Below are 54,391 nucleotides of genomic sequence, written 5' to 3'. Positions count from 1 at the left end.
ACAATCGTTTATTCACTTTTAGAAAATTTAATTTTTATCCTAATGAAATTTGTTAAAAATAAAATTGCTAATAATTGTATTAAAAAAAAGTTTTTTATTTAAATCAAATAAATAAAACAGTCAAAACAAAAATGATGTAACAATGAAATTTAAAAAATATATACTCAAAAAAAATTTTTTAGAATATATTTTCTTAAACTTGAAGTACAAAAATAAATTTGTAGCTTGTTATAATTATTTTATTTATATAATTTAAATTTTTTGTTCAAATTTGAAATTATCAATGGTTATTCAAATTTATTTTTCATTTAATAATTTTTTAAATTCCTTTTTTTTATATCTTTCGCTAAAAGTTGATTACTACTTTTTTTTCGTATTAATTTAATAACATTTTAAATTGCACCAATAAAAAGGAAGCAATTAATTTCCTGAAAAATTATTGGTGTAAACTCAAATCAACCCTGAAATTTTTTTTCCAATTTAAAAAAAAAAACAACCATAAGCAAATATTAAAAGATTTTTAAAACTTTACATTAAAATTTTATTTTTTTCGTTTCGAAATAGATATTCCATTTTTTATTTACTATTTTCATTTATTTTTTTTTTTAAATGCCCGATATACGCAAGAAAACAAATCATCTGTATTTTTGAGGTTAGTCCACTCCAAATCATGTGATGTGGCAACACTGCGTTCAACGTCTTTGTGTGCGTGTATAATTCTTGTTTCGAATGTGAGTGTGTGTGAGTTGGTTTTCAACTCTCGCAACAGAGTTTGACAATTATTATTATATATTCATTTGACTGACATTCTTGTCGTGAAAATTTTTTCCCCAATAATAAGTGTTGTGAATTCATTAAAATAAAATAAAAAATAATTATCTCCTTTTTCTCATTATAATTAAAATGAAAGTCATGTTGTGGCAAAATCCAAAATCAAGGAGTGCTTATTTGACGGGAGATTTTCATTGACATGAAGGAGGTTGTAAAGAATCCACTGGTCTACGGGCCACTTCTACTTGGCAGATTATCCAAAGGCACTTTCATTAAAAAATCATCACGAAAGTGCAAAAATGGTTGTAAATTGAAAATTCGTTTTCCCCGTGAAATTAATAATAATAATAATAATAAAATTGCAACGCTTGTTTAAAATATTAAATGCCTGCGAGCATTGCTCGGAGGCATCGCAGTGTGTACCTTTAATATATATATAGCTATATATATATTTACACGAAAGGCGAATGATTAGTGAATAAATATTGTTTTAAGTGTCAAGTTTTTTTGTCAAGAGGAATTTTAATTTAGAAAATATATTTGACAATGGCTTCGACATCAAGTCCATCAGTGCAAGTTTTAATGAATAAAGGAAAACGTGGAGCTGCTGCCTATATTCATGCAGAATGTAGTAACCGGGCCATGGGATCCGGCTGCCCACGTCATCTCAATGAACTCCTGGATATTTTATTGAATCCTAGTAAAGCAATCGACGACTGGGAAACAATTGACTGGTGCAAATGGTTAATGGCTGGGGGCCGAACACCCGACGAATTTGTTAATACAGGTAATATATATCTATCTCTCTCTCTTTCTTTCTCTCTCTATATCTATCTATATGCATAATATAAATCTTCATATTTACGCACTTGCACGTGCATTTTCACTTCTTGGCTTCAATCGACTTTTAGTGTTTTGTATTTGAGGACAATGTCAAGTTCGCTTGAGAAATGTTTTTTATATAGAATCGCACTCTATCAAGGTAGGAGTCTTATTTGGTCAGCGAATGTTGATCCATAGAAGGACACGCTCCGAAGAGTTTTAATCATTTCTGTTTATTTGGCTGTGGGTGAATAAAATCAATTCGCAGGTTTTTTTTTTTTTTTCTATTTTCCAAAGTCTCGAGGAAAAAAAAATCGCCAGATTATTATTTAGAATTTATGAAATTTTAAAGTATTTTTACTGTCATGAGAAATTATTATGAAATTAAAAAATAAATTCAAAAAAAATATAATTTTAAAAATTAAAATGAAATTTTTTACAGACGTTGATGGAAAAATTTGATTTTTTTTTACATTCTATATATACAAAGTTTTATAGGTTAGATTGAAGTTATTTTGTTTTTGAATTTTCCCGTGATGAATATTATACAATGTCACATGCGTTAAAATGATATTCATGAGAATTCAGTGAATTTTGAGTTCTCTTCTTGATGTTTGTTGTCACTATAGACGTCAAAATGGTTATGTGAAAGGGTTATTGACCGAATATGTACTTTAAAATCAGAGATTATATATATATATATATAGACGGTCCAACAAACCTGAAACGTTAAACCGATCATTTGTCTCAAAAATGTTATAAACTGGAGTTTTTTTTTATAGAATTAATAAAAAAAAAAAACATCTCTTTAATCTCCGAAAAATCCTACTGGATTTTATATATTATTTTGCCACAATTAATTATTTTTTTTACCAAACATTTTTTTGGGTAAACAAAAATTGTTTATAATAAAAAAATTATGATTACAAAAAAAATTATATTTTTGATATATTTTTTTACATTAAAAAGAAGAATAAAATATTTTTTTATTATTTTGAAATAAAAAAATTTTAATGTTTTTTGTAAATATTTTTAAATTATAATTATTTTTTTTTTATAATTCAAATGTTTTTGCAAAATTAATTTTTTTTTTTTTTTGAATTTTTACTATACTTATACGTCGATGAAAATCATAAGGTTTATGATAAACGATTAAAGAGTAAAAAAATATTTTTCATGCAAAAAAATATAAAATTTGTTGTCTAGAAATTTTTTTTCCGAAAAATGTTGCATAAATTTTTCCAAACAAAAAATTATACTGAAAAAAAAAATTATTTAATTCAAATAATCGGTTACTTGACTATTATCAAATAAATATTTATTTGTATCAAATAATTATTATTTGAATCAATTAAATGATATTCATTTCAAATACAGAAATTCAAATACAGTTTATTTAATTCGAATAAAAATTATTTGGTTTAAGTAAATAATTTATTTCATAATAATCAAATAACTAATTATTTGAATCAAATAAATTTTTTTTTCAGTGTATAAATTTGTATAGAAAAATATTTATATATATCTGAAATTATGAATGTTCAAATAAACGAAATTTTTTTAATTTATCAATTTTTTATGTGTATGAAATTCTGAACGTTCAAATGAACAAAATAATTTTTTTACAGGAGTGAAAAATAAAAGAAGTATAATATTCTTTTTTTTATTTCATTTATAAAATTTATTGCGGTAAAAAAAAGTTTTAATTTCATATTTGAAGATTATTAACCGGATGTAAGATTCTTGAAGGAACTAGGCTATTGACCACGAGAATTTAGAAAAAAAAACATGCAGAGAAACAAACCAATAAAAATTAAATTTGACCCCAAGATAATCTAATTATTTCTCTTATAGGATCTTAAATTTATGAAATTACAATTTTTTTCCTTGACTAATAATAGAAAAAAAAATCAAAATTTTACGTTTTTTTTTTAAATTTAAACAAATATCAAAAGAATAAATAATATTTTTGTAAAATAATTTTTTATAAAATAATTTTTTTATGGTAAACAATTTTTTTTTTGCCATAAAATAATATTTAGTAAAGTTTTCATATCGTAAATTCATAATTCAAAAATCAAAATTCATACACGAATAGATAAATAAACCAAATAGAAAATTTGCGTATTTTAGAATTTTATCTTTTTTTTTTTTTTTTTTTTTTTAAATAATAGATTTTCAACATTATCGTTTTGAAATTAAAAAAAAAATTGAATTTTTTTTTGCCAACTAATCATGAGTAATTTAATTAATACACAAATCTCAACAAAATGAAAAAACCATTATATGTTTAATATTTATCAGTATAAGTAAAATATAATGATGACATTTCTGTTTTAGTTATTTAAAAAAAAAAAGATTTAATTTTCCTAACCATTATTCAAGTTCAATTAGACATTCTATTCTAAGAAAATTGTAATATTTTCTGTAATTTTAAAATGTGTAATATTTAAATTTTTCAAAAATATTGTTATATAATTTTTGTTTCGTCTATTATTTACTAAGATTTCAAACAAAAAATCAGTTTTAAATACAATTTTATCAAAAGCCGAGAAAGAATGCGAGGCAAGTCACGAAACGAGGTAAAATAAAAAATAAAAAAAAAAATTCAAGCTGAGATTTAAAAATAAAAATGTTTGATAAATTCATCATTGTTTATAAATTGATAAATAATATTATTAATAAATCAGAAAATGTCTATAGATCTCATAAAAAAAAAAAAAGATAAATCACATCAGAAAAACAATAATAGTTTCTTTTGTTTTATTTTATCGTAAATTAATATGTATTTATCATTAATTAATTAATTAATTTTTAATTTATTATTAGTTATTATTTAATCGTGAATTTAAGAATTGTCGTTTAGTAAATTAATTATTATTTATTAAATTAGAAATAATTTTCAATTTTATTTAATTAAATTAAAAAAATTTTTCTTTTAATTTCAGTGAGAATTTATGATAATGCCACTAATTGTGGATTAGTTTGGACGCCAAATTTTGTTGCTTATCGTTGTCGAACATGTGGAATTTCTCCATGCATGTCTTTGTGCAAGGAATGCTTCAAAAAAGGAAATCATACTCAACACGATTTCAATATGTTTATCAGTCAAGCTGGAGGTGCTTGCGATTGTGGCGATACATCTGTTATGAAGGAAGCTGGGTAAAAATGCAAAATTAATACGTATTTTTCCTTTATTTTTTTGTATGACTCAAAAGTCTCAAAAGAATTCGAATTAATTAATATTAAATCGAATTTTTGTATATATGATTACTAAATTTTCATTTAACAAAATTTCTATTTAATTCAAATTTTCATTGTATAGAATTTTAATTTAACCGAATTTTTATTTAAATATAATTTTTGAAATTCTATTTTGTTTTATTTTATAGAATTTTTTTTTTTTTATTGTTAATTCTCTTTTTTATTGAATTTTTAAATCGCAGAATTTCTATTTCACTGAATTTTTATGTAACAAAAATTTTAAACGGAATTTTTTTCACATATTTGATATAATTTTCTGTTTAATTTATTTATAAGTAAATTTCTATTTAATATAAATTTGATTTTATTAAATTTTTTACTCAATTTTTTGTAATTGATTTTTAACTTTTGTAAAAATGTTACACGAAGTTTTATTCAACAGAATTTGTACTTTTTTTCATATTTTACAGTTTTTTTTTTCGTTTTGTATACATTTTTTTGAAAATACATAGAATAATTTTTATTTTCATATAGATTTTGCGATAAACATGGACCAAAAGCAGCAGCCAACAAAACAGTTGCACCTTCGGAATTAATGTGTGTTGCTGAAGCAATGATGCCAAGAATTATTCTTCGACTCATTCAACATCTTCGAGAAAATTGGTAAATTTATTAAATTAATTCGATTTGGCAAATCTTTTTGCATCTAATTAGTTTTTCTTTGTCACAACAATGTTAATTAATTTAGAATATTTTGTATCTTTAAGAGAATTGATTTTTACCATTTTTTGTTTATTTGTTAAAATATTTTATTTATTATTAGATAAATTTTAACGATGCTGAAATCCAAAACTTTTATCATCAACGATTAGAAAATAAATCTTTTTAAAAGCGTAAAATTATAAAAAAAAAAATTTGTCGAAAAATATGTTTTTTTTTTATAATTTATTGATAAATAAATAATGCATGAAATATTTTTAAGACGAAAATTCAGAAAATTTTCATTCAAAAAATTGATCATTGTGAAATTCAGCATTCTAAATTTTAAGAACTTTTGTCCTAAACTTTTATCATTGAAAACTTTGTTTTAATTTTTTTTTAAACTTTTATCCTAAAAATTATAAACGCCGGAATTTTTGCAAAAAAATAATTTTTCTTGAAAAATTCATAGATAAAACTGTAGATAAAAATAATATTTATCTAAAATTTTAAAATCAATTTTCAATTCTAATGTTAAATGAATTAAACAATATTTTAATATTTGAAATATATGTAATTTAAAATTTTTGAAAATTATTATTTTATTCTTCTTCAAAAGATATTTGTGAAATTTTTCAATTTTCATGAATATATACATGAAGTTAAATATTTAAAAAGACTTTTAATTTTTTTTTTAATATTTTTGTTTTTTAGGATTTTTCTTATTGTTAAAAATTGTTCATCACTTGTTACTAATTTAGTTTAATTTTTGTTTTTTTTTTTTCATTAATTTAGCAAAGTCGGAGTGGCTGATTATCGGGTCGCTATTCAAGGTGCAGATGCTTATTTATCGATGCTATTAGATTTTAATAATATGGGTGCAGTAATGCGACATGTAATGACCGCAGCACTTACAAATCCACAAAAATATCGATGTTTCATGGATCCCTCAGTTTTTACTGGGAAATCAGATTACGATAACTACTGTCAGGACAGTAATAAAATTTATCAAGACGCCATTAAATCGCTACCAAATCCAGAACCGCCAGATGAATATAAAGGTAATATTAGAAAAAAAATATAAAAAAAATTTAGTCAAATTATATATATATATTTTTTCATCTATTTTACATATTTTTCTATTTTGTTACCTTTTTCATCTTTCTCATCGTGAAATTAATTTTTCGGTTGTAATATTTAAAGAATAATCAGCAAAATGAAAAATGATAGAAATTATGAGAGAAGTTCTAATTTTAATTTTTCGAGTTTTATTTTAAAAATTATTAACAAATTTTTTGTTTTTTAAGTTTTTAAATTATATTATAATTTTATATACTATACATATTGTCATGAAGAAAATTTTTACCTCCTCCCCCCCCCAAAAAAAAATAAATTTCGTTGCGTTGAAATTTCACAGAAATCGAAATTAAGTTTCAAATTATCTGAATTTCAATTTAAAAAATTATTAGTTAGAATTTTGATTTTCAAGAATTTTATTAGATACTTATAATTATTTTTTTAGATGAATTTTCACTGACAAAAATTTTTAGGTACCGAATTTTTATTCGTCAGAATTTTTAAAACGCCGAAATTTTAATTGTCCGAACAAATAATTGACAGAAATATTTTGGCACGATTTTTTTTTGATAATTTATAATTGATCAATTTTAAAAAATTGTGCCAAAATCTTTTTGTCGATTATTTTTTTTTGGACGTTTTCAATTTCGGACAAATAAAAATTTGGAGCTTTCAGAATATTATGTTAATTAAAAATTCATTTAAAAACAAAATTCTGTCAAATTTTAATTCGAAAAATAATAATTCATCTAAAAAAAATAATTATATTATATAATAAAATTCTTTAAAATAAAAATTCAAACTAATGATTTTCGGGATAAACAAATAAAATCGTTAAAAATAATAAAAATACACCAAAGCGTTGGAGATCTATAGAATTTGGAGTTAGAGAAATAAAAATAAAAGGTTAAAAATAATGAAGTTCTTAGTTAAAATAAATTACAAATTAATATAAATTAAATTAAAGATTACCTAATATACCAAAATTAAAAAAATTTATATAAAGACACAAAAATAAATAAAATTAAAAAAAAAATCTAGTTTTAATATATATGTGAAACTCGATGATTCCCTGAGTTCATTAACCATAATATTATGGTAAAAATTTGATTCCCTTTAAAAATATTAATTATCAAAAGTAGGAGTTTCACGATGTGATTTCGTAACCATAAATTTTTCAAATTTTTTTTTTGAAAACGCTATTATTAAAAAAATATTAAAAATTAGATATTGGAACACTCACCAAAAAATATAAATCACTTTATTCTGCAACACAGAAACGAAAGAATTATTACAAAAATTTATTAATTTTAGATGATATATGATTTTGAAAAAAAGTTTCTTGAAAGAATTTCAAAATTTTTTTTTACTTATAACTTTTTTGTCGGTTGTTGTTTTGCTTCGTTTTGTAGATATTACTTTTTTTTTAATTTTTACTTAAAAAGGTTAATTAAAATGCTTGAAGTTAACTGACCAATTTCAAATCGCTACATTTTTTTTTATAGAAAATGAAGGTGTTTGAAATTGGTTAGTTAACTTTAAGTCTTTTAATTAACCTTTTTAAATAAAAAATGTTGAAAATTAATATCTCCAAAACGAAGTAAAACACCTTCTTGTGATTTTAATAGAAGGTAAAGAATATTATTAAAAATCTATGTGCAAAACCTCAAATTTTTCGGAGCATCGACAAAAAAGTTATAAATAAAAAAAAAATTTAGAAATTCTTTCAAAAAAATTTTTTCCAAAATCATATATCATCGAGTTTCACATATATTAAAATTAGATTTCTTTAAAATTTTGATCGCAACCACTTTTAGACGAAAGTCAGTGGAATGACCCGAAATTACCCACGTTAATAATTTCTTAAAAGGCTTGATTAATAGAAATTTACTATTTTTTTTCTTTAGAATGCGCTTCCTTGAGAGAACATTTGGAACATAATACATTTTTAGAGGAACTTGTTTTCTGGACAGTCGCTTATGAATTTCCTCAAAAACTTGTTTGCTTTCTATTAAATATGCTACCGGATCTCGATTATAAGGAAGATTTAACTAGAGCTTTTGTACTTCACTATAGTAGAATTTCAATGATGTTGGAACGATCAACAGATCCTGAAACTTTGAGTAATCGGGTCGTTCATGTCAGTGTACAGGTAATTTATTGAATTATATTTAATAAATATTTTATTTACCTTACTCTATTCAAATTAAAATTTTTTATAATTATTCCCTGTAAATTTTCTCGTAAATTACTTGATAGATACAATGAATAATAGAAAGAATTATTCTAAAAAAAAAAAAAAAATTGCATATTTGGTGAATGAATAAAATTGTATTGTCGACATATAAATTTTCCTCAATTAAACAATTTTTTAAACATTTAAATTTGTTGAGAAAATTATAACACTCTGGCACATAATATCGATTGTTTATACTACTTTGAGTTCTTCATAAAAAAATTTTTTTTTTTTTATCATTTCTATTAAAATACAGAATATAAAAATACATATAAACATAAACACAAAGTCAATGATTATAAATTGATTCAATTGAAATGTAAAATAGTAAAAAACAAAATACATAATTTAATATTGAAATAATTGTTAATAAGTAAATTGATATTATAACATATTAAATTAAAAATTACAGTTATTCAGCAATGAGGGCTTGGCACTTCGAATGGTTGATCAATTGAAATTACTTCACGTCATGGTTATTAGCTTAAAGTACATGATGAGCAAAATAATCATTCAAAATACATTGCACGGTGAGTTAATTTGAAATTATTTAAAAATATATGATGTATTCCACGCCAAAATGTAAGTCCATCTGCAATTGCATCTCCGATTTTTTTGAGATTTTTTTTTCTTTTAGTACTAACTGAGACTAGCTTCCATGAATTTTTTCAAATTTTTTTAGCAAGCCGTTTTCGAGTTATGAAATTTTGAAAATTGGAGAATTTTTATGACTTTTAATTTTTGAATGCTCATAACTACCTTAAAAATGCATCAATTTTAAAAGTCTTTTTTTCAAAATGTGTGTTTTTAAACGTACTTTTCAAAAAAAAAAAATCGAAAATTTTTTTTAAACCATATTACTTTCAAATTTTTGAGTTTTAATGATAAAAAGTCATTTTTCTCATTTGACGTACTGATCGATTTTTTTCAAATTTTTTTCCAAAAAAACTACTTTTTTTTACGAAACTTTTAAGCCTAGCCCAATAATGGGCAAACGATTTTTACAATATTTTTCGAATTTTTCAAAAATTTTTGAATTTTGAATTTTTTAAAAATATTTTTGGTTTTTTTTTTATACTACGTACTTTTATGTATTTTGATGCGCTGATTATGAAAATCATAGTGACAATACCCAAAAATTTGATTTTTATGGTGAAAACCATAAAAAAAAGTCCCAAAATTTATGGTTTTTTTCGTTTATTGGGTAAAATATGTAAAATTAGAAAAAAAAACTTCCAAACAAAAGTTATAGATAGACCTTATTAAAATACATTTTTTTTGTCTTATGCATTTTTATTAATTTTGCATATTTTACCCAATAAACGAAAAAAACCATAAATTTTGGAACTTTTTTGATGGTTTTCACCATAAAAATCAAATTTTTGGGTATTGTCACTATGATTTTCGTAATTAGAGCATCAAAATACATAAAAGTACGTAGTATAAAAAAAAAACCAAAAATATTTTTAAAAAATTCAAAATTCAAAAATTTTTGAAAAATTCGAAAAATATTGTAAAAATCGTTTGCCCATTATCGGACTAGGCTTAAAAGTTTCGTAAAAAGAAGTAGTTTTTTTGAAAAAATTTTGGAAAAAATCGATCAGTAAGTCAAATGAGAAAAATGACTTTTTATCATTAAAACTCAAAAATTTGATAGTATAATATCGTTTAAAAAAAATTTTTGATTTTTTTTTTTTTTTTTTTGAAAAGTACATTTAAAAACACACATTTTGAAAAAAAAGACTTTTAAAATTGATGCATTTTTAAGGAAGTTATGAGTATTCAAAAATTAAAAGTCATGAAAATTCTCCAATTTTCAAAATTCCATAACTCGAAAACGGCTTGCTAAAAAAATTTGAGAAAATTCATGGAAGCTAGTTTCAGTTAGTACTAAAAGAAAAAAAAATCGTAAAAAAATCGGAGATGCAATTGCAGATTGACTTACACTTTGGCGTGGAATACATCATATATGTATACAATCGATTATATTTCATCCAAAGTCGTTGCAGTCTATTTTTTAAAAAATAATATAATAATTTAATTATTTTTCAGAAATTTATTTTTAATACCTGTACAATATATTTTTGTTAATTTTATAAAATTTTCTGTATTTATCATAGAATTTGAATTTTAAAATTAGTTTTAAAAAGCAATGTACGCAGCTCTTTTGTAAATGAAAAAAATAATCAATTTTTGTCGAAGATTGAATTTGCTTCTTTATAAATTCTGTTAATATATATTTTATTATTATTATTATTATTGCTTACTAATGAATAATAAAATACTATTTGTATTTTCCAGATCCAGACAAAAATTTTCATTATGTCGTTGATTGTGGACGACAAGTGATGAAGGAACATTGTTATTGGCCTCTCGTGTCCGATTTAAATAATGTGCTCTCACATAAACCAGTTGCCTATAGATTCATGAAAGACGATACACTTTTAGAAATGTGGTTCGATTTTCTCTCCATGTTTCAAGGTAAGGAAGGAATTTTTAATTTTTAAAAAAATTATTATTTTTATCTATAACAATATTTTATTAAATTTGTGCATTTATCATCTAGGTATGAATGTTAATCAACGTGAATTGGGACAGCATGTGGAATTCGAACCTAATACTTATTATGCGGCATTCAGCGCTGAATTAGAAGCAAGTGCTTATCCAATGTGGGCTTTAGTATCTCATTTGCAAGGTCCAGAAAGTGTTGTTCTAAGTCGACGGATTCTTACATTTTGTCTCTGTGCACTGCAAGATTGGTTGGATGCTGTTAATTATACTGATACAAATGTGGTAAATTATTACTTTTTAAAAATTATTAAAAATCACTTTCGGTTTTCAAAAGAAAAGAAAAAAATTTTCTAATATTTTATTACAGACAAAATTAATTTTTTATTTACTTTATTTCAAAAAAAAAAAAAAAAAAAAAAAAATAGAATATAAAATTTTAATTAATTTAACAAAGGGGAAAAAATTATTTTTTAAAATTTCAATTTCTGTAAAATTAAACATGTTGGCGAATATTTAATTGACATTTTTTTCTAAAATTATTTAACTTTTGAAAATATAAAATTTTTGAAAACACGACTTTTTAAAATCAGGATTGCCATAAAAAATTTAATTTATTTTTTCTCTATTTTCAAAACAAAATTTTATCTTCTTCCCTGAAATCTGAGAAAGTATTTTTTTTTGTTGAATTAATTTTACATCCGTCATTTATTATATTATTAATTTTTACGAAGCCTTTAAACGGACAACAGATGTTTAAAATTTTAAAAAAAAAATTAATTTTATTAATTAATTTTACAATTAAATAATTTTATAATGTTTTTTACCATTTTATTTAGAATTTCAATTTTCAAATTCTTGAAAAAAATGTCCAAAACTTAAGAAAAAATAAAAATTATAAATTGGATTAATTTTATATAGATGTAAATTTAATTTTCATTAATTTATAATTCTTAAGTTTACTATTGCTTTAATTTTAAAGAAAATTTAACATTAATAATAATAATTAGAAAAAAAAATGTTTTGAACCAAAGGAATTGACAATTTTCAGAAATTTAAAATCTCAATCTTTGAAAAATTCACATTTGGAAAAATGTTAATGATTTTTTTTTTTGTTTTAATATTTTCAGAGTGACAGACTGCAAGTTTCGTTTCATCTGCCTCTTCATAGATATTTTGCAGTATTCATGTGTCGCGCTGCCAGACAACAAGGAGTCACACTTCATGAGTTATTGCCGTCAACTGAAATGCTTCACCTTCTCATGATGCATCCATTACGTGTACAAGTAAGTGAACATTTTTTTATTCTTAATTTAAAGGGCACAAAAATTAGATCCAATTTTAAGATTTTTTTTTTACGGTAGCAGAATGAAAACAATTAAAAATTCAATTATATTATTATTATTAGATATATATATTATGAGAAAAAAATTATTTTTATAATTAAAATATTAAAATGTCGATGAGAGTATGGTTGATGCAAAAGAACCGTTTTTTTTTAGTACAGTTCTACGGTCGGAAAAAAAACTTTATTTATTTTTGAATTAGATCAAAAAACCAAAATTTTTCTGAATTTATAACTCAAAAACTAGAGAAATTAACGATACTTTAATCTATCTAAATATTAATCGATTTATGTTTGAAAATTTTTCAAATTTGAATTGATTTAACTTTCAAATCATTCGAATTTTAATTTTTTCAAATTTTAATGGACTTAAATTTCAAATTATCCAAATTTTTAATAATTGGTTTTAATTGCACTATCAATTTTTTGTTTCTTCATAGAAAGCTTTATATAGTTATGACAATTTTTTATCTCTTCTGACAAATCTGGTTCCAAATCGATTAAAATTAGAATAAATTGAAATTGATTAAAATTTACTAAAAATTCAATTAAAATACTAAGTATTAAAATCTTAAAATAGATTGCAATTAAAATTGGAGAAATTGAATTTATAAGATTAAAATTTCCTTGAAATATAAGTTTTTACTTATAAAAAATAGAGAAAAAAGTTAGAATTGATTGAAATTCAGTTTAATTTGTATAAATAAAAATTTAATCAATTGAAATTTGAATTAATTAAAATTTCAACAAAAAATTGATAATTGATTAAATTAAATTTTAGATCGTTTGAATTTAAAAGTGATTAAAAAACAATAAACTACACTACTAGATCGTAAAAAATTAGGATAAATTAAATTTTCAAAACGATTGAAATTTCCTACAAAAATAATGTTTTACCAAAAAGAAAATCCGGATGAAATTATTAAAAATTGAGTCAACACAAAATTTACAACTAATCAATTTTAGAGAATATTCTTGTGTTTTTGAAAAAAAAACAAATATTTATTATAAATTTAGGTATTTTTTTTTCTTTTATTTATTAACTAGAAAATTCTTTTTGATAGATTTTAATTTCTACATTTTTATGATTAACTAAACGAGAAAAGTCTTTCGAATAATATTAAAACTAAAATTTTTCTTGAAGTGAAAATTCTTCATTTTTTCCAAACTTCTATTTATGAAAAATAGTAAAAAAAAAAAAAAATCTAAAAAAAGAAATTTTCTACAAAAAAAAAATAGTGGAAAAACTCTTGAAAAATAATGCACTGTTTCAATGTTTATTTAGATTTTAATTTTAAATGAAATTTTTATCACATCCATTAAAAAAAAATGAATTATTCATACATTGTAAGTTTTTAGCACTAGATATACAATTAAATTGTTCATTTATTGTAAAATCACAGAATTTCTCTCGAGTCAATACAAGGAGATTCGACAATACTGAACTCCATGATATATATATTTTTGTTTTTTGGCTTTCTATAGAGAAAAAAATTAACATACTATTATTATTATTATTATTAGTCCCCAATTAACGAGGTGTTGTTTTTTTCTTCAAATCTTTTAATACACGAGTATTATAAATGGCGTTTAAAGAAATGCAAAAATAGATAGCTAATTATGTAATTTCTTTAAACTAAAAAATCGTACAAAATATTTATATAGCCGAATGTAATTTTATAAACTTAAAGTTTTATTTATAAAAAGAAAGTATCTAATTCTAATTATAAAAACGCGTTAATAGAAAAAAATTATTTCGAAGAGAACATTTTTTTTTTATGTAAAATTAAGATTTTAAATAATCATTGTTAGATTTGTGTCTTTACGCAAATTAATGATATTTGAATTTTAATTAATTGTTGTTAATTGTTAATAATTATTTAATAATTGTCATTTAATAATTGTTACTTAACAATATTGTTTTTTTTCTAATTCTGTATAGTTATTTAACAACAATGAATTAAAAAACAAAAAAAAAAGGTTAATTACTTCTATACGTAGCACCTGGCTGACAGTATTTCTCTTTTTTTTATGTTCTTATTTTTCTATATATTTATATATTATAAAAAACCAAAGATGAGAAAAAAAAGAAAATAAATTATGAGGCAGTGATTTCGTTACTTAATCCAATCACTGGTTTCGATGGCGATAAATCAATTTCCAAATGTTTGGCAAAATTGTACGTTATTAATTTTAAAGCGACAAATCCTCCCGATCCTGTTTGTCCTTTGTGGAAAATTCCTGCGCCCGCTATTGGCACTGGTGGCTTTGGTACTATTGGTTGAATATCAAGGAATGGTATTGTCGTTTGTCCCGCGTCTTTTCCAAGATCAGTTGGTGCAAAATGTAAAAATTGATTTGATCGTGAATCGGGAACAGCTCTCGATTCCAAACGTATTGGAATGTCAGGTTTCTCCAATTTGAGCTCGGTCCTTGAGAAAAGAGAACAAAGAAAAAAAAAAAAAAACAAAAGATGAGAAAAAGAAATTTTCACATTTTTCGAAAAATTTCTCTTGTCAAATTAAAAAAATAAAAGAAAATTATTCCGCATTTTTTTCGAAAAATTTCTTTTTGTAAAATGAAAACAAAAAGGAAAAATAATTCCATTTTTTTTTTTCATAATTTCTCTCGTGAAATGAGAACAAAAATTTTTTTTTTATTTTTGTTCTCTCACGAAATTCCATTTTTTTCGAAAAATTTCTTTTTGTAAAATGAAAACAAAAGGAAAAATAATTCCATTTTTTTTTTTCATGAAAATTTCTCTCGTGAAATGAGAACAAAAAAATTTTTTTTTTATTTTTGTTCTCTCACGAAATGGGGAAAGAAAGAAAGAAAAAAAATTGTTCTTTGTACCTCTTGCCAACAACTGGTATGTGTTCGTTAAAACCCTCATTTGCATCGGTGTTGTCATTCGCATACCAACGACTCTTTTCCTTCATCAAAATACCGGTAGTAAAATTAAATGGCGTTGCGCGAATTTCGAGATTTAAATTCGAACCAAGTAATTTGAATTTCAAACCTAGAAACAAAATTCGAAAATTGTTCTTTTGAAAATAAATATAAAATAGAAATTATAACTATTAATAATAATGATTAATATTAATTAAATTTAAATAATATTATTTAAATATTAAATTATTATTTAAAATTAATAAAATTAGTAATTAAAATTATAAAAATATAATTTTTTTTTACCAGTTAATAAATGATCTGGTGGCGGAACAAGATCATCTAAATCCATTCCTCTTTTCTCCCAGCTCACTGTATGATAATCAATTCCATTTTTAACATTTCTATCTAAAATTGTATAATCGTCAATATCTTTCCACGATATACTTTGTGGATCGATATTGCCTTGAGCGCGTAAAATTCCCTCTTGAATTTGAATATGTATTATTTTGTTGACCTTCTGTAGTCTTATTCCTGTTACGACTCTGTGAACAAAAATTTGCTTTTTCTATTTTGTTCTGTCGTGAAATAAGAAAAATAATAAAAAAAAAAAAAACAATTTTTTCCACTCACTTATTATTGTCAATATCGGAAACGACTTCTCGTAAATTAAAGTAACGATCGGAATTTGAATTATGATCGTCACAATAACAGAAACAATAGCTGCAATGCCAGAAAAGCCAACGCCACCAACTATCAACTTTTGTTGTTCCTATATGACATTGATCTTTTTTTCCATATATAAGTCCATTTTCATATTCGATATATTCATATCTTCGAGTACTGTTCCTTGCCTTTTTTTTCAAATTTTAGAAAAAAATCAAATTTTTAAAATTATTCAATAATTTTGCAAAAATTTGGAATTTGTAAATTTAATATTACAATTATTAAATCTATAATAATAATAATATTAAAAATTTATAAATTTAATATTTCAAATTCTTGAATTTTAATTCAAAAATTGGAATTTTTTTACGAAAAATTTTTTTGGAATATTTATTTATGTAAAATAAAAAATGGATTTAAAATTAAAATTTCAAAAAAAAAATTAAGTGATTGAAAAAATTCGATTTTTCTTTCTAATTTTCTTACCGATGGACAAATCCACATATCAGAGTCAATATATTGACAGTGTACAATTTTTCCATTACATCGACGTTGTTGTGAGCAAAATTGATTTTTATAACAGCTCTGCTGTTTTGCCACCGTGTAATAGGCACAATTTTCTCTACAAGTTGCTACATCGTTAAGGTCTACTTCATTTACAATGTAGCCTTGGAAAAGTTGTTTCAATTCCGTGTATGTTTCTTCTGTAAAATATTAAATCAACAAAAATTGCAAAATACAAAAAAAAAAAAAAAAAAGAAGAAGAAAAGAAATATTTTCCTAAAATTATAAATTACATCAAATTATTGCCGTAGTTTATTAATATTTCCCGTCTAAATGAAAATTAATTACAACAAAAAAATTGTGAAATTAAAATTTGAAAAATTATATATAGTTACAAGTTTTTAAAAATATAAATTCGGTTAAATACAAAATCTAGTAAATTAAAAAAATAAGGTTTTAAAAAAAAATGAAAATTCGTTTCAAAGAAAATACGATAAGTTAAATAAAAATTTGCTTTCATATAGGAATTGTAAATAAAAAATGGAATTAAATGAAAATTTTCTTTTAAACAGAAATTCGGTTTAATGAGAATTTTATTATTTCAAATTAATGAAAATTTTACTAAAAAGAATTTTATTATTTCAAATTAATGAAAATTTTACTAAAAAGAATTTTCACTTTATAATGAAAATTATGTGGAAATTTGGTAAATAATGAAAATTCTGTTAATTATAGAAATTCATTAAAATCGAAATTCTCTTAAATTTTGAAAAATCGATTTAATATTAGTTTGCGAAGATGAAAAATTTTAATAATCATTTTATTTCATAAAATTCGGCTAAAAAGAAAAAAATTGATATAAATTTTTTTATACTCTACAAAGATTGAGTTTCCAGGAAGTAATTTAAAAAAAAATAATAATAATAATAACTTAAGGTCATGTGACTGTTGTTATTACCCATGTAAACATTCTTCGCAGGTTTTCTCGCAAAATACTTTGGATTAAACTTGAAATTTTGTGTAAAATTCAAAAATTCAAATCCATTGTCACGTGCAAGAGTTTAATATTTTAATAAATTAAATTATTATTAAATTATTTATACTATTATTATTATTTTAATAGAATTAATAAATTATTTTATTATTTATTATTAAATAAATTATTATTAATTATTAATTATTTTGTCAAAAAATGTATTCTTAAAAAATTAAATATTTTGAAAAAATTACTGAAATTAAATTTTTAACATTAAAATTTAAAAAAAAAATTAAAAATTAAAAGCTAATATTAAATTTTTTTCAAATATGGAATTTATGAAAAAATAAATTTTTTTCGACAAAATATTTATTAATAATACTTTGGCACATAATAGCGATTTTTTTTTTTTTTAATACTTTTATTGAGTTCTCAACAAAATTTTAGCTCAAGTTATATGAAGTAGGTATTTTGCGAGAAAACCTGCGGAGAATATTTATATACATATGTGAAATCACAATATGACCTTAATTATTCTCACCTGCTTTGTGAACGGCTGGATCACATTTCCATAGATCTCGAGGTGCAAAAGCCATTGCTGTTTTTACTGCTCTTAATGTTTCAGTTATTCTTTCTTGAAATTCCCTTTTTAATTGATTAGCCTCCTCAGTGAACGATCCTGAAATATCGCTTTTCGATTTATCGACTATATTCTGTTTCCACGTACAGATGCGTTTCAATTTTCTTTTTTTTTTAAATTTTCTTTTCAATTATCAATTAATAATTAATAATATTATTTTATTATTTTTCTATATTAATTATTTTATATTATTGTATAATATTATATTATATAACAATATTAAAATATTATATAATAATAATAATAATAATAATAAAAATAATAATCAAAAATGAAAATTAAGAAATTCAAAAAAAATTTATTGCAAATTATTTCATTATCAATTATATAATCAGAAATGTAGAACAAATTTTTTTATCTCGACAATTTTGTTTTCTCAAAAAAAAAAAAAAAACAAACAAACAAACAAACAAAAAAAATGCAAGACGTACCGTTTTCGTAAAGTTTCAAAAGCTTTAATGAAAACTGCATCATTGTGTAGCCTTTAATTTCAGTGAGGGTAATGGTATTATAAAGATTATACAACAATTGTTGTGGTGACTGTTGAAGATTACAAATTTGTGCTGAAGCTTCCTGCAAATAAGAACAATTTTTTTTTATTCAGTCACGATATATTTACTTATCTGAAAATTGATCATTGCATTAAAAAAAAAAAAAATGACGGTAAATTGTTGAGATAAATTTTTAGTTTTTTTTTCTAGGAAAAAATTTTCTTTTTATTTTATATTGCGAAATTTTCAGTGTTTTAAATTTCTATTTAACAGAATTTAATTTAATTTAATTTAATTTTATTTTATTTAAAAGTAGAATTTCTATATTGAATTGCATTTTGAAGTCAAAACGTCAAACATTATTGAATTTACATGTCAAAGAATTAGTATATTTATCGGAATTTGTATTTTTATTTGAATTTCTATTTTACAAAAATTTATAAAGTAGAATTCATTGTAGAAAAAAAATTTTTTTATTTACCGATTTTGTATTTAACAAAATTTCTACGAATTTGTATATTATATAGTAGATTCGTCAAATATTCTTTTCACGGAATTTTCCGTATTTCTATTTCAAAGAATTTTAATTTTTAACAGAATTATTATTTTTTACCGAATTTCTTCTTCGAATATTCACTTAACAGAATTTTTTTTTTACTAAATTTTAATTTAAGAGAAAATCTATTTTTAATGAAACTTTTTATTTAATTGAATTTTGATTGAAGAGAATTTTTATTCGAACAAATTTTTATTTAGCAGAATTCTTATTTATGAGAATTTCCATTTAGGAATTTTTTTTTTTAAATATTAGAATTTCTATGAATCAACAAATTTTCATTATATTTTTCAAAAATATTCGTTGTAAATATTTAAAATTTTTAAATTCACAAATCAAAAATTTTCAAGAAATTTTTTGATTGATTATTAGCCAAAAGTTTTGAACGTTGAAATGAACGAAATATTTTTTTTAATCTATAAATTATTAGAAATTATGATGTCAATGTAAATTAAAACAGTAAATTAAACAACATTTGTTTAGATTTTTAAAAAACAATATTTTATAATAAAATTCGTACTTAAAGAAGTTGTAAAAAAAATTTTGTTCATTTGAACGTTAAAAACTTTTGGCTCATGATTGGTTATAAATTTTTTTTTTTTAGTTCGCGACAAAAATTGTCGTCTGCTTTTTTGGACAAATTAAAATTCGTCGCTTTCAAAAAAATTTTTCACTAACAGTTTTGGATAAAATATTTATAAATCGAGTATAAGAAATAAAAATGCTTTGACTTTAAAATTCGACTAAGCAGAAATTAGGTTAAATTTAAAATTAAAAAAATTAAAAATTAGATTATAAAGAGAAATTTTATTTATTTAAAAATTAGGTTAAATAGAAATTTATTTAATAAATTTTATTTTTATTAAATAAAATTTAGGTTGAATAGAAATTTGATTAAAAAACAAATTCTATTTAATCGAAATTAGATAAAAATTCGACTAAATAGAAATTAAATAAATATTTACTAAATCAATATTAAAAAAAAATTTCAAAGATAATATTTATCGTAATAAAATTTGACATTTAAAGAAATATTTACGCTTCTCTAAAAAGTTGACAGAAATTAAATTTTGTATTTTATTTTTATTTTTTTTTTGTTTATCTTTTTTTTTAATACCTTATAAGCTGAAACAAATAAATTTTGTCTGACGATATTATCGGTTATTTCTTTGAGTGCTTGAGGTACAGCAACATTTGGATCATGTAGAATATTTTTGGCAAAATTAATCCACTCATTTTCACTAACAAAACCATTTTTTTCTTTAAATTCATTTTGCATTTCACGAAATCTCATATAAAAACCATTAATTCGTCTCATATTTGTTTGTGTTCTTGCCCATATCCAAATTGTATTAAGAGCATCAACATATTCATCGGGTGAATGATCAAATGTTTTTTCAATATTGTCACCGAAATATCGATAAACATTTATCAAATTATAAACTGTATTGTCCCTTTTAAAATATTCATCATTGAGTTCGTCTCCTAATTTAAATAGATTTTGTCGCAATGTGTCTATTATTGAATATTCCTTACGAATTACAGCATTCGCTCCTATAATTAGGAGACAAATACTAAAAAAATGTCTCTGTCCCATTTTTCACTGTCTATTCACTGTTATTCGATGCACTTTTAGAAATTTAGTTATATACCTATATTATGATACGAGTGGAGAAAACTTTTAACTAATGACCTTTTTTTTTATTCTTTGCTTTTATTTAATTTTTATTTATATAGAATTTTTTTTCCTCATTTATTTCTTGTAAATTAAAATGTATTTATATAGGGCTAAATAAATTTTTTATCTCTCTCTTTGACTCGAGAGATTATTTTCATAATAATAGAGATTATTTTCTCCAAGGGTTTTTGTTTGATAAAAAACAATTACATCAGAAAATTTTCTTATCAATGAAATTCATTAGAAATTGAAAGGGAAAATATTTTAGATCTGTAATTATTTTATCCTTGAACTCACGAAATGATTTCGCAAATACAAGAAACTTATATAGATATACGTCACAGGAACTTGAGAATGCACGCTTGATAAACATAACAATTTTGCTGAATTGTCATTTTATTGGAGCACACTAAATTCTTTTATATGCGTCGCTAAAAAAAAATAATAATAATAATAACGAACAAACGTGAGATTATTCATTTATACTAATCAAAATTGAAAAATAATTTTTTTTTTCACAATCACAATCAATTTATTAAGATGGAATTTTTTTTCAAATAATTATTTGAGAATTGATGATAATTTTCTTCTTCAAATAGTTTTTTTTTTTTATTAATAATTTTGAAATTATTATTATTAATTATTGAAATTATTGAAATAATTATAAATTATTATAGATTATTTCTATGAAATATTCGTTAAAATACGTCTTTAGTTCCCGGTTGCGTTTTTCTGTTTTCTTTGTTTTGATTTACGTTCTCTCTTGAAATTTCATTGCAATCAACATTTTTTTTTGCATGATTCAATTTATAAAGAACTAGGACAGGATTAAAGGCGAGATAATCGAGAGAGATGACTCATTTTTTTTCTCTTTTTTTTTTTTAATATAATGCAAATTTCAAAAGGTTACATTTTAGTGCAGGGAAAAAAAAATTAATGAAGAAGTAGAAAATGTGATGTTCGATATTTTTATTAAAATAAAGCAGAAATATTTTTGATGCCTTTTAGACTTTAATTCAATGTCCATTTGCTTTAATCCGAATTATATGAATGTTAAATGTTTCGTTTTAAAAAAAGAAAAAAAAAAAAAAAAAGAGGTCACCCAGGGTCAATTTAGTAAAGGCTTTTTCCACTCGTTTATACTTTAATCAATCAATTGAACATATCCCTGGCGAAATTAAATTATATAAAAACAGGGAGAGAGAGAGATATGTTTTCGAGAATTTCAGGTAAATATTCACTATTATTATTATCGAAAATAATTTTAATTCACTATCAATGGAATTAGGAAAAAAACGAATAATCGCCGAAAAAGATAATAAAACAAATTTTAAAAAAATATTTCAGTTTAGAAAAGAATGTAGAGAAAATCTAGAAATAAATTGAAAAGAGGAGAAATCTAAAAATAAAAAATTTTTAAAGTAGAAAAATATTCAGAAAACTAGTGATAATTGAGAGTAATTAAAAAATGTAACAAAAAAAAAAAAAAAAGAAACTGGACCTGAGAAATTATATTTCGAATCATTACATTGACACTAATCGATCGCGAACAAAACAAAAGGTGTGGGTATAATTTTCTTTTTTTTTTTGCAAGGCGTCGCGATGAAAATTTCCTTTTGAATTTATTGCACTTTGAACACTATTTTTTTTGGTATGGAGTTTCGATAAAACACGTCACTTGCTTTGCAATGACAGGTGTTTGAAAATGACTCTCGCGTATAGAGCCTGGCACGAACTCTAGTTTCCTGACGACAACTATATAATATACTCGATCCCGTTTAACCAGAATATTTTTCTGATCACAACTCTGTCGCACTCTATATACCTATATATAATATAACAACTGTGAGTTTGCCTATATGGCTGTTACGCATGTAACTGACAAATGAAGGCCTCGCCAGCTTGGACCCAACTGAACTCTGGAAGGAAATTCCATTCATCTTGCCGTTTCACCCGCTTTAAACCCTCTCTACTCCTTCCTTCCCTTTCTCAACCGGGACACCAAGCGCATGTCTCTGTTTTATATTATTTTATAATATCAAAAAAAAAAAAATCTATGCAATTTTCAAAAGATCGTTTTCTTTCCAAAAAAAAAATCCCATATAGTGATTTCATATATATATAAGAAATGCAAGGTGAATATTTGAAAAAAAATCCGAATTTTCCGTATATATTTTAAAATTATTGAATTTTTATTTAATATTCGCTTCTTCGATCCCTTTTTTCAAAAATATTATTTTAGCTAAATTTTAATTTTTCTAAATACGAAAGAATTTCTCAATGTTTATTTAAATTGAATTTTTAGGTTATTGAATTATCATTTAATAGAATTTCATTTTATGTAAATTCTCGTACATTTAAAAAGAATTTTCATTCAAAATAATGTAAATTTCGTTCATTTAAAAAGAATTTTAATTTAACTTAATTTTCATTTAGCAGAATTTTCATTCAAACATAATTTTAAGTGAGTCGATTTTTTCAAAATGCAAGAATTCCTAATTCGTCGAATTGTTGTTTCAAAGAATTTATTATTTGACGAATATTGTTATTTCAATGAATTCTTCTTCTTGGAATTCTTATTGACGCAGACTTTATTCATTTAACCGAAATAAAAGAATAGAGACAAAATCAACGGTCGGTAAAATAGAAATTCGCTTAAATTAAAAATTCAGTGAAATACGAATTCGAGTAAATAAAAATTCTGCTAAATTGAAATTCGGTTTAATAATTAAAAATTCAACAAAAATAAAAATTAGTTTTAATATAATAGAAATTCTGTTAAATACAAATTTGGTTTAATGGAAATTTTTTCTGTAATAAAATTTGTTGTTAAATAGAAATTCTGTTAAATACAAATTTGGTTTAATGGAAATTTTTTCTGTAATAAAATTTGTTGTTAAATAGAAATTCTGTTAAATACAAATTTGGTTTAATGGAAATTTTTTCTGTAATAAAATTTGTTGTTAAATAGAAATTCTGTTAAATACAAATTCATAATTGAATAAAAATTATGCTAAATAAAAATTCGGCTAAATAAAAGTGGGGATAATATTTTGAATGACAAATTTTGAAAAAAAAACAAAAAATTTTAAAAAAATGGGGATTTTATTTTAAATTTTGTCTCATTTTAAATATTGTGAATTTTCAATATTATTGTCTTTATTGATTTTAAGACATGAGAAAAATGTTTATTCTTTTTTTGTAAAAAAAAAAATATGTCTCTAAAATTAAACGAAGAAACTTTCTAATTGCAAATATTATCATTGTTTTACCATGGAGTTATATTGCAGTTGTTTAAAGTAGCCGTGAGAATTTCTCATATTTAGAGCTTGTAACTTATCGTTACATAATGTAATTAAAATAATAATTTGATTGTATATATATGTATAGTGTTAAAACATGTTTCTTCACCAAAAATAATATCAGGAATTTTGTATTACAAAATTACAAATTTTTTTCAAATATATAAACTATATAAATAGTTTTATTTAATTATTGAAAAAGAAAAATTAAATTTTATATATTGCTCGTAAAATAAAATTTCTGATAATTTTTCTCGCACAGTAGATTATAAAAAAAATTAAAAACACATTAAAAAAAGTTTTAATGTAAAAAAATTTATTTTAACATTTCATTAAAACTGTATAAAAAGTTTTATCTTTTATTTTATTTTTTTTATTACATTTATTTTTTTTTTATTTTATTAACAATTGTATTTTTTATTGAATTTTAATAACAGCTTATTTTGTTTATAAAAACGTAATTTTGTTTGTTGAATTTTTCAGAAAAAAAAAAAATAAAAATAAATGTATAATTGTTTTTATATAAGTGCGCAATTATAATGAATTTAAGTGAGTATTTTTTAAAATTAAAATAATTTAAACAAAATTCAATATTAACCAGAATTATATTGAAAATATTTGAACTAATTCATTATTGTGTTTGATCAATTGTCTTTACGCTACTGTCTTTAATAATAATTGGTATCTTCTATATTAACTGAAAGACACTAGATATTAATTTTTACCATTAAGAACATTAATCTGAATTAATTATTACATAACGAGAATTGTTTTCCAGAAAATGTAGTAAATTTTAAATGCAAGATAAAAATTATTATATTTATTAGTAAATTTTATTTATTTTTTATTTTACTTTTTTATTTTTATGTATTTATTTACCTATTTATTTATTTTTTTTATATCTATTTATTTTTATTCTTTTATTTTTTTTTGTTTTTTTCTTGTACCTACTTCAAGAATTAATTTTAATAAATTATTTTAAAAAAAAAGAATTCGACAATAATTATTCCAGATTAAAATCTCTTATGGCTAAAAATTAAAAATAGAAAAATTTTTTTAAAAGTCTGGTAAATGAAATTTTAAATTTGAAAATAGAGAAATGTTAATATGCAAAAAAATAAATTTGAGAACAAAATTTTCAGAACTGTGCATGTTTAGATATATTTCTTTGAAAAGTAACTGTACACGGAGAGAAATCTGCTGCGATTTGCGCATGAGCAAGTCCAAAGGAATATAGCATGGACACTTCCAAGCAAAAACCATAAGATTCCATCTGAATATCAGGTGAGACTCATACAATAATACCTCGCTCACTTAGGATTTTTGCTTGAAAGCGTCTGTTACTATATTCCTAAGGACATGCTCATGCGTAAATCGCACCAGATTTCTCTCCGTGTACAATTCAAGATTTTGAGTAATTCAACACCGGAAAGAACTTTGATTCAGTTGACAATATTTTATATCTTTCATTATGCCATTGCACGTACAATACAATCACTTTAGTATGCGATAACAAACAGAAAGGATCGTGTTACTCGTTAATAATTATATTGAAAGTATGCTTATAAGATTCTTATTATAAGTATTTTTTTTTAATTAAAAAAAAATTAAATTTTTATGCGTTTAAAATATTTGCATATTTTTGTTAGAGACGTTAAATTTTTCATTTTACATTTTCAGAAAAAAAAAATTATCATTCAGAGAAAAATATTTGTTGATCTTTTTTTTTGAGGGACGTTCAATATACAAACCAAAACATAACTTCAAACTAAAAATGTTTTTATATTGAAAAAAAGGATTTATTTTGTTTGATTTTACTTTGAGGAATTTGAGGTTATGTCTAGTATTAAAACTCATTAAAACTTTTTATTTTTTTCTAACTTATTTCTTGTCATTATCTAATTTTTTTTAATGAAAATAATTATTGTTTAAAAAATAATCCTTTTGTACTATAACGGGTATTATTTCTTTTTGTTTTGATTTATCGTATCTAACATTGGAAAGACAGTTTTTTTTTATTTTACACTCAAAACTATTTGCCTTTAGTTTCTCGAGAGAATTTTTTCATTTTGTAAATTTTTTTTTTTTAATATTTAAATAAATTATATGTTTTCGTAAATCTAAAAAACATGTGCTAAAACATGCATGAATAATTAATATTAAATGGATGAATCATATGAGACGAGGTCAATGCCTTGCATCTCTCTCAAGTGACAGTTTATCTTTATTTTTCTCTATAAAGCTTTGTTTGAATTACTAATGTTCAATTTTCAAAATGAATAATGGAAAAAACTATTACAGTTATAAAAACAATTTTTTACTTTTCAATTTGTCTATTTTGATAAAAATATATATATAATATTTATATGCTCATTTACCTGCATTCGATTTGCCAACATTGTTAGAATACTCTGTTGAAAAATATCATATTCCTGTGGCACAACTTGATAATGAATTGATTTAATAACATCACGAAGATCGCCTAATCTATGTGAAATAACTGTTCTTGCAAAATCTTGTAATGTATAAGATTCATATTTACTACGATTTTCAAAATAATTGAGATAATCTTTATATAAATTTTCAACTTGACCAATTGACATATAAAGATCGTTCAATCCTTTCTCAAGTTTTTGTCTCTCGGGTATTTCACGTAAAATACGATAAAACATTGTCTCAGTTCTTTGTTCAATTCTATTTTCAATTAAATCTAATTTCATTGAGACTGTTTTCATTTTATCTATCAATCGTTTTTCCATTCTTTTTACAAATGGAAAATCTTGATCGCCCTCTGAATTTGGCGATTTTGGACGTATCCATTCCCATGATTCAAGAGCGTCAGTCACTGTTTCTTTGGTAAATTTAAGAATTTCTGTCACATCACCAAAACTTATATCAAATGATGATCCCAATTGCACTGTGAGGAAAATTACTAATAAACAAGAACTTGACACGTGTATTTTAGTCATGATGCAAAATATAAAAAGGCACTGTTTTTTTTTCAAATTAGAACAAAATGTTTGTCATGATTTTATTTTAAATAACAATAACGAGTTTTATTTTTGTGGTGTGGGGGAATAGTAGTGTAGTTGATTTTTTAGTTGAAAAAAAATAAAATTTTGGAAAAAAGAAAGAAAATTATATATGACGCTCAACTACATTGGAAAATGAGATCGGAGAGAAAACTGTGCTGCGCTTGTGGTGTTAACTTTTGTTAACTGGTGTTGAATTGTTGTAACTGGCAGCGAGAGTTGTATGGAATCAGTTAAATGCAGGGGGAACGCAGGGTCGAAACAAGTTTCTACCAGACCCGATGACTCATTTTATGTTAGACAGACGACAAAAGCCCGCAGGAAAAAAAGACCTGTTTGCGTCCTTTAAGACTTTCTTTTGGAATAATATGGAAATACATATAATATTTTTGAATACCGTTGTTTTTGTCATTGGAGTTTACATATTGAAATTTTTTTTTAATGTTAAATTTTCTTTTACAATGAAAAATCTGATTGATAATAAGGAAAATTTAATTCTTCAAAAAATGTCAATTTTTGTGATGATTTTGTTATGACACCTTTTTTTCTTTTTTTTTTTATTTCAAAAAGAGTAATTTCAATCACTTGACATAACCTCAAACTGAAAATTGCTTTTACCATCAAATAAATTTTAAAATTAGTTTTATTAAAATTTTGAAATATCAAGTTGTTATTATTTTCAGAAAAAATTTGTCAAACAATAACTATTTAACATTTTGTATTTTTTGTTTAAAATTAGTGTGAATAATTATATAATTTTAATGAACAAAAAATTTCAATTAAAATTTTTTTTTAATTTCAAAAAAAAATTTTATTTCTGTTTGATAGTTTTTTTCTTTTTTTAGAAAAAAACATAATATTTGCTTCAAAAAATATAAAAAACAAAGTTTATTTGTTTTCAATAAATTTTGGACAAAATATATTGTTTAAAAAAAATTTAATTTAATGAGCTTGTTTTTGTAAAAATTGGATAAAAATTAGAATATTCTTTATTAATTTGAAGCAAAAATTTAAATAATAATTATTTAACAACAAATTTAGGTAAAAATAAATTTTTGGAAATTATTGTATAAAACTGTTTTTTTTTTAAATTTAGTGAAATTATTATTTTTTTTTGATATGCGATAAATCCAATTTTTAATTTGAGGTTATGTCAAGCCGTTGAACGCGTTCAATGATTTTCTTGGTATTTTTGAAAAACATAATTTCAAATAATTTTTTTAATTTTATTGATAATAAAAACGATCATAATTTTTTTTGGGGTTTATACAAAATTGTTTATTAACAAACTAAACACAGTTGACAAAAGTAAAAAATCTTTATTTTCATTTCTCTTCAGTTCACAGTAATAAAATGCAAAAAAAAAATTACCCTAATAATGTTCATGGAAAAGTTATTTTTAAAAAATAGTGATAATAAAAATGTAAAAAAAGAATAATAAATTTTTTTTTCATTTGTAACTGTAATAAAATAGTTACGTCCCTGCGTGAAACAGATGTTCGACATTTAGACGTTTGGATTGGCAGTTGAAAACATTTATACATTTGAAACCCTTTTCTCATTTCAACCAATGACCGGTTTTATGCACTCAAATTGAATGATTCTATTCCTAAGGGGATTCACCGTCATTCCAACGTAGAATAATTATCATTTTCTCGATCGCTCTCAACTTGCAATACGATTTTGCGTGGGTGGGCAAATCTTTGCCTCGAGTCCACTGACCTAAAATTATTAACGTTCAATTTAATAAAATGCAAAAAAAAATGTTTTTTTTATTAAAAAATAAAAATTAAATTAAATAAAAGTGAGTCATTCGAGTGATTCACTTTTTTGTTATGTTGAACGCAATTTTGTAGATTCTTTGAAATTGGAAAGAAATCCTAGTAATAATGAAAAACTTAATTTTTATTTTTGATTTTTTAAAATCATTTTTTATGTTCAAAAAATGGAAAAAAATTTGTTACGGTGTTCCAGAACAATAATGTGGATTGATTTACAATTTTCTGATATTCTTTTTTTTTTTTTTTTTTCTTTATTCTTAATGAGACTTTATTGTACAAGAAAATATGTACTTCAAGAGGAAGATAATATTTTTGATTTAAAATTATTATTTAAAATTTTAGTATTGCATGCAGGAAGCGGAAGAATATAATTTTATTTTTTCCGTTTTTTTTTTGTAGGTTAGAATTTTATTTTTTATTTCTTCGTTGGATCTTGATAAAAAAAAAATAAAATAATTTCAAATTTCTTGTATATTTATTTTATTGTTAAAAATTAATTTTAGAACTCGATTAATTTTATTTTTATTAACTAATTATTAATTAGATTGTAAATTATTTATTATTAATTATTTATTTATTTGATTTCAGGTGGCGTTTTATGAAATTTTAAATGGCCTTTGGGTACGCAATGGATTACAAATAAAAGGACAAGCAATGACGTATGTTCAATCGAATTTCTGCAATTCCATGGTCGATGCTGATATTTATCTTCTTCAAATTTGTGCAATGAAATTACAACCGGATGTATTTCTCAAGACAGTCATCGATAAGTAAGAATTTTTATGAATATCATTTTTTTTTGTTTGCTTCTGTTAACACAAATATAGTATAATTTTTAGAAATTTAAATAATTTAATTTTTTTGAACAATTTAATTTTATTAATTCAAAAAAATTTATTTTTACAAATTTTATACAATTTAATTTTATAAATTTAAGAAATTTATTTTTACAGATTTGAACAATTTAATTTTATAAATTTGACGATGCTGAAGTACGCAACGTTTATGATAAACGATATTTAAAGAAAAATAATTTTTTAAAATATGAAAAATTCTATAATTTTTTGTGCCTAAAAAATAATTTTTTTTTTATAATTTGTTGATTATTGAAAACTACAAGAAATATTTTTTTGGGAAAAAAATTATTCATTTAAAAAAATTATTTCTTTAAAAATTGTTTATCATAAACGTTGTGTACTTCATTTTAGTAAATTTAAACAATTTAATTTTACATATTTCAGGCCTCGGATTATACGACTTTTTCGACTATTTCCGACTTTTTTTCAAAAATACGACTTTTTTCGACTTATTTTAATAAAATGCGACTTTTTCGACTTTTTTTTTACATTTAAAAATTTTTTTTTGAATAAATTGCGATTTTTTTAGTATAAAATGTAGATCTTCTTCAGATCTTCTTTAATTCAATTATTTAACAAATTTTTAACTAAAATTCTTCACTAAATTAATTATTTTTAATAATTTTAATGGAATTTATCACAAATTCAATTATTTTAAACTATTTTTCAATTAAAATTTTTATGAAATTTAATCATTGTATATAATTTAAAAAAAATTAACAAAATAAAATTACCAAAAAATTCTAATTCAATTGAAATTCAATCATTTACAAAATTTTCAATTAAAAATCTTTTAAAATTCAATTATTTTCCAAAATTTCAATTCAAAATCAATTATTTACGAAATTTTCAATTCAAAATCTTTTAAAATTCAAAAAATTTTCCAAAATTTCCATTCAAAATCAACTAAAATTTAATTATTCTCAAAAATTTCAATTCAAAATTATTTATTATCAATATTTTTAATCTAAAATCAACTAAAATTAAATTATTATCCAAAATTTCAATTGAAATTCAATTATTTTCAAAAATTTCAATTTAAAATCTTTTAAAATTTACCATCTAAAATTGTTTAAAATTTAATAATTTCAATTATAACTCTCTCATGAAATTCAATTATCTTTAACTATTTTCATAATATTATTCGAAAATTCAATTATCTGAAACCATTTTTTAATTAAAAATCACTTGAAGTTCAATTAATTTCAAAAATCTCAATTATAAATCGTTAAAAAATTCAATTACTTTTAAAAAATGTTATCTGAAATTATTTAATAAATTATTTTTCATTCTGTAAAATTTAATTATTGTCTGAAAATTAACAAAATCTTTTGAAATTCAATTATTTCTAAAAATTTCAACTTTATAACTCTTCTAAAATTATTATTATTTAAAAAAAAATTTTTATTTGAAAATCTGTAAAACTTTTTTTGTTAAAATAAAAAAAATCGACTTTTTCGACTTTTTTTAGAACATAAATCGACTTTTTTTGTGCCTTTAAGTCGATCCGAGGCCTGAAATTTGAACAATTTAATTTTATAAATTTAAATAATTTATTTTTATGAATTTACTTATTTATTTTTTTAATCGTTTCTTGAAAATTTTATAATTTTCTTAATTTCATAATTTTTGTTTTAGATTCCATGTTAGAGAATGGATGAGTCTTAGTTTGTATCATGCACCACAAAATGAATATCTCGAAGGGGAACACGATACTCCAATGCTTGAGAGTTGTTTAACATTTTTGGCAACTTTACTCAATATCAGAACAAATTTAGGTAATAGTACTTGAAATAATATTTTATCATGAAAATCAATTTTTGAGGAAAATTTAATTTTCTTTTTGTGTTTTTTTTTGTAGGACTCTCGGATTCTGAAATGGCAGGTTTAGAAATGGTAACACTTTTATGTATTGGAGATAAAACACACAGTCAATTAATGGAATTAATGCCAGAACGTTGTGGTACAACTCAAAATCGTGATTTTGAGGCAATTTTAAGAGACGTAAGTTTTTTTATTTATTTAATAATAATAAAATTTATTTTTATTAATAATACAATTGAGCTTATCGAGCGCAACTTTAAAGTTTAAACATTCACCATTTTGTTATTAATTGTTCAATTGCATTGTAACATTCCAGAAAACTTCTTTGGACCTTAATGAACAATTTTCTCACTGGAAGTTTATTGTTGTTGAAAATTTGTCAAACTTCTTCGCATTGAGAAAATTGCACTTCACGAATTTTGCAATGTCTCAATGAAAAATTAATAACTTTTTTATTTTTAATCAAAATAACTTTTTTTCTTTTTTTAGTCACTCGTAGGATATAATAACACGTATTTTCGTTTTTGTTTAATTGAAAAACTCGTAAAATTGACTGAGCTAGCGCGAGTTGAAGTCAAAAAAAAAAAAACAATTAAATTTTACGTTTCCAAAAAACCCATTTTTCTCTTATATTTCGAAATCGGAAAAAAATGGAAAGTTTTTTATTAAGAAAAAAAAGTTGCGCAATCGAATTCTGTATAAGAATATGCTCGAAAAATATTAAAATTCAAAAAATGAATTTTGAATGTCCAGGGGACTTTGTTTTTCGGCCGAAAAAATTTTACGTGGCCTTTTCTAGAATTCAGCGGTTCAATTGCAACCGCGCTTCAAATAGGGATTTAACTCATTTTTTTTTATAAAATTTTAACAGCATAGAAAAATATACATATTCTCTTTGAAATTTGATAGTAAAAATTTTACATGTATATTATAGAAATTTTTTTAATTAATTTGTAATTATCGCCGACTTTACTTCATTTTACGGTAATTTAATTTTAAAAAACAACGGATTGTTTATTTAAACAGAAATAATAAATAAAATGTACCTAATAGTTTATTTTGAGTTAGAAATTTTCCATTTTTTTTATAGTTATTTTTAATATATTAATTTATTTATTTATTTTATTTATAATTTATATTTATAATTTATTTATATATATTATATTTTTTAAAATTAAATTACCATAAAATGGAGTAAAGTCGGCGATAATTACAAAAATTAATTTAAAAAATTTCTTTATAAAACAGCAAAGTTAACATTTCGCGGGTTAATGAAACAATAAATATTATATATTAACTTTTATATTTTAATTTAAATTAACATTTGGATAATTAATGTCAACTAATATAAGCTAATTATTTTTTGTGTGTCAAATAAAAAAAAATAAATATTAAATAAAATAAAACCGAAAAAAACATAAAACATTTAGGTTAACTATTTGCAGAGTAGTTAAATAATTATCATTTTAAGATTTTTTTATATGCTTCAAAAAAAATAATTTTTTATACTTTTGTGAAGCAATAAAAATTTTTTATATTAATTTTGTAAGACAAAAAATATTTTTAACGGTTTTTGAAGGATATCACACAACAAAATTTAATTTTATTTAAATTTTCGATTGTTAATATTTAATTAAATTTTAGAAGATATATTAGTCTACTGCTTTTTGTTCAAAAAGTAAAATGTAATAATTTCTTTAATTTTTCTAATTTTTAGAATAGAAATTTAAATATCAGTTACAAGTACATTGAAAATATTTTTGAATCAAATAATTACAATTAGTTATTTTAAATTAAATTTTCTTTTCTGATAGGTGGCAGATTTTAGAGCTCAAAACACTGAAGCAAGTGGAAATATGCAACAAAGAATGTATGGTCCTAAGCAACGTGTTTGGGAAGAATTATTCGATCCTTTACATGTTTCACTTAGAGCTGTCCATCGAAAGGATTTTCAATTAGCTATGGATCGATTTATAAAATAGTAAGAATTAAATTAAATATATATTTTATAAATATTGTCACTATTGGAGAATTAAATTTTCTACTTTTTTTTTTTCTTTTTTCTCTTTTTTAGTGTAAAACAATCGGGAAAGGTGAAAAATAGTGCAACTCCTTGGCCACCATTTCGTCATCCTGTTCCTGTTTCTTCGAATTATGACGATCCAAGACTTGTTCTTCGATCGAAAGTCTTCCACGCAATGATTTATATTATTTTATATAAATCCGTTAATGGTCACAATGTTTCGGAAAATGTAATGGCATTGGCTATTTATCTTTTGGAAATGGCAGTTATGAGTGCTCAAGTTCCTGATAAAGCTGTATGTTTCTATTTTTAGAATTTCATTTTCAAATTTCATTTAAACATCGAAATAAATTATTTCAATGAATCGATGAAATGCAAAGAAAATTCTATAATATTGTTTAATTTAAATTAATCTTTGGATTTTCATCTCGATTAATAATTTTCAATTATTTTCCAAAAAGTTTAAATATTTGTTTCGTATTGTTTTTCAAACTTTTATCTGATTAAAAATTATTTAAACGTGAATTATTAAATTAAATTATTAATTATTTTATTACTTTCGATAAATTAATTTTAAAATTCAAATAACTTTAGTGAAAGTGAAAAAATTCAGTGAAATAAAAATTTGTGTTAATTTAAAATTTTTTGATTAGAATAAAAATTTGCATTTTAATTGCGAAAATAATTTCAAAAAATATTTAGAATAAAATGAGGAAAATTTGTTTTCATTATTTTATAGAGCAATCCATTATGTCAGTATACAAGTGGAGAATCTTCTCGTGTGATAAAAGATATGGATTTGTCCAGTTGGTTTACAAGTGATGATTTATCAGAAAATCTCAGAACTGTCGTGCCTCGAGTTGTTTTGATGCAAGAAACTGAACACAGCAGTATGAGTAGTGAATATTGTAAGTAATTTTTTTTTCTAATTTTCACCGCATTTTTATCTTCTTTCTTAAATTTAATTCGATTGAGCAATATTTTTAATCATTAAAAATTATAATTATAATTTCAAAATTAATAGATAAATTTTCAAATCATTTTACATTTAAAATAACTGGTTTTTTTTGGAAATTTTAAAAAATTCCTAAATTTTTTATTATCTTTTGAATTTACAAAATTTTCCTTTTTTTTAAAACAATTTTTTTTTTCTTGAAATTCTTATTCTTTGGAAATTTTTTAAATTTATTAAGTTTATTCTATTTACTTTTAAAAACTGCACTACAATTCTCCAATTTTTTTTTTATAAATTTTGATTTTATTTTGGAAATTTTCTAAAATTTTTAATTCCAAAAAATTTTTTTTTCTACAACATTGTATTTTTTTTAAATTTATATTTTCTTTGTACTTCTCTTTTTTATTATTTTTTTTAAATTTTTCCTTCAAGTTATTATTTAGAATAATAATTTTTTTTTTAATTTTAGGCGATTTTGATTGGGAAGTTCAAGGAGAAATGACTGAAGTAGCTTCATCATTGATGTTAGACGATAGTGTTGTGGAAAATGCTTTGGCACTTGCCTTTGAGACTGTTGACGCTAATAGTGATACAATGGGCGAATCAGCTTCGCTCCCAGCTTTACCTCCCGCTAATGGTAACAAAAAAAAAAAAATTTACATTCTTTTGCGGTAAAATTAATTCTTTTCTCTTCTCCCCTCCCCTCAATTAATATTTTTTATTACATGGTATTAATTTAATTATTATCTGATCAAATTTAAGGATACGAGGAAATTTTGAAATTTAATTTTTGTTTGTCTTAACACTTTTTTCCTATTGACTAATTTATTAATCAAATCCTTGATGTTATTATTATTATTTCGGGGATGGAAAAAAAGAAAAATTAAATCACATATGAAATTCATCCTAAATTCCTTGAGGCTATAATTCTTCGACATTTGGCTGGATATTTTCTGTATTAAATTATTATTATTTTTGTTTGAATTGGAATTTTGCATTTAATTTTTGTTTTTGTGTAGTTGAATATAGCATGGCTATTGTACCTGAAGATGGAATTGTTGCCATTCCACGTGGGAATAGTGACGAGATCTTAATAACACCTTCGCAAAGAGCATTGCCACCATCCATCGAAGAATCCATGGCCCTTGCCCTTGAATCACCTCCTTCACCGCACCGTATGTTCTTTCAAAATTTGTTTCCGTCTTTAAAATCAACCTTATTAACAAAATCATAAACAATAATAACTTACATTGTTTTGTCTCTTTTTTCCTTTTTTTTTTTTGTTTTTTTGTCCATATAATTGTCAAAAAAAAAAACTGTCTTATTTACTCTCTTTTTGTATTAGTGAGAATTCGTCCACTAATTCTAATTAGTAGATATTTTCACTAATTTTTAATAAAATATTACTATTTGATAATTGGTACTATTTTTTTTTTTGATGTTTTAGTGAAAAAAATGACTAAAAATTGGTTGAAATTTTAACTAATTTAAATTAGTGAACGAATTCTCATATAGTAACTACATATATCATTTTTTTTATCTTTCTCTTTGATGTCAAAACTGTGTTGGATACATTGGAAAAAAATATCATTGAATCAAGAAAACCCATGTACTTGTCCGTCATTGATTCAATATATTCTTGATCCAAAAAATTATTAATATTTTAAAGTAAATTTTCTTAAAATTTTCTTAATTATTTATTTTAGTTATTTTAAAAAAAAAGAAACATTAAATTTCGAAACTAATTTTGATAGAAACATTATTGAGAATACGTTACTTTTTTTAGAAATTAATTATTTTTTTTTTTTAGTAAACAATTTTAAATTAATTTAGTTTATATTTAATTTAATAAAATAAATAATAAATTTGGAAAATTTTACTTTAAGAGACAATAATTTATCGAACACATTTTTTGAATTCAATCTACGATAAAATTAGAATAATTGTAGAATTATGTAAATCATTTAGAATGTCGAGTGATTGAAAAAGGTAATTAATTTATGTGATTTTTATTTGCAAAAGATCATTTAGGCCAACCGGCTTTACCACCAGTACCCGCTGTTCCTGCTGTTTTGGCTGGAAACGAAGTGGTACCGGTTCAAAATTTAGAATTAGATACAATTTATCCTCGAATATCAAGAAGGTCTGAAATAGTTACGACTGACATTGTACCCTCAACCTCAAATACTCAGAGACACTTTAGACATAGAGATCCTCAAGTAAGTAAACTATTTTTTTTTTTATTTATTTAAAAGAAACAATTTTTTATTTCCGTTTTATGGAATTAATTTTTTTCCCCTTATATATATAAGAAGTCTCATAATTTTATTTTTAAAAAATTTAATGTATTTTGAAATAATATTTTTTTCTTGCAAACGAGATAAAATTCTCGATTTTTCCTTGAAATTCTCTCGTTTTTTTAAAAATTTTTCTTTGGGTTCCTAAAATTAAAGTTTTTTTTAAATTTCTTATTTTTTGTAACTTTCTCTTTCGTTAAGTTTTCAATTTCTTTTTATTTGAAAAATTTTTTTTTCAAAAAATGATTTTTCACTTTAAATTCTCCTTCTTTTTTGACGTTTATAAATTTTATTTATTATTATAAACTGGACCAAATTTTCTGTTTTTTTCTTTTATTTTTTGATTACTTTTTTTTCATTTTCAAAAATTCTCGTTTTTTCTTTCAATTTTTTTTATTTCTTCAACACTGTACTTCCTAAAATTTTTTTTTTTCTCTTCATTTTCTGAAGTTCATGTGTTTTTTAAAATTCTTTTTCAATTTTACCTTCAAATTTTCATTTTTTTTTAATTATTATAAAATTCTCTATTTTTCTTTCAATTTCTTTGACATTTTATTTTCTGAAATTTTTCATTCTTTCAATTTTTGATTTTTTAAATTTTATTAGTAATAAATTTTTCAATTTTATTGTTAATAAATTAAGATCTAGAGTGAATTTTTAAAATAATTTTTTTTTTAAATTAATTGCATTTTGAAATAATAATAATAATAACAAATAATAATTTAAAACTTTAACAATCTATTTTCTTTCCTTAAATTTTATTTTTCTTCTTAAAAGTTTCTTTTTTTTTTTTTTGAAAATTCCTAAAATTTATTACTTTTATTTATAAATATGACAAAATTTTCGATTTTTTCCTTAAATTTTGTTTTATTTTCTCTTTTTTGATTCCTAAAATTATCAATTTTTCCTTTAAATTTCTTGTTTTCTATAACATTCTATTTGTTTAAATTTTGGATTTTATTTTTATTCAAAAATGTTTTTTTCCAAAATTTATTTTTTCCCTCTAATTCTTGATTTTTTGGGGGCGAAATTTTTTTAATTTATTTATTATTATAAACGGGACCAAATTCTTATTTTTTATTCTCTCGAATTCTCATTTTATTTTTTTATTTTTTAAAATTTTAGTTTTTTATTTCAATTTTTCATATCTTGAAAATTGTATTTTCTTGAATTTTCTCTTTATTTTCTAAAATTAACGATTTTCTTGTTTTTCAATTTTACATTCAAATTCTATTTTTTTTGTTGTTGAAATTTTTAAAATTCTCTTTTTTTCTTTCAATTAATTTTTTCGACATTTATTTTTCTTTTAATTCGTACTTAAAAATACATACTTACGATTGTTTGCTCAGAATCATGAAATTTTTTTTTTTAATTGATAATAATAATTGTATATTCTATATTTAAAATTTAAAAAAAATCAATTTTGACCATTTTAGAAATAGAAATTATGAGAAAACTTTAAAAATTTTTACAAAATTTCGAGTTTTATTTAAAAAATTTTTTAATCTTTTTGCATTTTTTTCATGTTGTATAATTTTTAATTCCTAATAATGTTATAGAAACTAATTTGTCACTTCTTCTAAATAACAAAATATAATTTCGATTCATTGAATTTACAATTGTCCCTTCCTTTATTTATTTATTTTTTAAATTAACTTTTAATTAACAAAATTTTTAAAGGTTGGATCTTCACATCCTCAAACAATGTTGAGATTAGGAGAAAGTATAATCTCCCTATTATTAAAACTTCATTCGCAATTGTCCGGCGTGCCTGACAGTTATTATTCCGATTCACAAGAGCCAAATGAAGCTGAAGCAATGAGTAGTAGCGCTGAACCCGCGAAAGAATCGCGAATTGGCGATGGTCCATATTTCATTTCACAATTGCTCAAAAAAATAGAGAATTTAGATCCCATGTGTAGGGATAGTATCAATGAAACGAGAAATCGATTATGGCCACGAATGCAGGAATACGAAGATGAACAACGTGAACGTGAACATCGTGAAAAAGAGGAAAAGAAACGAAGAGCCAAGGAGAGACAGCAACAAGTGATGGCTGAATTTGCAAATAAGCAAAAACAATTTATGGAAAAAGCAATGGAAATTGATGAGGCAGAAGCGACGGGCGCTGATTGGAGTGGTGAGGAGAATCAAAATAAATTGATCAGCAAAAAGGAATATGATTGTGTTATTTGTAATCAAACAACTCACAGCAGTGAAGACAAACCCATGGGACTTGTTGTTTTAGTTCAAGTGAGTTTTCTCTGACTTTTTTTTCTTATAATTATTCAAATTATAATTTTATTAAATTTCGTTTTATTCTTTTATTCATCAAAAATTTTATTTTATCTTCTTTCACATATATTTTAAATTCTTTTTTTTCAGTATTTAAATTTAATTTACTTTTTACGAATTTTGTGAACAAAAAATTGAAAATTTAAATTTCATTTACTTTTTACGAATTAATTTTCATGTAACAGGCTAAATTTTTCAATTGACTGAAATTTTATTTGACTAAATGAAAAATTCGACTTAAATTATTTTAGTGCGAATTTGAAAATTATTCAAATAAATCACAAGATTTTTTCTGGATATAATTTTTAGTATAATTTTGAAATTAGGCTTTTTTTAAAAAAAATTTTTTAAACAGAATACGTTTTTTTTTTTAGTATACAATGCAGATTTTCTTCAGATCTTTTTTATTTCAATTATTTAATAAATTTTTAACTAAAATTCTTCACTACATTAATTATTTTTAAATAATTTTAATGAAATTCTTCACAAATTCAATTATCTTAAACTAATTTTCAATTAAAATTTTTATGAAATTTAATAATTGTTTGTAATTTTTAAAAAATTAGCAAATAAAATTACGAAAAAATTTTTCATTCAAAATCACTTGAAATTTAATTATTTGCAAAAATTTTAATTTAAATGGTTTTAGAATTTAATTATTTCTAAAATTTTCCATTTAAAATTTTTTGAAATTTAATGATTTTAATTATAACTCTTATGAAATTCAATTATTTTTTATGGTTCTTATAATTTTTTTTATTATTATTACTTTTAAATGTTATCTAAAATTATTTGATAAATTAATTTTAGTTCTGTAAACTTTAATTATTTTGTGAAAATTAACAAAATCTTTTGAAATTCAATTATTTCTAAAAATTTCAATTTCAACTCTTTCAAAATTATTACTATTTGAAAAAAATTTTTATTTAAAAATCTGTAAAACTTGATTAAGTATTGCCTGAAATTTTTTTGACCATCTGAAAACTAAAAACTATGACAAAATTTTAAATTCGAATAAATTGATTAAATTTTGTTAAAATAAAAAAAAATCGACTTTTTCTGAAATATAAATCGACTAAAACGACTTTTCTTTTTGTACCTTAAAGTCTATCCGAGGTCTGAAAATACAAAGAATTATATAAATTGAATAATAAGCTTTATATTTTTCTATTATTCTTTTAAATAAAAACAACATTCTTATAAAGTTTATCATAGTTTTTACAAAACTAAACAAATTAAATAATTAATTAATTCACTCTTTTAATTTTTTGATTAATAAAAGTAAATTATCAAAAAAACATAATAATATTATTTTTAAATTTAATTAGATTATGATTTAATTATTTTACAATTATCTATTTTTAACCGCTTTCGCAATTTTTGTTGTCATAATCGTGATTATTATTCTAAAGAATTTTTTTTTTTATTTTTCACAAAAAAAAATTGTTAAACAAATATATACAAATAATTGTGATTTTGCAAAATAAATTTAATTTAAAAAAAAGTAAATTATTGAAATGATTGTTAATGAAAATTATCACTAATTAGTGATAATTTTCTTTAAAAATGTGTTGAATTTGGAAAAAAGTAAAAAAATTTTTAAATAAATTATAGGTGATTTTCTTTTTGAATTCAATTATTTTAGTTTTTAAACTGATTTTGTTGTTTTCAATGGTCAAAATTTTGAAAACTTCTATTGCAAAAATATTTTTTTTCATTGTATTAAAAAAAATCGTTAAATAAAAATTAATTGAATTTGAGAAACAATTAAAAATTTTAAAAACTGATATTTGTAAATAATTGAAATGTTTGAATTACTAAATATTTTAATATAATTGAATTTTATTAATTAATTGAATTAATAGTGTCAATTTATTTATTTACATAATGAACGAACAAGAAAGAAATGCCCTTTTTTTAAAATTAAATAATTTTTGTTCATCATTTTCATTGATTTGTCATTGTTAATTTTCAGGCTACAAGTGTTATGGGCCATGAACGGCGCCATCCTGAAAGATTAGTTCTTCGTATTTCGGACGATGATTTATCACAATCGCCGGAAACAACACCAAAAGCTGAAACTCGTGGTGCTTCTTTGGATTTGAGGATGACGGAATTGACGAGACATTTTGATTTGGTAAATTTTTATTTATTATGTTTTTTTTTCTTTTCTTTTTTTCTTTGATTTTCAAATTTGAATTTATATTCATTGTATAATTTAAAATTGAAGTATTATTTAATTTTTTTTTTGTCTTTTTCAGAATTCTTGTTTACTTTCCGTGAATCAAGGCTGGGATGACGGTGTTCATGTGCAAACGTGCGGTCATCATTTGCATTTGGACTGTTTGAAATCGTATTTACTAACATTGCGCAATCAACAACGACAACAATCATTGGCCGTTGAACGTGGTGAATATTTGTGTCCTCTTTGTCGACAATTGGCAAATTCGGTTTTACCATTATCGCCACAATTGGGAGAATGTGCTGCAATTGTTCGCTCTCGGCAAGCATCACCGAAAATAATACTCACCGAATTGAATAATTTTCTCAATGACATTCAACGAAATCGAGTATGATATTTATTTTTCTCTACTTTTGCAAAATTATGCTTCAATAATGATTTTGTTAATAATTTCTTATTTTTTTTCTTTTTTTGCAGACTTCGTCTAATTTATCGGTGGCAATGGGAAAAGCCATGGAGGATATGACGGGTGTCACGTACTTAAAATATAACCAAAAGGGTATCACTCCTAGTCATGAAAGTCTATTTCTTTTTGTAACTTCGGTGGCGAGGACAAATTTTGAAGTTGAACTTATACAACGCGGTGGTTCGCTTTGTGTTCAACCAACGACTATTCCTCTCACACCAAAACGAGACTGCATTGGTATTTATTGTTTTTGTTATTCAAAATCAAAAATTTTATTTCTTTTTGTAAATTATAAAAAAATGTAATCTGAATCTAAATACAAATAATTTAGATTTTTGTAAATATTTACTAATTTTTAAATGAAATGAAAAATTGAGATTTGGTTTTTTTTCAGTTGCTCTGCTACACGTATTAGCGATGCACGCGAGAGTATTGACAAATTGGTCAGTATCTCATACTTGGCAGCAATTGGCGGGTTTGCCCTCGGATGCATCAACGCCATTAGCACTCATACCACACGAGAAAGAAGTTCCTTTACTTCTCAGGGATCCAACAGCACTGCTTCTGCAGTTTATACTTTTACTTCCTTTACATTTAGATCAAGGTATATTTTTATTTATTACTCCCCCAATTTACGTATTTTAATATTCAATACGGAATAATTATCCAAAAATGCTATTTTTTTTACTCAATTAAAATTCAAAATTAAAAAAAAGTATAGGGTCAGTCGGGGTAAATCCGAACGGGGGGTAAATCCGAACGCTAATTATTTCAGCTTAATTAAAATTTTTAAAAATAAGTTCGATATGAGAATTTTTACCTCAGATCCTCTTGAAGAGATTCTAAGTATTATCCCATTTTTTGTTTGTTAATTAGCAACAGCATAAACAAAGATAACAAGTATTGCAAAAAAGATTGAAAATCAAAGATGACACTCTTTCAGTATTTTGTATCGTATTTGAAGAAAAAGAAGCTAAAAATTCATTTTATTATTTATAATTGTTTGTTATGAATACTAGAACAGAAACTATATTTGATTTTTGCCTTCTGTAAAATTTTATTAATAATATCAGACCGTTCGTATTTACCCAAGAAAATTGGAAAACTGGGGTAAATCCGAACGGTATTTTTAATAATTTTTTTTTACATCAAAGCCACACAAAATTGTTTTTATTTGATTACACTATTATTTTAACATTATAAAAGTACATAGAAAAAAGTTTTTCTTTCTATACGTATCCTCGTTAGTAATTAATAAGCAGAAACTTAATCTCTGTTCTCTCGAAGGAGTGTTTCAATTTTTTTGCCAAATGGTTTGTTGAAAAAAGTTTTTCAGGATCTTAATAAAATTTGGTATTCTACGGTTTTTGGGGTCGCTAATTACCAATTTGAAGTCAGTTTTTCAAAATTCAAAATGGCGGACGAGAATTAAAAAATTCATTGGATTCGCTCGAAAATTGTTACTCGGGGGGTTTCAGGGTTAGCAAATTTGATCATTTTTAAAAATAAGTTTTAGGAAAGTCCGCCATTTTGAATTTAAAAAATTTGACTTTTATTTTTGTATTTACATTCAATCACTCCAAAATACTTTCTGTACCAAGTTTTGCAAAAATCCGTTATGATTTGATAAAGTTATTGAAGGTTTTAATTGTGTAATGCATTTTAATTTTTAACCTGTTTGATTTTTGTATTTATATATGATGCATTATTACATAATAGGTTTATTATCGTATTTTTTTTGAGTTTTTATATAAGTTTAACAATTGCAATACTTTAAATTTATTTTCCCTAAGATTTTTCTGAAATACAGTGGCGTTCGTATTTACCCCCATATTTTAGGAAAGTTGCAAAGTATCGAGGTAAATACGAACGCTAAGTTTCCTGCGATTGTAATTTATCAAAAATTTTTTCTACCCCATAAAATTGTTCTATGGAAGTAAAGTAACAACTTCATGCACCAGAATACCGGAAGTATTTTTTTTTAAAGAAAAAACTTATGTTATTGTTGAAACTTACTAAAAGCGTTCGGATTTACCCCGGTTGACCCTAATTCAACTTAAAATTGTCTTCTAATTTAATATTTAATAATAGTTGAATGAAAAAAAAAAAGAACAAATAGTTTTGGAAATTAAATAACAAAATAAATGTTATTAAAATTTCTTTTTCTTAATTAATGAATATTTTAATTTGTTTTTCAGCATATTTTTCGGCTGTTGTGAAAGTTATTTACAATCTTTTGTACTATCAAGTTGTTTTGCAAATTAGTTGCAATTTATCTCAGGCGGAGAGAAGTGCTCTTCTTACAAAAACACTTATTGGAAAAGTGGCAATTGGAAAACATGTTCCACATTCATTGGAAACGACATTAGGCATTGTCATTGGATATTTTAATAACAGCAAAATTTATGGCGATGAATCATCAACGAGTGAATCGTCTGCAAGACGAATATTTCGAATACTTGGATTATTTGAATTAGAATTTCCCGCTTGGAATGTTCAATTTGCTGGAAAAACGCTTAATCTTGAATTGATGGTATGTTTTTTTAATTACTTTTTTAAAATTATTTCAGTGATTTTTTCTCGTAAAATCATTTTTTACTGATTACATTTACTGATTTTATTTAAAATTAGATAAAAATCATTTGTTTTTTGCCTTGAACTAAAAATCACGAATTTTTTTTACACCAATTTTCTTGAAATTTATATTCTACAAAAACTAATAAAAATCATTGACAAATTTTTTTCTTCTCATTTTGAATTCCAGCAATAAACAAAATAAATAAATTTTTCTAAATTCTAAATAAAATAAAAAAAATGTTCTAAATAAATAAATAAAATCAATTATATCTCAAGTATCATAATTTTTAATGTAATGAAAATTAATTAATTATCTTAACAAAGCAATCTTATATTCCAAAATCAATATATTTTTTTCAAGTCGAGCATATTTTTTTTAGTTTCGTTTGTCAAATTTTCAGAAAGGAATTCATTGTTCTTGCATGTTGAATTAAATTTTAAGAAAGAAAATATGTGGATTCTTCTTTTTTTTTGTAAATTTGTCTCCTGCAAATTATGTTTAGTTTTTCTTTTAGTTTTCCACTATTTTTTTTTTTAATTCACTGGAAGAAAACAGTTCAACTTGAGCAGAATTTGAATTGGTCCCTTCTCTTTTTTTTAATCATTTACAGCACATCATAATTAAAATGAAGTCTAAAATTAAATTCATTATGACATTCAATTTTAAGGATTGCTTATTAAAAAACAAAACAAAAAATTGTTCTTTTAAATCGCATTACGTATAAACAAAAATATTGTTAACAATTTTATTCAATCAAACTATAATATTATTATTATCATTAATTAGTAAAAAGCCTAATTTTAATTAACTTTGTCTCATGACAAAAATTATTGAAATTGATCACGTCAACACGCAAAAATGTGCTGAAAATAGGACGAATTTTTACTATAACTATGATTTATTTATTTAATTTTTTTCTTTTGTTTCTTCAAATCTCTTTCAATTCTATTAACATAAATACCGTATTTTCTTTTATGTAAAGAATATTTTTCTTTTGTAAAAAGAATTTAAAAAAAAAAAAAAAATTCTTCTCGAATGTAAACATCTTTTTTAAAAATGCTCCAAAAATATTTATCTTCCTATGTAAATTGTTGTATACATATCAGGCAATATTTTTTCAATTGAAATTTTCATGATTCATTTTTCTGTATTTTTATACTAAAATAAAGTAGAAAGAGACACATTCTCTAATTTCTCGTCTTTTTTTCGAATTCATCAAAAATGAAATGATCGAAAATTGAATTCTATTATTATTAAACTAGCAATATTAAATGCGCGCAAGCGCGCCAAATTGGCTGTTTCATTATTTCTTATAGAGAAATTAAAAATTAATATTATCAATAATTATTTAAATTTATTAGAATATTATTCCATATTAAATGATAAAAATAAAAATTATATGTTTATAGGCCTCAGATTATTAATTATTAAATTATTAAATTTTAAATTCAAAGTCTTTTAAAATTCAATTATTTTCCAAATTTTCAATTTAAAATCAAATGAAATTCAATTATTACCCAAAATTTTCCATTCAAAATCAACTAAAATTCACTTATTTTCCAAATTTTCAATTTAAATTCAAATAAAATAAAATTATTTTCTAAAATTTCATTTCAAAATTAATTATCAAAAATCAACTAAAATTGAATTATTATTTAAAATTGTAATTGAAATTTAATGATTTTCCAAAATTTCAATTCAAAATCCAAGACAATTCAATTATTTTCCAAATTTTTAATTCAAAATCTTTTAAAATTCAATTATTATCCAAATTTTAAATTTAAAATCACATGAAATTCAATTATTATCCGAAATTTTAATTTAAAATCAACTAAAATTCAAATATTTTCCAAATTTTTCTATTGAAAATTAACAAAAATTCAATTATTTAATTATTTTCCAAAATTTCAATTCCAAAATTAACTAAAATTCAATTATTTCCCAAAAATTTTAATTCAAAATCAAAGAAAATTCAATTATTTTCCAAATTTTTAATTCAAAATCTTTTAAAATTCAATTATTTTCCTAGTTTTCAATTTAAAATGAAATAAAATTCTTCAATTGTTTTCTAAAATTTCTATTCAAAATTAATTATCCAAATTTTCAATAAAAAATGAACTTAAATTAAATTATTATTCAACATTTCAATTAAAATTCAATTATTTCCCAAAATTTCAATTCAAAATCAAAGAAAATTCAATTATTTTCAAAATTTTCAATTCAAAATCAACTAAAATTCAATTATTTTCTAAATCTAAAATCAAATAAAATTTAATTATTTTCTAAAATTTCAATTCAAAATTAATTATCAAAATTTTCAATAAAAAATCAACTAAAAATGAATTATTATCCAAAATTTTAAAAGGAAATTTAATTATTTTCCGAAATTTCAAATCAAAATTAAAGAAAATTTAATTATTCTAAAAAATTTGAATTCATAATTAATTGCATTTTCAATCATTTGAATTTAAAAGCATTTAAAATTTAATTATTTCTAAAATTTTCCATCGAAAATTTTTTGAAATTTAATAATTTCAATTATAACTCTAAGGGAATTCAATTATTTTTAAATATTTTTATAATATTCTTTGAAAATTCAACTATCTGAAACCATTTTTCAATTAAAAAATGATTATCAAATTATTGTATTTTGTCTGTAATTTCTAATAAATTTTTTAGTGAAATCATATAAAATTTTAATTAAAATCACTTGAAGTTCAATTAATTTCAAAAATCTCAATTTTAAATCTTTTGAAAATTCAATTAAATTTAAAAAATGTTTTCCAAAAAATTTTTTGATAAATTATTTTTAGTTCTGTAAAATTTTATTATTGTTTGAAAATTAACAATATCTTTTGAAATTTAATTATTTCTAAAATTTTCAAGTTTAATTTGACACAAATTTGACACGTTATAAGATTACTATTCAAGAAACACGTGAAATCATAAAAGACCAACTTCAAGTTAGGACAGAAGGACAGACCAATTGAATTCTATTATTATTAAATAATAATTTTTCATTTTTCTTTGAAAAAGTGTTTCTATTTTAATTGAGAAATAAAATCTATTTAAATAGAGAAATATAGAAAACAATTAATGTTTATTAGAGATATAAAAATACAATTACATTGTATTTTATTTTTTTTTTTTTTAGAAAGGAAAGTAAAAATTGAATGCAATTATAAAAATATTCTAAATTAATTAATTAATTTTTTTTTTTAGGTTCAAAGTTTGTGTCTACCATTCTTACGAGTCGCTGCATTGTTGCGTCATCATTTATACGAGCAACCAATACCGTTCATCGAATCACCTCAGGAAGAATTTGTGAGACTTGTTTATTATTTGGAATTGGTTACCGAAGGAATGGACATGGAAATTTTTAGTTCTCTTGTTGCATTAAATTGGCAAGACAGTGAAGCGGCTGTTGAAGTTCCACGTCTTTGGTGTGAACAGTACAAAGCTTTTGTCCATCGAAGTGAAATTGCTGCCAAGAATTTGATTGTTGATCAACATATATCTTGGCAAATGCCGAAACTCTTTAGTCTTCCTAGGGAATATGAAAAAATATTTACGGTTGGTTTACTTTTTTATTTTATTTTAAAAAAATTATTTCCCTAAAAAATATTAAAATTTAATTAAATTAAATTAAAAATGAATTAAAAATTCAAAGAATTAAATTTTTTAAAATAGTCATTTAATTTTGAAAAGAATATTTATTAAATTTAATCGTCAATTTCGAAAAGGAAACTCCTAAACCATAAGAATTTTTTTTACTGTTAAATACTTTGTTTTTTTTTCAAATTCTAATCAATTTTTGTCTTTTTTTCTCTCTCCTATTTAGTATTATCATGAGCGTCAATGTCGGCAATGTCTTTCAGTACCTCAAGAAATTAGTATTTGTTTATTGTGCGGTGAAATCGTGTGTTTGAAGCAAAATTGCTGTAAGCAAAATAATATTTGCGAGGCTGTGGAAGTAAGTTTGAATAATTTAATAATAATTTATTTTTCATTTTAAAAAGTAATTTTTTGTATTAATTGAAATGTTTCTATTTATTTTTTAGCACGCAAATAAATGCGGAGGTGGAACTGGAATTTATTTAGTGGTAGCAACAACATATATAATTGTCATTCGCGGAAAGAGAGCTTGTTTATGGGGATCATTATATCTTGACGATTTTGAAGAAGAGGATAAAGATTTAAAGTAAGTTTAACAAATTTAAAAAGAAAAAATAAATTCAAAATAATAATAATTATAAGTAAGGAAATATTTATTAAAAATCGAACCCTAAGACAACGAAAATTTCAAAAATTTTACTGGTACCTCCTCTTAAATTAAATAAAAATGAAACGTCTTTTTTTTTTAAATATAAAACCTTTTGTTTTCAGGAGAGGCAAACCTTTGTATCTAAGTCAAGATCGATATCAATTATTGGAACAACAGTGGCTTGCACATAGATTTGATCATACGAAAAAGACTTGGGTGTGGCATCGTGACGCGCTGTGACCTTTCATTTTGTTGAACGCATAGCCCATCCGAAGCGCATCAAAATTTTCTTTGACCCCCTCCTCCACCCCCTTAATCAAATCACTGACTCGCTAATAATAACGCTTCACGAAAAAAAAAAGAAACTTTTAACAGTTTGCTCCACTAGAGTTTTAGATATATTTATTCTCATTTTTGATGCAATGCTTAGACGTTATAGTAATTATAAAAATAATAATAGTAATAATAATAATAATGATATGTAATGAGGTAACGAAAATTATGAGATGTTAATAATAACAATAATGATGCTGATGATGATGATCATGATGAATGATGATGAAGAAGAAGAAAAAAATGATAATGATTATAATTGAAAAATTGAAAGTATTAAAAAGTGGTGATAGCCAGGTTGCTAAAATTGATCAAATTGGAGAAGTTGATTGAACTTGACTGTTGTTAAGCTTTGTAAATTTTATTTTAAAAGTCTCAATTATATTATGAAGACAGTAATAATTGAAATCAAGAACTGAGAGTTCCTATACCTACAAGAAAGAGATATTTTAATAATTTTTTTTTTTATTTACGTTTTATTTTTTATCGCGATATAATTTATCCTCTAATTTCTTGTTTTTTTTTTAAATAATATTCAATGAATCTAAAAAATGAATGATCGAAGAATTTTTACTTTCCCAGTTCTAAAAAAAAAGAAAATACATCCTTTTTTTTCTATATTTCTCTATTTAAATAGATTTTATTTCTCAATTAGAATAGAAACACTTTTTCAAAGAAAAATGAAAAATTATTATTTAATAATAATAGAATACAATTTTCGATCATTTCATTTTCGATGAATTCGAAAAAAAGACGAGAAATTAGAGAATGTGTCTCTTTCTACTTTATTTTAGTATAAAAATACAGAAAAATGAATCATGAAAATTTCAATTGAAAAAATATTGCCTGATATGTATACAACAATTTACATAGGAAGATAAATATTTTTGGAGCATTTTTAAAAAAGATGTTTACATTCGAGAAGAATTTTTTTTTTTTTTTTTAAATTCTTTTTACAAAAGAAAAATATTCTTTACATAAAAGAAAATACGGTATTTATGTTAATAGAATTGAAACAGATTTGAAGAAACAAAAGAAAAAAAATTAAATAAATAAATCATAGTTATAGTAAAAATTCGTCCTATTTTCAGCACATTTTTGCGTGTTGACGTGATCAATTTCAATAATTTTTGTCATGAGACAAAGTTAATTAAAATTAGGCTTTTTACTAATTAATGATAATAATAATATTATAGTTTGATTGAATAAAATTGTTAACAATATTTTTGTTTATACGTAATGCGATTTAAAAGAACAATTTTTTGTTTTGTTTTTTAATAAGCAATCCTTAAAATTGAATGTCATAATGAATTTAATTTTAGACTTCATTTTACTTATGATGTGCTGTAAATGATTAAAAAAGAGAAGGGACCAATTCAAATTCTGCTCAAGTTGAACTGTTTTCTTCCAGTGAATTAAAAAAAAAAAAAAAAAAAAATAGTGGAAAACTAAAAGAAAAACTAAACACAATTTGCAAGAGACAAATTTACAAAAAAAGAAGAATCCACATATTTTCTTTCTTAAAATTTAATTCAACATGCAAGAACAATGAATTCCTTTCTGAAAATTTGACAGACGAAACTAAAAAAAAAATGCTCGACTTGAAAAAAATGTATTGATTTTGGAATATAAGATTGCTTTGTTAAGATAATTAATTAATTTTCATTACATTAATAATTTTACGATGATATGCTTCTATGGAAATCTATAGGGATATATCTTTTTGTTACTTCGAAAATAATAAGTGAAACCTTCCCATTTATAGAACTCGATTGTCGTCACACTATAATATTCGAGCAGAAAAAGAAAATTATCATTATTTTTAATTTTTCTAGAGAATAATATTGAATTTTTTTTTTTTCTTTGTGTTAGAACGAAGAATAGTTGGGAAGTAAGGACGAAATAAGGACAAAATACTTTTTTTTCACACACATATATATAGTCACTATTACATTTTTTAAAGTTTGTTGCGTATTAATCCATTAAATTTTGCAAAAAGTAATTAATATCGAGATAGTTATTAAAAATTACGATACACATTGATTTTGTTTATTGCTGGAATTTAAAATAAGAAAAAAATTTGTCAATGATTTTTATTAGTTCTTGTAGAATATAAATTTAAAGAATATTGTGGTAAAAAAAAAATTCGTAATTTTTTAGTTCAAGGGGAAAATATTGTTTTTAAAAAAACGTAATGTTTAAAAATGTTTCTTTTTTCTTTATTTTATTGGATATATAAAAATTTATTAATATTTATTCAAAATAATAAAAGTTATTATTTTTCAAATAATCAGAGTATTCATAGAAGGAAAATTCATAGATAATTGTTAAATATTTTCGAATTTTGTGATATTTAACAAATTATCTCGATTTTTTTTTCTTGTTTAGAGAGAAATAAAAAAAAATTACATTTTTTTTGTAATATTTTTATATTGCAAGAATTTATTAAGTGAAACAAGATAAAAAAAAAGTGCTACGAAAATATTCGTTGAATGAAATTTTTTATCTCATCGACTATATTTTACAAGAAATTCTTTTCATTTTGTATTCCAGAATCGTAATTATTTAAAAAAAAAAAGAATTCGCAAACTTCTTGATGCAAAATATAATGGATTTCGTTTTTTTTTCTCTCTTCTAGAACTTAATAATAAGTCTTTGTCCATTTGTAAAAATGTACATTTTTCCCCCTCGAAAAACATGCTTTTTGAATGATATACAGACATATTTGCAATAAGATATTCTTGTAAGAGAACTGTATCAGATTTATCTGGAAAACATTTATTTAAGAAAGAAAATAATCTTTAAAAAAAAAGTGATATATAATAATATTAATAATAATAATAATAATAATATTAATAAAAAAGAAACACGTGTAATAGACAGTTTTGCTTTTGCTTCTCTTTTTCTCGCGCTATGGTTTGGAAAATCATTAAACGAAAAAATAAAACAATTGTCAACTGTATTTTAATATTGTTGCGAATTAGTCTTTAAGAAAAGTTTGACGAATTTTATTTCTTACAAAAAAAAAAAATAAAACAAAACAAAATCAACAACAAAGGAATAGCTTCATAATGGTTGTAAATATGTATAGATGTGATGTCAGCTACTGTTACCTAAGTAATCTTGAGTAAAATGTATCTGTACATAGATAATCAATTGTTTTCTAGGAATGTTCTTGCATAAATACTTAAACATTAAAGTTATGAAAAAAGAAAGCAAATACGATTTATTTTCCATTTTCACCCTCGAAAAATTTTTAAAAAAAAATTATTATGCTTTTGTTATTGCTGTTTAAATAATTTTTTTTTTTGGACAATTTTATTTTTAACACTTTAATTTTATAATTAATAGATATAATTAGTTATTATTAATATTAATAATTAACATTGATAGAAATTTTTTTGCGAAAAATAATATTTTAATAGAATATATATTAATAATAATATAATTATAATATATATTATAATATATATATATATAATAATATATATATTATAATATATATTATATATATTAATATTATTAATATTAATAATTAACATTGATAGAAATTTTTTTGCGAAAAATAATATTTTAATAGAATATTATTTTGAGCAAATAATTTTAATTTGGACCAAAAATTAAATTTTTAATAAAAAATTATATATTTTTTTACTTAATATGATTAAAATATAACAAAAACTATTCAAAAGCTATACACATTCAATTAATTTGAGTTCGAAAAAATGCTCGGGTCTACTGGACCCATGATGCTAGTTAAGGGTTAATTATGAGCGTTATTTTAGTTTAAAAAACTGATACTCAATAAGAAAAATATTTAATATAAAAAATTGACCGTGAAAGAAAATTTATACGACGTTGAACGCTAATTCCAAATGTGATAAGTGATAGTAATAAGTTTAGTGTTCATCTTGTTTAGATGTTATTATTTAATGATAATAATTGTTATTAATTTAAATAACTTTTTTTCTACTTGTGATTTTTTTTTCTCAATCGGCTTTATAATTCAGAAAAATATTTGCATATTTAAAAAATAAATATATTTAAAATTTAATATTAAAAAATTTTTTTTTATAAATTTTACTATTCCATTCAAACACGATTTAAAAAAAAAATTAATTAACTTAGACTTTATTATAATAAGAAATTACAGGAAAAATAATTCTTTTTTTTTTAGAAATTGTAAGAAAAGTTCAAATTTTAATTTTTCCAGAATATTGAATTCTATTAAAAAAAATTTAATTGTATAAATTAAAAATTTTTAAATATCATTGAATAGTGAATAAACTATAAAAATTTGATTATCTTTATTATTTCTATACTTTTTTTTGTTAAATTTTTACTCTCCTTATTAAAAAGAAAAATAATAAAAGGCTTAAAAAAAGAGATTCTTACTTTCATAAAAATAATTCTACTCTCAATTTTGTACAATATTTTATTTATGGAATCCAGATATATTATCAAGGCAACTTACAATAATTATTATAATCTAAACATATACGTTTAAAGTGACTTTATTTTTTTTGTTTGTTTTAGCCGAAAAATGAACATATATGACTTATAACGAATTAAATTCACTCGCAAGTCAGAATTTTTAATTTAAATATTATAATAGACAATTTATAATTAATTGAAAAATTGAGCCGCATGATTTTGAATCTTATACAAACTTATCAAATTCTCGTAACAATTTTTTTTTTCTTTTTTTTTTTTTTTTTTTTTTTTTTGATGTGAAAAAAATAAATAATTCAAACGACTGTATTATAAAATGAACTTACAACTTTAATTATGTCTTCAATATAATATGCAACAGTTTCAAAATCAAGCAGCTGTTGTCAAAAGAAATATATTCAAGATTGAGTTTTCAAGACACTCATATCTAGGATTCCGAATAATACAATTACAATCTCTGATTAAAAGAAATGAGAAAAAAAAAATTTGTTGCCTCAATGAAGAAATATTGCATACGGTAAATTTGGTAATTATTATAATTATATATATATATAAAAAAAATATATATATATATATTTATAAATGTTCACTTCCAGAATTCGGTGTAAGAAAAAGATTTCTATTAAATACAAATTCGAAGATGGTATTACATTGGACACCATACACTGGTTTTTTTTTTTCGTTTGCG

At 22.3% G+C, this 54,391-nt stretch overlaps 2 protein-coding genes across 9 annotated transcripts; one reads left to right on the top strand and one right to left on the bottom strand.

The window, feature by feature from the left end:
* The first annotated feature begins 732 nt into the window (after positions 1-732).
* Positions 733-52,297, top strand: LOC127285034 (E3 ubiquitin-protein ligase Ubr3). 2 transcript variants are annotated; one of them, XM_051310800.1, is made up of 28 exons: positions 733-1,558; positions 4,542-4,755; positions 5,332-5,460; positions 6,292-6,557; positions 8,481-8,725; positions 9,222-9,339; positions 11,111-11,290; positions 11,376-11,602; positions 12,448-12,603; positions 29,766-29,947; positions 31,673-31,812; positions 31,896-32,038; positions 33,673-33,839; positions 33,933-34,176; positions 34,621-34,789; positions 35,306-35,473; positions 35,856-36,011; positions 36,859-37,055; positions 38,814-39,386; positions 41,404-41,565; positions 41,690-41,998; positions 42,088-42,313; positions 42,471-42,680; positions 44,275-44,609; positions 47,877-48,227; positions 48,496-48,627; positions 48,716-48,855; positions 49,041-52,297. In XM_051310800.1, the coding sequence occupies exons 1-28, from the start codon at positions 1,318-1,320 to the stop codon at positions 49,156-49,158; spliced, it is 5,898 nt and encodes a 1,965-aa protein (XP_051166757.1). In that variant the 5' UTR covers positions 733-1,317; the 3' UTR covers positions 49,159-52,297. The 2 variants fall into 2 exon arrangements, with proteins under 2 accessions (XP_051166757.1, XP_051166758.1); XM_051310801.1 differs by lacking the exon at positions 35,856-36,011.
* On the bottom strand, positions 13,931-27,617 carry LOC127285044 (uncharacterized). 7 transcript variants are annotated; one of them, XM_051310834.1, is made up of 9 exons: positions 22,907-23,006; positions 20,502-21,036; positions 18,769-18,910; positions 18,239-18,376; positions 16,704-16,921; positions 16,185-16,405; positions 15,858-16,096; positions 15,516-15,681; positions 13,931-15,094 (listed from the first exon to the last, which is right to left on the bottom strand). In XM_051310834.1, the coding sequence occupies exons 2-9, from the start codon at positions 20,979-20,981 to the stop codon at positions 14,761-14,763; spliced, it is 1,938 nt and encodes a 645-aa protein (XP_051166791.1). In that variant the 5' UTR covers positions 20,982-21,036; positions 22,907-23,006; the 3' UTR covers positions 13,931-14,760. The 7 variants fall into 7 exon arrangements, with proteins under 7 accessions (XP_051166791.1, XP_051166789.1, XP_051166790.1 ...); XM_051310832.1 differs by having other exon boundaries at positions 22,888-22,998; XM_051310833.1 differs by having other exon boundaries at positions 22,564-22,987.
* Positions 52,298-54,391: the final 2,094 nt, after the last annotated feature.

The sequence above is a fragment of the Leptopilina boulardi genome, unplaced genomic scaffold (assembly GCF_019393585.1).
Source record: "Leptopilina boulardi isolate dan_hultmark-lab unplaced genomic scaffold, ZJU_Lbou_2.1 LbouV2_328, whole genome shotgun sequence".
Lineage (NCBI taxonomy): Eukaryota > Metazoa > Arthropoda > Insecta > Hymenoptera > Figitidae > Leptopilina > Leptopilina boulardi.
This window is presented reverse-complemented; position numbering and strand designations above follow the sequence as displayed.

Coding starts and splice junctions, on each gene's coding strand:
- LOC127285034 (XM_051310800.1), top strand. CDS start 1,318: ATGGCTTCGACATCAAGTCCATCAGTGCAAGTTTTAATGAATAAAGGA. Junction 37,056..38,813: donor TTAGACATAGAGATCCTCAA/GTAAGTAAACTA, acceptor AAATTTTTAAAG/GTTGGATCTTCACATCCTCA. Junction 44,610..47,876: donor CGCTTAATCTTGAATTGATG/GTATGTTTTTTT, acceptor TTTTTTTTTTAG/GTTCAAAGTTTGTGTCTACC.
- LOC127285044 (XM_051310831.1), bottom strand. CDS start 27,333: ATGACTAAAATACACGTGTCAAGTTCTTGTTTATTAGTAATTTTCCTC. Junction 18,377..18,768: donor TTTGAAACTTTACGAAAACG/GTACGTCTTGCA, acceptor GCGATATTTCAG/GATCGTTCACTGAGGAGGCT. Junction 16,097..16,184: donor TCCGATATTGACAATAATAA/GTGAGTGGAAAA, acceptor TTTTGTTCACAG/AGTCGTAACAGGAATAAGAC.